The following is a 72,089-nucleotide window of genomic DNA, read 5'->3' as shown; positions in this document are numbered from 1 at the left end:
CTGCATTTGAGCTTGAGGAATTTGGTCTTGTTGCTACTATAAAGACTGATTTAGCTTTCAAAGCATCATCATCATCATCAACATCATCATCATCGAACAAAACTGATTGGAAAGCACTTTATGCAAAAGAACTTGAAGATATTAGGAGAGAAAATGAAGAACTTGAAGAAATTGAAGAACTATTTGCAAGGAAGATGCCTAAAGGTCCAATAGATAGTAAGTATGAAGATAAAGCACCTTTCAAATTTTTTAATTGCAATAAAGCTGGTCATATAGCATCTAGATGTCCTAATAGACATGCAGGACTAAGGGAGGAAGCACAAAGATCATATAAGCCTAACCTTGAATATTAGAGATACAAATTTAAGAAAAACAAAGATAAGTCATGTTACTATGCAGATGAAGGTGTTACAGATGATTTAGATGAAGATCCATATGATAGCGGATGGGATTTTGATGCAATAAAGGAAGATCAACCGACACCTATTGTCAAACCGGTAAAGCAAGCACTAGCAGCAAAAAATGAAGAAAAGGATGAATGGATAATAGTCAGTGGATGCTCGCATCATATTGTTGGTGATAAAATCAAATTCTTATCATTTCAGGAAATTCATGGAGGTCTAGTAAGGTTTGGATGTAATGCCCCGCCAGGAAACCCCAAAGGGATTAAGCTATAACTTAAGAATGGAGTGCAATAATTTTTTTTTTAAAAAGATAAACACAACATTGAGATAAACGAGATATAAAAGATTCAGATTACATAGCGGAAGACATCAACTAACACCTAAAGAGTTTCCCAACGAGATTACTTAAATTTCACAATTCACTTAACTCACACAATTAAACCAATAAGCTGATTATCTTAATAACGAGATAATTCTTAACCAAGGATAATTTCTTTCAAAAGATGGAAATATAATTCACAAGAGAAGGTTCATCCATTAAGATTTATTCATACCCATCATTCATACTTTTCATTGAAATATAAGCCATGCATCTAATATTCTAACACACTATAATTTCATCATAAACATGTGAGATCTTTTCATGCATACTTAATTTCCTTAACAACAACTGAATATATTCCATTACTCTAAGTTACATTCTTTCACGATCCAATTTACTGCATTTTAAAAGACGATTGCATACATGCATCTACGATAAATCTCATCTAAACCACTTATGCATTCGATCAAACTGGCATTCATACATGCTAACACTAATCATGAAATATAAGAAATAAAAGCATCACATAACACCAAGATGATCTCGGAGTTCACCCCTAAAGGGCTACATCTTTGGGTTTGCTCAATTGCAAGACCCCTCTGATAATTAATAAGGTTAATAATACATGAGGTTACACCATTTACAATCCGGCCATCAAGGCAAAACATAATCAATATACAAACGACCGCATCGGTCAATAAATACATAAACGATCCCTGAAAAGAAAAGGATCCAGCTAAACATAATCAAAGCTAATACAAAGGTCCATTGGAGCATCCACAAAACTGAGTCATCACCACCCAAGGTCTAACATGAAACCAAGTACTCACAAGGGTATAGACAATAGGACGACCCACAAACGTGCTCCTAACAGGACAAAATGACAACACACTAGCGAACGTAGGGACAAGTGTCATCACACAACCTGGTATGGTTACCATGGTAGGTCTTCATAGGTTCCGACCCCATACACTGGGTTATCCTAGCAACCTAATTCGTACCTCCGGCCCATCCAAGCCTCATGTGGATCTATCTTTGGGAGATTGTTGGTTTATTGTTTTTGGCATTCTGTTTTTGGCACTTAGATGTTTTTCCATCTAGTGTTGCCATCAATGCCAAAGGGGGAGATTGTTGGTATTATGGATGACTTCCTCATGTGTTGCATTGGTTTTGTCATTGATATCAACACTTATATTCTTGGAGGTCTACATTATGTTCACCAATATGTGTTCACCAACAGGTTATATTGTTCACCAACAATGATGATGACTTGTTATCATCTGGAGATCATTTTGGTAATGTCGAAGACATGGATTGGAATTTTGGTTTTGGTGTTTTGCTTATTGGTCTAATTGGGTTGACATATTTTCCTTCACCGACAGATAGGTCAAGGTTATGGACCAGTGCATGTTATCTATTCTAGATCAGCACGACACGTTATGGAGATGGTTTATTGATTGGTAAATGTATTGAGCCGACATGTTGTATCGCATCAAGACTTATTTGTAATTATTTTAATTGTAATATCTCTAGTGAGCCGACCTACACATTTGGTCTTAGATTTTGTAGATATGATTGTAAGATCTTATTGAAGATCATAGATGGTATGAGTGTGTTCAAATATTGAAGAGCAAAAATAAGTAGATCCTTGTGCGAATCACACAAACATTATTCGAAGGTTGAAGGAAGGTTATGAAGGTGTTTAGCACTCATGTTTGGAGCTTAAACCGGTACTGAATCCAACATTGCAGATGCTATTTTGAGCAGTACATTATCATTGGATTTAACCATCCAATTGTAGTCAGTGTGACTCCTATTTTGTGATTGAGAAGTGAGCTCTAGGCGGTTGGCCTTTCTACATGTGCAAACCCTATTTGTATACACTTACTATCTGCAGTAGTATCATCTAATTGTGGGCAAGGTTTCCCATCGTGGTTTTTCCCCTTACCAGGTTTCCACATCAAAATATTTGTGTCATGTGTTGTGGATGTTGTTTCTCTTTATGTTTCATGCATTAAGTTATACTAGTACTGCTATAACTGTTAATCTGTTTTACCTACACTTAAGTTTGGTTTACAGATATTAAGTTTAAGTTGGAATAATTTGAATTTAGATTATAATTTATTGACAACTAGTGCACAACTGATTCACCCCCCCCTCTCAGTTGTCCTTCCCGGGTCATAACAGTAACTGTTTAAATAACAACCATGTAAATCAGGCTTATAATTCTTCACTTCTTTAAATTTAATTCATTTTTTTTAATAATTTTGTCAATCTAACAATCCCGTAGGCAACACATTCTAACAACTATGCAAGAGGATTTTATAATAACATCATATTAACAAACCACATAGTAACAATCATTTAACTCCCCTTTTGATAGCTAACATAACATATGATATCGAACCTAATGTTTATTCAATTTATAATTAACCACAAGAATCATTACCTACTCAAGACTTTTCATATTCATAACAATTATCGATCCTTTAAAGATCTCATATCTAATATGAGTCAGTCAATATTCAAATCTTTGATTCTTTAGTTATGAAATGCACAAATTTACTTAATTTTTCTTAAATCTAATGATCATAATTGCAAGTGATTTGCACCAAGGGTTGTCATGAAACATTAAAATAAGTATAGTTTTATGGATATTTGGATAGTATAAGCATTATCGATACTATGCACCCAAGATTGTGTTAATTTGTCTTTATAGAAAGTATACTACTATATTTATCATAGTATATGTATCTATAGTTTTTCTTTATGATTATAATTTCATATATAAAAAATAGAAATTATATAATATACTTTGAATCACCTCAATACTATGAGAATAAATCATCCTACTCCATTATTCTTTCTAATATTGATCTTAAAACTCTCTATATGTGTATTTATAAAATAATTGCTTTAGTCTATCGATATTTATTAAAATAAATGAAAGTAAGTAAGACAATATCATCTGATAAACAATGAACTCTATAATAAAGGTTGCAAAAGGATGCCCTTGGTGGTCATACATATACTTCACCATTATAAGATATTTATAACTGATAGTCATAAGCAATGTTCCAAGGCCAATAAAGTCGACTAGGGGATGGAGGAAAAGGTATAAATCCAAACAGTAATCACAAATGAAATGGTTTTCTAAATAACTATATTGCATCTAATTTCCCTCTAAGAAATTATGAGAAACAATCTAAATATCATTAACACTCATAAAGGGATCCACACACTGGTATGCATGCAAAATATGATAACAAGGAGAGCAAGTGTGAACCGTTTGACAATATTCCTCAAGCTAATGTGATCTAATTATATTGTGTAAGGTACAAGCAGAAGTATAAGGTCTAGTTCAACAAGAGGTTCCAATTGTGTAAGGTGAAGTTTAATTCTTGAGAACTTGAAGTGTTGTACAATGTACCATTTCCAATCATTCCATGCTTTGTAGAAGAAGTCTCATTTTCAAAGGTGTGGACTGCATAGCATGCTATTTCATGATGGAGTATATTTGCATCATCCACGGTTCTATGAAAGAGATTGTCATGTTGGGTTTCTTCCATTCGATATGAAATACATCTTAACTATTTCAGATTGACTGCTTTATGACATGAATGTTGTTGATGTTATGGAAAACAATTGGTCAGTCAAACAAGTAATAAACAACATATGACCAACAAGGATGAAATTAATGGTCTTCCATCTATATTATGACTTCTCAACCATGGATTTAAGAATTCCTCATGCTCTTTCTCATTGAGATAATACATTTGACACAAATATTATGAGATTCCTATGTTTTTAAACTATGGCATAAACTAATACCATAATTTTGTTAAATGGGAAGAGGGTCACCATATAGCTTTTAAGTTTTCTAACTTTTGTTTTGTGAAGAGGGCACCATGACTTGTTTTGGTCTATATAAGATAAATGGGAGTGACCAACTAAAATATTTGATTTTTTTAGAATATTTATTAAGATTTTTTACTCTATTGTAAATCATGTGGAAACAATTACTTGTTTTTGTTTCAATTATCTCTTTTTCACATTCTTAGAAGTGTAGGAAAGTCAATTCCACACATTTTTATGTGATGGAAAATCAATTTTGTATTCTTTCATATGATGTAACTTGTTTATGTCTTTGGTTCTATTCATACATATTTGAAATAGATTTTGTTGGGACTCTTATGTGCACCCTTATATAGACTTGTAATCACACTAATTATAAAATATCATCTTCTATTTGTCATGGGGGTTTATGTAAGCATGGATTGTAAAATGTATTGAAGATAACGAACCAAACCTTCATCCTCAAAAGAAGGAACACATAATCATTGTCTTGGGCAAGATCTCATATCCTATCTAAGTGGAGTCACTCTTGAGTTAAGTGAACATGAATAGAAATATGTTTGTTTGAAATACAATGGCTTCATTTATCAACTAATATGTCTTACAATTTATGAGGGAATCTTACATCACCTGGAATCTCTATTTTATCTTTTGGTACATCTTTTCCAACATCACCCCCTTTCAAAATTGTGTCTTATCCACAAGACATACAAAAAGACTTAATTTGTAGACAAAATGTTCTTTTAGATCTCTTTGAGTCGAATAGTGCTATTGTTTCATTGGGATTTTTCTTGTTGGACTTGAGGTAGAAGGAATTTGGCTTTTGGTATAGTGGATTTCATTTGTATTTTTAGTTCCATGCTTTGTGTATCACAAAGGATGCTATGCAAGCCTCAAAATCACTACCTCTCTTAATTGATTTGGTCCTTTATTACTTCTCTTTGATCTTAGAGCTGTTGCATTTGAGTATGTAGGGTTTTTATTTGTGCCCTTAGTTTTCATCCATATCTTGCATGTGTATCATAAGTTGTGGCCACCAATGTCTTGCCAATTTTACTTTCTTTGTGGTAACTTCTCTTGAATTATGACCACCAATATTCCTTTTGTTGGCATTTTGATGATGGACACACACTTTCTTGATGTATGAGTTATGCTCAACCGATAATTGTTCCAACCAGTATTGTATGTATAGTCTTTAGACTTGGTATTTTGCAGAAGATGTTTACTGGTCACAGATTGACTGAAGAGCTCAAGCAGTATGGAGACCTCAAGCGGTTCGAGGATCACAAGTGGTACAAAGGACCCAAGTGGTAGTTAAATTTTGATCAGAACACTATGATCTACCAGTCTTCATTTTTGTCAAATCGGTAATCGGTATATTGTATCAACTGGTATTACTCTGTGATGAGTTACCAACCGGTATTTCTGTAATGTGTGATGAGTTATCATCCACCGATACTGTGGCAATGATTTTGTGCCATGTTACCAAATGTGTCTAGATGCACTGAACCTAGGAACTTGTAGTCTAATCCTATTGGACCGACATGAAATCAGTTTCCTTTATAAGGATATCATGTCTAGGGTTTGCATGCGATGTATGATGTATGAGAGATATGTGATAGAAGAGGTTATGTGTGATCATTGTAGAGAAGATTAGGTCTGTGTGAAGAGATAGAGTGTGGAGATATTGAAGACTGAAGTAATGCTGAAATGCATTAACAATGAGCTATCAAGGATCTAACCAAGCATACTGTGCTAGTATCTAGATCACTCACTTGTTGATTACTAATATCTTCGACAAGTCTAAAACCCTTAACTAGGTAGGCCTAGAAAAGCCTTTGTAAATCCTCTAACAAGGTGGTTCACAATAGTGGATCTAAAATCCTTTAACAAGGTAGTCTTTAAAATGACTTATCTCCTAACAGAGATTTAGATTCCTAACAGGATCTGTTCTAGTGAAGAACATTGTATGACTTTAACTAGCCTGACCTTAACCGGTCTGGTTTCTATTCTACAGATAGTTACTCGTGAGTTTCTGCTCACCGTGGTTTTTCCCATTTGGGTTTCCACGTTAAATATCTTGTGTTATGGTGATTGTGCTTTTGTGGGTGAATGCTTTATTTTCTATTTGGTTTGCATTTATCTTAACCGGTTTATTAGTGAATCTGTTGCACCGGTTATTTGCTAAACTGTTTAAGACTTTGAGTACAGTATTTTTTGGTATACTAATTCACCCCCCCTCTTAGTATTCATCAATTGGTATTAAAGCCAACCTTTCTATAAGTCTAACCACTTGGAAGGAGATATGGGGGAATATAGTGTGAGGGAACTTACTCATCGTCTCACTTAGACTGAGAGAGCCTATGATGAATTCAAAGTCAAGTATAAAGGCTCTTTGGCAAAAAGAAGAGAGCATGATGAGAAACTAATGGAACTTACTGAAAATAGCTCTTCTGATGAAGCAGATATGGATGCCCTAGTTGAAGAAGTTGAAATAATGAATGAATCTAAAGCTAGCCTGAGAAAGGAGTTAGAAGGACTGACTATCAAAATGTGTCAAGAGCTTGAGAATAGAAGGAAAGCTGAAGATATGGTAAACGACAAAGATCATGAGATCTCCAAGATGAAGCAAGAAATCAGTACCCTTACCGCTCATCTCCAAGAGAGTAAAGTGGAAAATGAAGAAATGCAAGGTGAACTAAACATGGCTATTTCTAAGAGTGCAACCTTGATGGAATCCAATGCTGCTATCTCCAAGGAACTTACTGAGTCAAAGGAGATACTTGCCAAATTCAATAAGAGTACTGTTAAGTTAGAGAAAAAGATGGAATCGACAAAACTGGTAAAGAATACCACTGGACTTGGTTTCTCTGGGTATGAGGAAGGTGAGACGTCTGGAACAAAATATGAAGCATCAAAGAAGAAACCAACATCCAAGGATAAAGGTAAGAAAAAATTTAAACCTATTTGCTTTAATTGTCTCAAATAAGGACATACTGCTAATGTGTGTAGAAGCAAGGCCTACATCAATTTTCCTTATTTTCTAAACAATAAGCCTAGATCCAATAGATTCAATGGAAACTATTATGCATGCAACAAGTTTGGGCATAGAGCATTTAAATGCAGGTTTGTTTTGAACAACACTGGGAGACGTCCTACAAGGACTCAAGGAGTTATCCCAAAACCTTCTATGAACCGGAATCCCAACCAGTACAATACCTATGACCATCGGTTAGGTGGTTATCAAGCGGCAACTGGTTGGAGAGCAACCTGTTTGATTTATCATGGTAGCGGTCACACTACTGTAACATGCAGAAGAAAGAATGAAAGTATGAATAATGGACCATGGAGAACACATGGAATGGTATGCTATCATTGCAACAAACTGGGACACACTGCCAAAACTTGCAGACAGAGAAAGAACCTATCGAATGATATACCGATCAATCCAGAAGGGAAGATTGATGTTGAAATCATTTAAGCGGGAATGAATAAAACTTAGAAAAAGAAACTTGAAGAAGTGTCACAGGATGAACCGGTTTCTGTACCTAGTGTGGAAGTCTCTGAACCGGCAAACTGAGCTTCAAAAAAGATTAGGGGGAACATATCGGTGAAATGTTTTGAACCCTCAGTTTATATCGACAAAGACCTTAACTGGTATATGTTACCTATCAATAGATAGAAGATTAGAAGCGGTAAAAGGAAAAATTAGGGTTTGTGCCCTAATGGTGATGCATTTATTATGGTGGATGAAAAGTATGTTTAAAATAATTTTGGTCGTCATTTTCACTTATCTGTTTTTGAGTGAAGAATTTTCAAGAGTAGAGTGACAAAGAGTGATTTGTCTAGCGATTCAAAGTGAATTCAAAAATCTTGTAGAGGAATCCAGAGATCATTTTCAATCTATCAAGTGAAGAACACTAAGTTGTAATCTAGCAACCGAAGTGGTGTATTGTGAGTGACATTGGCAAACCCTAAATTTTGGATTGTGAAGGTATTTCTCGAATTTCTTTCTTATCATGGCTTCTGCATCGCATTCTAGTTCTAGTTCACCTGTAGATTCAGCTGAATTTATTCAAAGGAAAATGAAATACAATGCCCTATCCCAAATACCCATCGGAGTAATCATTGAGAAAGATATTTCAGGGTATATTGACTATAAATTGGAAGACCTAGGATCCCTAGTGATTCATGCCCAGCTAATCCTGTTCTATGGGGATGATAAGAAGATCAAATCAGAGTACAGTGTCCTTGAGAAGATGAAACTGCATAATGTGGTATATTTTCTGGAAGAGTTCACAGATCATATCTGTTAGTGTAGGTTTTTATTTCCTAGTGGGTTATTTATTTTTTCCCTATATTCCTAGGTTTTTTCTACACTTCTTTTAATCTTGCTTAGGTTAATAAATCATGCTTAATTAGGTGAGCGGTTATGAGGTGTCACATTCCTACACGTGTGCATCCATTTTCTATCTTGGGAAGATACTTGCTATCTTTAGTCCAAGAGATGGTTGCTCTTGATTGGTCGGTATTGCCACCTCTTCCCTCTCCCTGGTCTATAAAAGCATGCTATCTGGCTTGTATTTGGCATCTCTTGATTTTGCATCCTCTTAATGCTATTTTGCTTCTAGCATTTGCATTACTCTCTTGGAGACTAACTCTGTGTTGCTACTTTTATTTCGTATTATTTGCATTCATAATTTAGATATCTATTCATTTACACTAGTTTTCTAGGTTTACAATCTTTTTAGATTTTATCATGGTATCAGAGCTATTCTATGTGCAAGAGTAGATTTTAGTTTCCATATTTGAGAGATTCAAGGGGGGCTAATAAATCTTATTATAGTTTTTCAAAAAACCCAGTATGCTCTTCTCTTGCATCTTTGGATGATCTTGAGAATCAGAAAAGTTTGATGAAATTTTTTTATCGCTGGAGTTTGCACATGTGTTATATGAAATCTAGGTGATTGCAGCATTTCTGGTTATACTGGAAGCATCTGTGGCTATTCCAACACGTTCAGGAGGCTTGAGAATGTCAAAATCTGGCTTTCGTTTTACCGAAAACAAATATCGTCATACACAGTTGTAAAACTAGGGTTTCAAGATCAAATCTGACAACCATCTTGCATATTTGGTGTTTTCAATCAATATTGAAGGTTCCAACATTCTTTCTCTTGACTTTGGTAGCTGATTCAACCTTTGCATGTCATTTTTTGGTTGCTGGGGTCATTTTTTGTATCTAAAGTCATTCTATTTACACTAGATCTACATCTTCTATACATCAAAAAGAAAAACGCCTTCTGGGTTTTGTTCGCAGCACAAAAAACCAATCTGGGTATCTTTTAGTTTTTGCATGTAGACTATATATTTTGTAGAAATGCACTTAGAAAGTTACAGCAAGAACCCTTTTAGTTGGCTATTGCAGTTTTGAAGGCCATTTTCAAATGCTTCGTTCTTGCTCATACGGACTCCATTTTCCATGAATTTTTTTTTTTAATTCTGGATATTTGTCTGTGCTCTATGCACTAGTGCAACCGTTGTTTGATTTTGATGCAGATATTTTTTTGAAATTGCAGTTTCTCAATCGTGACATTGCATAGTTCTCATTTTGTGAACTTCGAAGGATCATAACTTTCACATATGACCTCGTATCGAGGTGATTATTTGTTTGATAGTGCATTATTTTTCATGTAGATTGCAGTGGTGCTGTTTATTTTTTTTGGATATTGTGATAAAAGTTCATTCTCAGCATATGCTTTTCATGAGGATTTTGTAATGCATTGAAATCAAGACCACTTAGTATTTATTTCTAGTGGTAGTTGTAAACGCACTAATATAAAGTGTCAAATCATAATTTATTGGGGGGGTGTTTGATTGAGTAAAAAGGGGGGGGGGTTGTCTTTATTGTGTTCTCTTCCTTTCGGCATTTTTTTCTGCACTTCTTCATCATGGATAAGGTTCAGGTTTGGACAACTTTTGGTTGGTTTATTCTTCTACTTTCAAGGTTATTTCCTTGGAGTAGGTGATGTGCAATGGTCTTCTAACCTATCAGTCTCAAGACAAATCAAGGAAAGTCTACAAAAAGTGGGAACTAGATATCCTGAGGTTCTTAACAAGTATTTTGATGAATTCAAGCAGAAAATGAGCCAGAGAATGAGGATATCAGATGATATTGTGAAGAAGTATAAAGATGACATCTGCTTCACAATAAAGGTAGATGAATGCATAATGGAAGTAGCGGAACCGAGAAAGGAAGCTGTTGAACCTATGGGTTATGAAGTGGTGAATGACATGTTGATCGGGTATGCCCCTACCCTACTTGCCTCACCACTGGATGCTAAGAAAAAGAGAACCAATACCTACTTGGAGAGGGTAACACCAGTTGAAGAACCAAAATAGAAAAAGGATAAAGTAGTGCCGTCAATATCTACACCGGTTACCTCTGCCAGCCCAAAAGTGACCAAGTGGTCACCTGCTAAGAAGAAACCTGAGGTTATTCCTGCTAAAGTTTTTGAGAGGAAGCAGAAAACCAAAACCAGCTCACTAGAGTCAGAGGACACTGAACCAAAAATTCAACCAAAGAAGACAAGGAAATCAAGCAAGAAAGCGAAATCTATTGGTAATGTTCCTGCAGCTTCAGCACCGGTGAATATAGATATTTCCTTTTATAAGCCAATGACACATTGTCAGAGGACTATTAAGAATATTAAGAGGAAAGTGCTTGATGATTTAAAGGAGTATTTTGATAATTTTATTGATAATGAGAAAGAAGAAGTAGAACAGGAAATCATTAAATATTTGTGTGTTAATGATTAGTCGCCATCTAAGATAAGATTGGTTACAACAGATTCTTTATATAATTCTTTAGATAATAAATGACACATTGCCATTAAGAAAGAACACGAGATCAAGGAGAAAATTTTTTCACAATACTTTCCTGATGCTTCTAATTTAGAATTATTTGAGATAATGGATAAGAACAAAGGTCTCTTCTTCATGAGAAGGAAAAGACTGAGGCTGCTAGAAGGTAGAGCTTCTGAAGTGGAGAAGGACACACATTTACATGCTAAAGTTGTTGTTAGGTTACACCAAGTGTTTGAGGCCAATATGAATGTTAAACAAGAACTTGACCTATCATCAGGTAAACCGGATGAAGTATTTAACAATGAAGGTGAAAGAGAGATAGAGCAAATGGATCCTATTGATGTGGATGCATTAGATGTTGAGGATGTCACTCTTGACAAAGAACTGTTGGCATATGTACAAAGTATGATGACATGATAGTAGTGTATGTTGTCATTGATGTCAATATGCTGAAGTATGAATCGGTATATTGAAGTAAGCGACCTAGAAAGTGAACCGGTATGATGGTACAAGTGAAGCAGTATGATGAAGTGTGAACTGATATGATCGAATGAACCGGTATATGCAAAAAGTGAGCCGATATGTGAATCGGTATATGGAAAGTTTGTATCGGGGTTTTTGGTTGATGCATTCGAAGTCTATGTGATTTGACCAACGACATCCTGTGATGAGTTAGCATTGAAATGAAGATGAGATCATGTTGCCATGTCACCCTTGTGCACATGAAGAATATTCTTGAAGATCTTGCATGAAGAAGATTGATTCTATCCACCTCGGGAATGTGTAAAATCTCAATAGATGGTGGAGAGCGCATGATGGGTTATCATCTTCCAAAAGTGGTGAAGAATGGACGATGGAGAACATCTTAAGATTTGTTCAAGATTGTTTTACTCTATGCAATGTGATTAAACGGTCAAGATTGGACTGACTGTATTGATAACCTAGATGCTTAGGGTTTAGGGTTTATGGTACTGACCTAATTGTTGTCTATAAGGTCGATGATGTTTTGCATTGTGAAGTTATTGGCAAATGTTATGTGTGTATGCAAGTGAAGAGATACTTGATTCTTGCCAGACTAGAGCAGTGAGTAGAGATCTGTAGAGTGTGATTGCAGATGTATAAGAGCTGAAGTGGATCTGCCTTAGCATTGAGTGTTGTTATCAGATCAGTGTATTACCTGTTGACTTCTAATCATTTCAACAGTTGGAAAATCCCTTTACCGGGTAGCCTTAACAAGATTTTTCTATATCCTTTAACAGGGTGACTCAAAATCATTGAGTTCTTCAAATCCTCCTGTGAGGTAACCTTTAACAGGGTTCTAACCTTTAATCGGGTATTTAGCCATCCCTTAACCGGGTGATCCCTAGTAGGATCGGTTCCTAGCAGAACCTATTGTAATGTCTTTAACCTGACTAGGATCCTAATAGAGTAGACTTTAGAAGAGTTCAAGAAAAGCATGTGGGTATTCATCCCCACCGTGGTTTTTCCAAGTTGGGTTTCCACGTGAAAAATGAGTGTGTCATGTGTGATGCTTTTTCATGTGATGTTTTAGTATGTTCTGTTAAGCGGTAATGCATGCTGATCCAGTGGTCATTATATTTCTGATGTATTACCTGTTAAAGCATATGGGTGAAGTGAAAATGAGATATTAGGTTTTAAGGATATGGGTGAAGTGGAAATGAGATATTAGGTTTTGTGAAGATCTAAGTGTTACCGGTTTATGACTTTTATAGTCACTGTGTTTTACTGGTATTGTCTTGATTTAGATTGGTGATGTTGTTCACCGATTAGTGTAGTCTTTGTTGTTTAAGGTTGTTAATGAAGTTTTTGTCTATATTGATTCACCCCCCCCTCTCAGTATCTATTGAGTATTTACTATTTATCATTATTCATCAATTGGTATCAGAGAAGTCCTCCAGGTCCTCTATGTTATAAGCTTAACCGCTTGAGGAAAAGATCCTATTCTAATGATGAAGAGGGAAGGTCCTAAGTTCAACAGAGACAACTTTAAGATATGGAAAGATAGAATGAAGATTTACATTAAAAACATGGGTTCTCAACACTGGAACTATGTTGAGAATACTTATGTTGTTCCTACCGGTACTCTCACCGATGATCAAAGAAGAGAAAGTCAAGAGAATGGGCAAGTCATGGAAGCTCTTATCAGCAGTCTATCTGATATTGAGTTTATAGATGTTCAATAGAAAGACAATCCCAAGGAAGTATGGGATACTCTAGTCTATCTATGGCGGTGATGAGCATGTGAAGCAAGCTAAGGAAGAAAGCCTTAGAGGAAAGTTTGAAGACATGCGAATGGTTGAAGGAGAGACCATTCAACAATATGGGATAAGGATTAAAACTATTATTTGAGACATCAAGAGTGTAGGAGGTACAATGGATGATTCCACCATTGTTAGAAATTTTTTTAGAACCTTATTATTGGTCTATGCAATAAGGGTTGCCGCTATTCAGGAGTTGAGATCTATTGACAAGACAAAGATGTCCCTTGATTCTATCATTGCTAAGTTGACCGCATATGAGCTAAACAATTATGATGGTAGTGTTCAGAAGACTGATTTAGCCTTTAGAGCATCTGGTGCACTATCTAGAAAGGGAAAAGAAGCTAGTACCAGTTGTAAACCTAGACAAAGTGGAGATATGGATGATGATGAGATCCTGATGGAATTTGAAGCTCTTCTATCCAAGAGAGTTCCAAAGGCAACTGGAAAATACAGAGGTAAGCTCCCTTTGAAATGCTTTTTCTTACAATAGGATAGGGCACATTGCTGTAAACTGTCCTAACAGTGATAACAAGGACAAACCGGAGAGGTTCAAAAAGTTCAAAGGAGGAAATAGGAGAAACTGTCTTGTTGCAGTTGATGAAGGTGTCACTGATGATGAATCAGAAGATGAAGAAAGCGAAGACATAGTATTTGTAGTTGTTAAGGAAGATGTGTCAAACAAGAAGGCTCTTGTCTCTTGCTTTGATAATTCTAATGAGTGGATTATTGACAGTGGTTGTTCTCACCACATGATTGGTGACCAGAGAAATTTTATGTCTCTGGAAGAGTATGATGGAGGTGTAGTCCAATTTGGTAATGATGCACCTTGTATGGTAAAAGGAAAAGGGTCCATTTCTCTAAATGGAAAAAGAAGTGCTGATAATGTGTATTGGGTAGAAGGTCCTAGGCATAACCTTTTGAGTGTTGCTCAGCTGAATGATAAAGGGCTCACTCTAGAATTCAAAGATGGAGTATGCAAAATAAAAGGAAAGAGTGGTGAACTGATGGCCACCATTATGCAGACCAAAGGTAACTTATTTTAGTTAAATACAAATATCAGTCAATGTCTAATGGCTAAGTTTGATGACAGTTGGATATGGCATAGGAGACTCTGTCATGTAAATTTTGATAATATTGTGAAGGCCAGTAAGATCAAGGTAGTTAGAGGATTGCATGTGCTGAACAAACTGGAGAATCCTTTGTGTAAAGAATGTCAACTGGGTAAAATGTCTTCCTCAACCTTCAAAGGTAAATTTTTCACAGCAGATAATTTACTTGATCTTGTACATACTGATTTGTGTGGTCCTATGAAAACTAGGAGTGTTCAGGGAGATAGGTACTTTATGATTCTTACTGATGATTGCTCAAAAATGATGTGTGTCACATTCTTGAAAGACAAGTCTGAAGCTTTTGGAAAGTTCAAAGCCTTCAGAGCACTAGTTGAAAAGGAAAGTGGTAAGAGGATCAAATGCCTTAGAACCGACCAAGGAGGTGAGTTCACCTTTGGAGAATTCAATAAGTACTATGAAGAAAATGGCATCAAGAGGCAACTATCTGCCCCCTGGACTCCACAATAGAATGGCCTATCAGAAAGGAACAACCAGACTATAGTTGAAGCAGCTAGAACAATGCTGATTCAAGGGAAGGTTGCTCACACTTTTTGGAGAGAAGCGGTGAGCACTGTAGTCTACACTATGAACCGGGTACTCATTAAGAAAGGTAAGGATAAAAATCCTTATGAGTATTGGACTGGTAAAACTCCAGTGGTAAGCTACTTTAGAGTGTTTGGTAGAAAGTGTTATATCAAGAGTGAACACCAGAGAAAGTTTGATGCAAAATGTGATGAGGGAATATTCCTAGGGTATTCCACCAAGAGTAAAGCTCTTAAGTGTTTTAACAATAGGACTCAGAGAATTATTGAAAGTATCAATGTTAGAGTTGATGAAACCTCTAAGAAACCCGAGGAAACCGATAGTGAGCAAGTAGTAGATAAACCAGTTGTAACCTTTTGGGAACCAGTTGCAAAACAACCAAGTACTAGTAACAGTACTCCTACACCGGTAGATGTTGTTGTAGATGAAGATGAGGATGAAGAGGAAAAGAAAGAGGAATCAACCAAGATCATTCCTAGGTATGTAAAGATGCATCATGATCCAAAGCAGATCATAGGAGATAAGGATGCAGGAATTCTTACAAGAAGAAAGGTCAGAGAAAATTATTGCAGGATTTATGAATTTGAGCCTAAAACATTTAAAGAGGCACACAAAGATGAAGACTGGATTAAGGATATGGAAGAAGAACTTGACCAGATAGAAAAGAATGAAACATGGTCTTTGGTACCCAGACTTGAGCACAAAAATGTTATTGGCACCAAATGGGTTTTTAGAAACAAGCTGAATGAAGATGGCATAGTGGTAAGAAACAAAGCCAGATTGGTATGTAAGGGATATGCTCAAGAAGAAGGAGAAGACTATGGAGAAACCTTTTCTCTAGTAGCTAGATTGGAAGGAGTTTGAATGCTTCTTGCATATGCAACCTTCAAAGGATTCAAAGTGTATCAGATGGATGTGAAATCTGCATTCTTGAATGGAATACTTGAAGAGGAAGTGTATATAGAGAAACCAGATGGGTTTTCCCTATTAGAAGACAGTGATATGCTGTGTAGGCTACATAAAGCCTTGTATGGATTGAAGCAAGCACCTAGAGCATGGTATGAATTCTTACACTCACATCTTGTGAAGATTGGATTTGCAGATGAGATGAAGAAGGAATTTGAGATGTCACTAATCGGAGAGATTAAGTTCTTCATTGGACTACAGATTCAACAAATGAAAGATGGTATGTTTATCACTCAGTCCAAGTATGTCAAAGAGGTTTTGAAGACCTTTGGCATGGAAGGCAACAAACTGGTTGTAAATTGTCAAAAGAAGATGACTCAGCATTGGTGAATGAGAAGGATTACTGGTCAATGATTGGTAAGTTGCACTATGTAGTATACAACAGATCGGACATTGCACATGTAGTGGGCATTGTTGCACATTTTCAAAAAAGTCCAAGAGAACCCCACTTGGTAGTAGTCAAGCAGATTCTTAGATATCAGAAGGGAACTATAGATTATGGATTGTGGTATCCATACAGTAATGATTTCAATCTCAAAGTCTTTACTGATGCCGATTGGGATGGTAATGTGGATGACCAGAAGAGAACAACTAGTGGTGCATTCTTTCTTGGTGGTAGAATAGTCTCATGGATGAGCAAAAAGCAGAGTTGTATCTCTTAGTCTATAGCAGAACCAGAATATGTAGTAGCATTTATGAACTGCACTCAGACAATTTGGATGAAGCATGTATTAAGTGGTTTCAAAGTCCCTGTATTCAAACTGGTGAGTATATTTTGTGACAACACAAGTGCAATTAATATTTCCAAGAATCCAGTATTACATGCTAGAGCCAAGCACTTCGAGCTCAAGTATCATTTGTTGAGGGAGAAAGTTCACAACAAAGAGGTTGTATTGGAACATGTTAACAGTAAGGAGCAATTAGCAGACATATTCACTAAGCCTCTACCGAAGGCTACATTTACCTATTTAAGAGGTGAATTAGGGGTACCACCCCTTCAAGAGGTGAACTAAAGGTATGTGCTCCACATCAGTCAGGTATTGCATTGTCAAATCTTTTCAGGATTGGTGTGTTGAAGGATGATACTCCTTAGGGGGAGCATCATAGTAGAGCATGGATGTTTGTGCCTCCACTTTGGAATTGTTGTCAAAGGGGGAGAAGATGTGAAGCAAAAAATATATCTGCAGTAGGAAGAGATTGGGGAGAAGATGTGAAGGTGTAGAGATAACTTTGTATATTGGCATCAATGCCAAAGGGGGAGATTGTTGGCATATGTGCAGAGTATGATGACATGATAGTATTGTATGTTGTCATTGATGTCAATATGCTAAAGTATGAACTGGTATATTGAAGTAAGCGACCTGGTAAGTGAACCAGTATGATGATACAAGCAAACCGGTATGATGGTACAAGCAAAGCGGTATGATGAAGTGTGAACAGGTATGATGGAATGAACCGGTATATGCAGAAAGTGAACTGGTATGTAAACCAATATATGGATAGTTTGTATAGGGGTTTCTGGTTGATGCATTCCAAGTCTGTGTGATTCGATCAACGACATCCTATGATGAGTTAGAATTGAAATGAAGATGAGATCACGTTGCCACGTTAGCCTTGTGCACGCGAAGAATCTTCTTGAGGATCTTGCATGAAGAATATTTATTCTATCCACCTCGAGAATGTGCAAAATCTCAGTAAACGGTGGAGAGCACATGATGGGTTATCAGCTTCTAGAAGTGGTAAAGAAAGAACGATGAAGAACATCTTGAGATTTGTTCAAGATTGTTTTACTCTATGAAATGTGATTAAATGGTCGGGATTGGACTAACTGTATTGATAACCTAGATGCTTAGGGTTTAGGGTTTATTCTACCAACCTAATTGTTGTCTATAAGGTCGATGATTATTTGCATTGTGAAGTTGTTGGCAAATGTTATGTGTGTATCCAGGTGAAGAGATACTTGATTCTTTCTAGACCGAAGTAGTGAGTAGAGATCTGTAGAGTGTGATTGTAGATGTATAAGAACTGAAGTGGATCTGCCTTAGCATTAAGTGTTGTTATCAGATTAGTATATTACCTATTGACTTCTAATCATTTCAACAGTTTGAAAATCCCTTTACTGGGTAGCCTTAATAGGCTTTTTGTAAATCCTTTAACAAGGTGACTCAAAATCATTGATTTCTTCAAATCCTCCTGCAAGGTAACCTTTAATAGGGTTCTAACCTTTAACCAAGTATTTAGCCATCCCTTAACTAGGTGATCCCTAGTAGGATCGGTTCCTAGCAGATCCTATTGTAAAGTCTTTAACCGGACCAGGCTCCTAACGGAACGGACTTCAGAAGAGTTCAAGAATAGATTGTGGGTATTCATCCCCACCATGGTTTTTCCCAGTTGGGTTTCCATGTGAAAAATGAGTGTGTCATGTGTGATGCTTTTTCATGTGATGTTTTAGTATGTTCTGTTAAGCAGTAATGCATGCTGATCAAGTGGTTATTATATTTCTAATGTATTACCTGTTTAAGCATATGGGTGAAGTAAAAATGAGATATTAGGTTTTAAGCATATGGGTGAAGTGGATATGAGATATTAGGTTTTGTGAAGATCTAAGTGTTACTGGTTTATGACTTTTACAGTCACTGTGTTTTACCAGTATTGTCTTGATTTAGATCGGTGATGTTGTTCACTAGTTAGTGTAGTCTTTGTTGTTTAAGGTTGTTAATGAAGTTTTTGTCTATACTGATTCACCCCCCTCTTAGTATCTATTGAGTATTTACTACTCAACATTATTCATCAAGAACATGCAGAGAAAGAAAAATAGGACAAAGAAAAAGGAGAGAGAGAGAAATAGGACAAGGAAAAGGCTGATAAAGAGAAAGTGGAGAAATAGCAAGCGGAAAAAGAAAGGGAAGAAGAAATCAAGAGCAAAGAGGAAGAGAAAAAGAAAGAGGAAGAGGAAAGGAAAGAAAAAGAGAAGAGAAAAGAAGAGGAGAAGAGGAAAGAAGAGGAGAAGAGAAAAGAAGAGGAGAAGAGGAAAGAAGAGGAGGAGAAGAAAGAAGAAGACGAGAGGAAGGAAGAAGAGAAGAAGAAGGAGGAAGAGAAGAAAAAGAAGGAAGAGGTGAAGAAGAAGGAAGAGCTGAAGAAGAAACAAGAAGAGAATCAAAGGAAGAAAGAAGAGGATAAGAAAAGAGCACAAAAGGAGAAGGAAGCAGAGAAAAACAAACAAGTGAAGACTCCTAAGGCAACCGATGGTCAAGCCAAATAGGTTGACACCACCAGTCCTATTGAACTTCAATCTGTAGATGAGTCTGAGCTTCTTCATAGCATAAAACTTGCATAGGAGAGACTGGAAGCATTGCAGAGGAAGAAGGAATAGGATGTCATTCAAACTGCGATTGACACCCTTACCATTCTGATTCCCGGTACTAACCTCCCAAGTACCGATTCCTCTTTGTCCAAGCTCAAACTTCTTTGTACCATAGTGGAGGATCAGGTACAATGCTTAGAAGATTTTGTTGAAGCCACTGCAAAGAAGAACCATGAAAAGGCACTCAATGTTGCCTTAGTCAAGAAAATGAATGAGCTGCGGTAACAACTTATGAAATAGCAGAAGGATATCAATGTTGCTATGGATGAGGGCAAATTACTGTTGAGTAAAATCTGCCAACCCCATCTATTTTGTAATGATGTGCTTAAACAAAAAGATAAACTCAAATCGGAGTTACAGGCATATATAAGCAACTTCAAGATGCCATATGATTCATTCACTACATATGGGAAAACAATTCATTAGTATCAACTTCAGACTGCCAGAATGGAATTAGAAATCTGCAACCGGACCAGAGATTTGTAGGAGCTTCAATTGGTCGTATTGCCAAGACTGCAGATTCTTCAAAAATGTTTTCTCAATCTGGAAGCTATCACGGTAACTCAAGAAATGAGTACCATTGATGCAATGGAAGAACTGGTATTCCAGATGCATACTGAAAGTGAGGTTGCTACCTCATTACTTGAGTCATGGACATTGGCCATGAAAACTTTTATGCAGGACTTTAAATATGTTTTTGATAAGTTTCATTCCTTATTGTCATGAACATTTACTATTTTTATATATAAGGAAAACATGGGTTATTCTGCATTACTTTGTCATTATTGGCAAAGGGGGAGTAGTATACAGTAAAATTTTGGTGAATGTTACCATTTCATGTACTTTCATTTTGGGAGTAGTGTACATTGTAATTATTGCAAAAGGGATATTGTATATGCTTAGGGGGAGTAATTTTGATTATGGCAATTTTTGTTGTAAAAACACTTGGATGTCAAAATTTTCCTAAGTGTTGCCATCAATGCCAAAGGGGGATATTGTTGGCATTTTGATGATGTTTTGATTGTCATTGATGGACACACACTTTCTTGATGTATGAGTTATCCTCAACCAGTAATTGTTCCAACTGGTATTGTATGTATAGTCTTTAGACTATCGGTATTTTGCAGAAGATGTTTACCGGTCACATATTGACTGAAGAGCTCAAGTGGTATGGAGACCTCAAGTAGTTTGAGGATCACAAGCGGTACGAAGGACCCAAGTGGTAGTTAAATTTTGATAGGAACACTATGATCTACCAGTCTTCATTTTTGTCAAATCGGTAATCAGTATATTGTATCAACCGGTATTTCTATAATGTGTGATGAGTTATCATCCACCGACACTTTGGCGGTGATTTTGTGTCATGTTACCAAATGTGTCTAGATGCATTGAACCTAGAAACTTGTAGTCTAATCCTATTGGACAGACATGAAATCAGTTTCCTTTATAAGGACATCATGTCTAGGGTTTGCATGTGATGTATGATGTATGAGAGATATGTGATAGAAGAGGTTATGTGTGATCATTGTAGAGAAGATTAGGTCTGTGTAAAGAGATAGTGTGTGGAGATATTGAAGACTGAAGTAATGTTGAAATGCATTAACAATGAGCTATCAAGGATCTAACCAAGCATTCTATGCTAGTATCTAGATCACTCACTTGTTGATCACTAATATCTTCGACAAGATTGAAACCCTTAATCGGGTAGGCCCAACAAAGCCTTTATAAATCCTCTAACAAGGTGGTTCACAATAGTGGATCTAAAATCCTTTAACAAGACTTATCTCCTAACAGAGATTTAGATTCCTAACAGGATCTGTTCTGGTGAAGAACATTGTATGCCCTTAACCGGTCTGGTTTCTATTCTGTAGATAGTTACTCATGAGTCTCTGCTCACCATGGTTTTTCCCATTTGGGTTTCCACATCAAATATCTTGTGTTATGGTGATTGTTCTTTTGTGGGTGAATGCTTTATTTTCTATGTGGTTTGCATTTATCTTAATCGTTTATTAGTAAATCTATTGCACCGATTATCTGCTAAACTGTTTAAGACTAAGTACAGTATTTTTTGGTATACTAATTCACCTCCCCTCTTAGTATTCATCACCTTCATGGGATTACCTAAGTATATCTTCTCTATCATACTCATAGGCTACCCTTATGATAATATCCTCTTTCCCTATTCTATGTAACTCTCCTTCAATAAATGTGTAGGCTAGAGACTTTTGTAGAAGTGTTTGCTTGTCCTACGGTGACATACTTGGTGGAAATTCTCTTGTGGATAGTAAAGTTACTACATCCTCTAATGATACCATATTTACTCTAAATAGATTTGTACTAGTGAGATCTTCGTAGTCATCTAGTTCTTCAGTTTTGATTCTAGAAAGATAGATAGGGTCTTGCTTGTTTTTCCTTGCTTTTATTATAAGGTTCAAATAGAATTGTTGAAAGAGTAGTAGCCATTTGCATATTATTCTTTGTGTTACTATTTTTTTTTAGCAATAATTCAATGGTTCGTGTTGAGTATAAAATGTAAATGTAGAGAGTAAATAGTGTCTAAATTTTGGTAGTGTATACACCAATAATAAGGCCTCTTTTTTTGTTGTATAATTGTTCTCCATATGTGAGAGTTTCTTGTGTGCAATGACTATGGAGTGGTATTTGTTTCCTATAGGTTGTGCTATAATTGCCCATATCACTATTTTGGATCCATCTACATGGACATGGAAGGGATATGTCTAGTTTGGGAATAAAAAGATTCAGGGGGCTGGCGATATCATTTTGGGGCTCCATTGTTATATTTGTGAGCATTTGCATTTGACACCATTCCTAGTAGAGGGGCAATTTTATCTAAATTCATGTTTGACGCCATTGTTGGGTGATTTCGTGGCACCATTGAGGGGGCGATATTGCTAGTTTAGATTTGAAGTATCATCTCCAATGCCCTAGACACAACATTAACTTGTTCTTAGTCTATATTTGCTAGTCCAACTTCATTCCCAACCACTTGTAATGTCCCCTTTTGGGATTTTATGTATTCGGTCCCGAGACAATCATTCCAACTTAATATGAGAATTATAATATATTAATAAGCATAATTTTATCAAAACCTGAATACAGTCTATTATAATATTTAACTAAAAAAATTAATCTAGGAAAAGCTCAGGATTTAGAACTTATCTTGAATTAGACAATGGGGAATATGTCACGCACTTATTTAGGTTCACTATGACTAAAGTGTTATCTCTAATTCAATCCCTTAATATATTAAATGTAAGTTATGAAACTGTCATCACTCACTACAGTATTATTGTTTCAGATATTATACTTTAGTACATGTAATGTCTAATACAGTAATATCGCTTAAAGAGATATGGTTGCTATTTTAAATGGAGAATTATAATCTTGCAACATTTTGATGTTATACTGATAAGGCTACAGTGCAAAGAACAATCTCATAATGTCTGCCTTTGAAATCATACTTGCTGTAGTTCTCATTCAAATCTGCATCTTATTAGTTTTCATACCAACTGCATAAGATAATCGTCTTCTTCATATGATCTTCTTGTGATGATTCTGTTCCTCCTCTCAGTTCTTCAAACTGTGATAGGAAATAGTATATATAACCATCCAATATATTATATATCCCTAAAGAAAGATAATTAATCCTAAATTAACTTAACTAGGGCCTTGTTCAACTCCCTATAGGAGGTCAATCATAAAAAAATGGGAGTAAGAGGAATGATGAGGTGTCCAAGAGACCCTGTACCCTAGGCCCAAGGGTGGAGTGAAAGACAAAGCCCACTTGGCCTCATGGGACCACCGGTCATACCATGAGGTGGGCTACCTAGTGAGGTATCCTATCACCATTTCCCTTCATCAATTCCAACCTTATCTCCTTGTTAATAATAAATTATAATAAAGACTAGAAAGATACAATAGGGTTTCCTAAATGTCCTTCCTCTCTAAGCCCAAGAGTGGTGGAGTCCGTCTTACACCCCCTTGGCCTCATGGGACCACCGATCAACTACCATGCAGTGGGATACTTAGAAGAGGACTTCATCACCATTCTCCTTCCTTGTACTTCCTTATATTACTATCATAGTAGTTTTCTCAATATATTCATCATGTATTACTTATATATTTCATAGTTGTCTAATTTTAAGACATGGATTCATTAATGGTGTTTACCAGTCCCAAATAATGAATAAGAGTACTATTGTATTCAAGAAATCATTAGCAACAAAAGATAAAATGGTGCCATGAGAAGATTTTGATAATGGAAGAAGAAATATTCTCAAACCTTCATAATTACAAATACAATCATGAGCCTTTCATTAGTGAAGAGCAATCCCACACAAAAACTAAGCCCCTTCACAAGGCATGATTAGGACATATTGATAGGAACGCTTCACATAAAGAGTGCCCAAAGAGAAGAATTGATGATAGCAATAGTGATAGCATAATCCATTCTCCATTTTGAGTACAATGATACAAATATACACAGTGAGAAACATCAAACATAGTAAGCCATAAGAAGATAAAGGTTCATAGTCCTAGGTCTAGACATGTTTGACTAGAGGCAGATTTGAAATTATTTGCCAGTATTAGAGTAGAGGTTACAATAATTTAAGGGCATAACCAACTCAAAATGAAATAGTATTAGAGAAACATCAAATGCAAATCTTCAAGGCTTCAAATATAGTGACAAGGTCAAAGAAATAAGAGTTTGTTATTGACCATCAAAATACTAGTGATGGACCATCAAAAGATTAATGATCGACCATCAAAAGACAATTTTGTGGCTCTAGTACCAAGGAATTTTCTAGTAAAACAATCTTGACAGTGGTTCCTACTATGAAAGTATAGTTTCTTTTAACAATACCAAGCTTGGTGATTGGTGTACAAGCAAAGGCAGGTCAGTGGATTTTACCAGCAATGATTGATATCATATAGGAAAACATCAAGCATTAGATTCAATAGGTAGCAATCATAAATGATCATCAACAACACAATGATGTTTGTCATTGAAGAGAATCATTATAATATCATTTATAGAGCTAGAGATCAATAATAACATTGGATGGAAATGAAATGAACCATCAAACACAAGAAATTACTAATGAACATCATTTATAGACAAACATAAGACAATGATTGAGGTTAATTCAACATAAGAGAAAACATAGTTTGCTACAAGGTATTTATAATAGTAATGAGGTGCCAAAGCCATTTGGAACAATCAATTGAGAGCACTCCCTCATTGGTACCATTGAAGATTATATTCAAAAGGACTATTAAGGTCATGTGAGTATAGAGAAAAAATCAAATACAATGCCATAGAATGCAATGGCAAAGAAAATGATAAGGAAAATTAAAAAATGCTAAAGAAAATGTCAACTAATAAAAGAACTTGCAAGGATGAGGCATATTCACAACTTTTTCACTCGTGCCATGGCCGATATCATAACTAGAAGCAACTCATAGTATTAGTGTACATACAAGACAATATGGGAGTTCATTATACCTAGCAACTTGTGTTGTTGTTGTTTGTATTGGCTCTGTTGGGCCCTGCAATTAAGATTCAATATACATTTTTCAATAAGATTAGCTGTGCAACATAATGAAATATTGAAATTGTGTTATCTTATTGAGCTTCACTTTGTTTCGAGAATATTTTAATATTCTCTACTTAACAGGGCCAACCACGTGAAGGTGGAAGCTCATTTGGCCCCTCCTGCCCCCTAACATCTAGTGTAGGAGCACCTCATCAACAAGCTAATCATGCAACTGATGATGAAGATTAGGATCTTAAGATCATTTTGCAAGTATTTTGTTTGTGCATTTTAATGTATTTAATAAAGACCCCACCATGTAAACCATTGTCACTAATTAGGCAATTTGATAAGCCAATTAGGACAATGTGGTCAATAGGGGTAGTAGGATGTTTGTTTTTGTGTTTGATAGGTTTTTAGGATGTTTTAGGAGTGTTTGGTTGATCCAAGTGTGTGGATCCCAACCTTAGAGAGTTTGACAACTTTTTTATGCAAAAATGCAACTTTTCAAAATGTGCTTGATGTAAGTCTTTCAACGGCTCCAACCTCTTCCAAGTTTGGTTCGCAACAATTGGAGAGTTGTATAAACCTTGTGGAAATTATTCCCAAGGTTGTTGTTGTTGTGGTTTGAAGTGATGAAGCAATAAAACATAGAAATACTAAAGTTTTCCCACAAATTCTGAGTGTGCAGAGATTGTACATCCTTGAATGGCTTGAATTTGACAACACCATTCATGGAGTAGATGGAGAAATGAACTAGCTTTGATTTGGTAGTGGTCTAAGACTTTGATTGTTTCTGTGTAGTGAGAAACCCTTATTTTTTTTACTATAACCTGGGAAACCAGGGTTGACTAGGGTTTCACCAAATAATGGCCATATCTTGCATCTCCTACCTCTATAAGTTCTTTCCTTTGGTGGAATGTAATATTGGTTAGTTTACATTAAGGTTTTCATGGGTTTTTGCAAAGAAGACTTGGTTGTCAGGCGCTTGAAGTGAATCTAGGCAGGCATCTCCATGTGACTACCGTAAGCAAAATTAGGACAGTCATCCTAAAATATGATAGCAGTGGATTCCAGGCATGTAACCTTGGAATTAGAAGTTATTAACCATCCCCCGCATGCTCATAAAGTTGGTTGTGTAGTTGGGATACTGGTAAAGGGGGTTGCTTTGTAAATTAGGCCTAATCGCCCTAATTAGGTCTCTAGGCTTATAAGGGGATCAAACCTTTAGGTTGCAGATCTTTCCAACCCATTTTAGGGATGAACGTAACTTCCAAAAGGGTATTTGGAATGGTGAGTAGTTTGTTAGAGTGTGTGGAATATTTTGGAGTTAAAGGCAAAATACCGGTATAGGAGGGCTACTAGCCTAAGGGGTAGGTTTCCAAAGGAGGTATAAGGAATTGATGCCTAAGTCCAAAACCAATGCTTGGAATAGTTCTTAGATTTCATGTATAGAACAAATTAAAAATCCCTAAGAGAAGGAGTCACTGGTAAGGCATGTTAGAGAAGTTGAATCCTTTTACTCATCTTGACTAGGTGTTAGGCTTGAGTAGTGGAGAGTAGTTATAAACCTTAATATGTGGAGTCCTTCCTTGTAGGGTCATTTTTTACATTTGAAGGGTCATACCCTAACCTTTTGGACTTTTCCTTAGGTGTAAGGAGGCCTCGGTATCAACATCACTCTAAATTCCCTGTTAACATCTAACATTCATTCATTCATTCTACCATTAATAAAATATAACATTCATTCATTAATATCGAAATAACGTTCATTAACACATAACATTCATTAACACATAACATTCATCAATATTCATTAACACATATCATTCATAACGATTCATTAGCACATAATTACATTCATTAACACATAAAAATAAGTCATTATCAAATAAGGTAGATTACAATCATTTCTTTTTTTGTTTTTTCTTTGAATCTATGTAAAGAATAAGTGGATCATTGTTTTCTTCATCATTTCCACCCTCTGGTCATGATATCGATGTATGCCTATTCCTATACTGAGGATGAGGACACTAAAGTGAAGGGGGGTCCTCTGCAATAACAAATAAATGGGTTAAATTCAATTTTTTATTTTTTATTGTTACAAGTATTTCATTAATTTAAAGAACATAACCATGGTGCTCATTACCTGATGGGGCCACATCATCTTCCACATCATTTTGTTTAGCCTCAACCTTAACATGTTGAACACTCTCTAGATCCTCTGGAGTTGAAATACTAAAGGTTACATTAATGCTGAATACCAATTGCAATTAAATTTGTTTAAAGGAATAACAGTGGTCCTCTTTACCTAATTCGGGAACATCACGTTCCTAATGTTGTGTACCCGGATCATGCTCCACTTGGTCACCACCGACTACATGCTCTAAAATACTAACAAAAAAGGTTACATTAATTACTACACTAATTACAATTTAAGATGTTTAATTATATTAATAATTACATAAATAAATTTGAATAGCAAATGAATACCTCCACTACTGGGATGCACATCCGGACCTTCATGTGCAGGTCATGTATCATGATTAGTAGGCTGCATTCCAATGTAGTGTGCATTGTTATCATTGCTTGCTTATTTAAAATAAATATAGTCACTTTATGTTGGAACTCAACATCAATTAGATTATTGGTAAAATATTCAATTTAAAATAATTTTCATTTAGCTTATTTACCTATGTGATGGATCCACCAGAATCTTGTGTTTGCCCACTCAATTTTTGTAGTCGTTCAGCCATAGCTGTATAGCCTTGCTAGTAGGCAATTCTCTTGTTATGGAACCTGACCTTGTCGGGATTGGGAATCGAGGGAATATATAGGTTACCTGCCTATTTAATATCACATATTGGGCGCTCTAATGAATTCAAAGCCCTGCATTTTTGCTTGGTATCATGAATTTTGCTTGCATTGTTTGATAAAAAAAAATAGTTTGCAATTTATAAATATTTTGATGTGATATTTCATTTACTAATACTTACAATTCATGTGGCAAATTTCATATAACCACCAGAGCTGAGTTTGTGTTGCCCATGCTTTTCTTATCTTGCCTTGGTTTCCTTTGACGTGTCACCTAGTCAATGAAAAGTTTGAAATATGTTAGATTATATAAATATAAAGAGTAATTAGTACATAATTATATTCTTAATAGTATCCTATACCTTCTTTTGGCATTTTCTCATGTATTTCCTCTTTTCCTTTCAATTCTCTCCTTGGCATCCAAAATCAGGTCCTTCCACTCCCTCTCTGGAATCATGGGGGGACGCTTGTGCTTTACGTTCTTCTCTAAATGTGTCTTGTATTGGTCCCTCACATACTTTAGATATGTGCCATATTTTTCAAGGAGCTTGGTTTTATCGAATGTGTCATTTCCAAACAACTCAACCATATGGTTTTTCAGTTCATCTTTTAACCTTTTTTCTTGGTCATTCCACCTTTTAAAGCAAAAAAAACATGTTAGATTCAGAAATGAACTAAAGCTACCTTTATTATAGTTCAAGAAATGGATCAAAGGAAAAATATTCTAGCAATGATATGAAATCAAAATAGTGTATTAGGGTTAGTTCACATATGATGTTCCACCTTTTACGTATGGTGGGCCCAAAAATATGCAATGCAATGTCATTAATATTTTTATAAAAAATATCATTTCCTGCAAAAAATTCAAGGGATCATTAGTCCAAAATGAGTGACCAGTAAGTAAATTACAATTAGACTATATATAATAATAATTTTAAAGTACCTGGAACCTTCTGTATCTTTAAGGGAATCAATTCTTTGTCGCTCACCACCAATGTGGCCTGCAACGTTCCCATACTAGCAATACAAGAAGATCTAGGAAATGATGGTATGTTATCAACAGTAGTCGCCTCTGGCACATCCTCATGTGCATCTCCTACTACAGAAACAGAATCCACTATGAAATGCCCCCAAGAAAGAACGCTTCAAAGGAAATAAACACATAACAAAAGATAGAGAAAAAAAGGGATCTACCAACAATGGGTGGGCCAACATGACATGTTGTAGAGGATGTCTATATGCTACGTGTTGTTGACATTGCAGTCAGAAATACAGGTGGGGCTAACCTCTGATGAGGCAGCATTTGCATATGAACATTGACAACACCTGAAGAATAATACATTAAATATATGAAAATTGCAAGAATTGTAAACAAGGATGAACATTTATTATGAACATTGACAGTATCAAGTATGACGTGTTTTGGGTACTCAAATTTATAAGCCAAGCAAGTTTCAATCCACTTGTTCGATCATGACAATCACAATGAATGGTAGTTTGGGTTCCTTATTTTGCAGTTTTGGAATTTGGGTTCCTTATTGTATGAGTAAGTGAAGATTATGAGTACTTGGGTAGTTGGAGTAGACATTAATGAGATGAGGACAGTGAAAGAACACTCTTGGAGGACAGGGGTAAGTATATATTAAGGTATGATGGTTGAAATAATTGGTATTTTCACAATGTTAAGGCTAACATGGAGTTGCTTGAACATGTAACTTGTCTTGTTGGAAATTGACATTATAGGGAAGGTTTTAGATTCTTAATGGAGTTTGCATGTGTGAACATGTAAAAGAAGATTGAATTTGTGTCTCAGACTATCAAAATAGTGGAAGGAAGAGTTTGTTGAATTTGTGAGTGACTGTCACAAAAAGGACAACATACTGAAACCTTTTCATTTTGTAGGATCAACCTGTTTATTAGGAATGGTGTTGGAGATTAATATTAGGGGAATGTTTGGGTGAGTTTATGTCTTTTCCAAGAATAGTTTAAGGGTTATAAAATAGTGAATGGATCAATGAATTAAGACTATCCCATTGGTGTTTTTTTTTTATCTTTGTGAAAGGTGTGAAGACAACAAAGGGTCAAGATGTTTCTTAGGGTGGTTGGGAGGGTTGAGAATTGTGTTTTTTTTTCATGGGAAAGAAGTCCATTTATGTGTCCTTGGGAACTACTAGTTTGGTGTGTGACAAATGAGAATTGGGAGATGCATCTTTAAACCATTAGTGGTCCTAATTAGAATTAGTACCGTATCAAAGTCAAATTGTGAGAGTTGGAGCGATTCAAAGAGTGAAAGTCCTCAAGATGGATTTTGGAAAGATGAGTATGCCAGTAGGATCACAATAGGACAGTTACATTAGGGGCAGACAGTTATCTCATTGTTACTAATGTCTTGGCACATAGTGGAGTCAAATATTAGAGAAAGTGCAAGTGGCAATTTCCTTTGAGATGGATAGATAGCCAAGGTCCTATGATTAAGGGGTTGATCCAAGTCAAGGATCTAGAAAAAGGATGTGTTGGAGGTTTTTTAAGAACAAGTGAATGGATGTGTAAGGGGGTTTGTTTCCCTAAGGTATGAATGATCAGTCATGAAGAGCATAAACTAGATCCCTCTGTATCAACTACATAATAAATATATGAGCAATGACACTAGCATTAAAAAAGCAAGTTCATAAGTCCAAAGAAGGAGTAGTTTTAATGTATAGAAAATCGTCATCACCTGAACTACTTGCAATACCCTGATCATGGCCACTAGGTTGATGAGGACACATAATTTTTTGTAAAAACAACACGTACATATTTTAGTTAATGACATAAAAGAGTATAAAGTATAAACCATTATTGAAATTTTGTTATAATTAAAGCTTTCATTACTACTTACTTGCAAGTTTTCTATTGTACGCATTAATTTTTGCACCCTCTCTTGTATCTCATCAGTCTGAGGCTCCACGGATGCCAAAGCAACAATATCTCTACTAATTTTTTTAATATACTTTTTTTAATCAATTCTATACGGTTTGTGGAATTTGCGATGTCATCATCGTTTAATCTTGTTGAGTCCACATCCCTAGAGAGGTGCTTAGGTACTACAGCTCCCTTTCCCTTTCCCTGAACATTTGTCTATGACAAGAATATCATTAACACTATCAAAATTACTCCAAAACACTCAAGAAAAGAATATAATAATGTAACAGTGTGCTTGTATCTAATTTGTATAATTACAATGGGGTTTACTTGCTCGATAGAAGTGTCACAACCTACATCCCTATCTGTGCTATGTGATGGATTCATGTCACTTTGTGACAAAGAAAAAAAATAAAAACATTAATGAAATAAAACCAATTGACTTAGCAAAAACAATTAATAATAAAATGGTATATTGGAGTCATTAATTGGAGGTTGGTTAATTTAAATGGTATATAGTACATACCATCCCAATGATAGTAACTTTGTTTGTATCTAGAAAACATTGTTTTGTGATAATGGAAAGCTCATGTGGAGGTGGAGTTAGCGAAACTGGAAGAATTAAAATTTCAAATTCTCTGCAAGGCGGGAACTTTGCTTCCAATGGTGGGAGCGGCCAGAATGATGGAGCTAGTCCTATGGGGGAGAAGGACAAGCCTCCGGATATTCTGTAGGCTAATGATATTCTACAGGCCGATGGTACTCTGCTAGAGAAAAATGTGAATTCTGGAAACACGGTGGGGGCGTCCAGTGGGGGGTCCAACCCATGTGAAGAGGTCTTGGAGAATGGAAAAGAATCTAGAAAGTGGTCATCCCTCTTTGGAACTAGACCATTTGGAAAATCCTCTTTACCTCCTGTCAAGAATATATAGGACCCTACTGTTGGTAAGTTTTCTATTTCTATCCCTGATTTGGTTCTAGACCATAATATAAGAAGTATATCAAACTCCCTGGTAGGTAAATTTATGGGACCACGCCGAAACATCAAAGTTGTAAGGGCTTATGTCAAATGGAAATGGGCTTTGAAAGGTAATGTTGAAATTTTGGCACTACCTAAAGGCCTCCTATCCTTTTCTTTTTCATGTGAAGAAGCTAAAATAAGGATCCTCTGTGGTAGTCCTTGGATGGTTGGAAAGACAGCTCTGGTCCTTCAGAAATGACACCCAAATCTAAACATGAGTGACTCACTTCTTGAGCAAGTCCCAGTTTGTGTTAAGTTACTAGGTCTACCTCTTGAGTATTGGCCAGAAAGCATTTTTTCAGGAATAGCAAGCTCTTTTGGTGAGCTTCTCTCAATAGACCCAGTCATAGCTTCAAGAAGAAGGCTCACTCATGCCATATTTTGTGTAGGGATAGCTCATGATGCAGATATGCTGGAATAGATAGACATAGTGTCAAAGTTGGGAACGTGGAAACAATAGATTGAATATGAATCCATCCCCTTTGCTTTCTTTCACTGCAAGAAAGCAAGGCACTAGGCTAAAATTTGTCCTCTCAAGCCTAAAGGGGAGCACAAGCAAGACAAACCTTCAGTTGAAAGTAAAAAGGCTCTAGAGAAAAAGGTATGGCAAGTCAAAAACTCAGAAAATAAGGAAACTGACTTTGTTGATACCAATTGCTTTGGACCCTTGGGGGAAAATGAGGAAGTGTTCTCCTCAACCTCTATCTCTAATCTCCCCACCCTGTAATCACTGAGGAAGGATCAAATGAAAGTAGACAACCACCTGGTAGGGAAGATCGCAATGGAGGAATTAAAAGAATAGTCTGAATCTTCAAAAGAAAACACCGAGATGGTAATTGCTAACACTTTGGTCAGTAAGGAAGTGCCCAATGCAGAGGATCAAAAGGATGAGTATACTAAGGATACTGAAGAACCAGAGGAAGGGGAGATTACTGGATCTCAAGAGGAAAAGACTAACTCTTCCCCGCTTATGATAAGGTTTGAAATGCAAGAAGCCCAAAAATGCGCCATATTGGGAATGAACCTCTCAGATTCTGACCAAACCTCTAAAATAGTCAATAGTTCTTCACATGACTCTAAATCTCATAACTAGGGTAATGAAGAAGAAATTTCTAGAATTCTCAGCAACCCTGAAGTGGTTCTTGAGAAAGAAGCTGACTGGAAAATTCCAAAATACAGGAATCAAAAAGTATCCACTGCCTTGGCTTCCCAATTAAGGAAGTCTAGTAGAATTTCTCAAGTTGATGTCAGGTATGTCTCCTCATCCCCAGGATGACCTTCTAACCATAAAGTCAGAGACAAGGAGGCCAACAAGAACATAGCAGATAGGACTCAGAAGACTCTGAAGGAGTTAGGAATTGGTAACTATGAAGATTATCTCTTGGAACATTAGGGGACTAAATAATCCCCACAAGCATGATATTATTAGGAATATGATAAGGGATAGAAAACTTGATATTTTTCTTATTCAAGAAACTAAGATGAGTAGAGAAAAGGTTGAATCTTTGAAATTCTTTAAATCTGGGAGTTGTAGTGGTGGTAGCTCGGAAGGTGCCTCTGGAGGCATTGCATCTATTTAGAATCTCAATAATGTTAAAGGTCATGTTATTATTCAAGAAAAAAATTTCTCTTGCATTAAATTTGAGCATTTAAAAGATGGTACATCATGGGTCCTCACTAATATATATGCTCCTAATACCTTGAAATCCAAAAGCATTTTTTGGAAAAAACTAATGGAAATAAGGGATAGCTTCAAGAACCTTAGCTGGCTAGTCATGGGAGACTTCAACAACCCTTTGAGAGAGGAGGAAAAATTTGGTGGAATCCCCTCTTAGCTGGAAAGTAGACTGTCCCTCATGGATTTTATAAACACTCAGGCTCTTAATGATGTGGTGATACAGGGATGTAATTACACTTGGACTAACAAGAGGACTAGAAATGACCTTATTCAAGTTCGCCTTGACAGGGCTCTAATTTCCGATGATTGGTACAGACATTATTTCTGTTCTCTGTCTGCTCACATCTAGGCTGGGTCTGACCATTATCCTATAACTTTTTTTGCTGACCCCATAACTAGAAGAAGACATTTTCCTTTTAGGTTTTAAAAAATGTGGACTCTTCATCTAGATCTCACCCATAAAATTCAGGATTGGTGGAACATTCAAGTTGAGGGCACTACCATGCATAGAGTTGTGAAGAAAATCAAAAGCATCAAAGATAATATAAGTTCTTGGAACAAATCTAGCTTCAGGAATATTTTTGAGGCCAAAGGTAAAATCCAGGAAGACCTCAATAAAATACAGGTCCAAATTTAGAAAGATGGTTTCTCTACTGTGTCTATTACTGAAGAAAATGAGATTCTTAAAAAATACCATGAAATCATTGCTAAAGAAGAAACTTTTTGGAAGCAGAGATCTAGATGTATATGGTTGAAGGAAGGAGATAAGAACACAAGATTCTTTCATATGTCGACTATCAAACATAAAGTGGCAAATAGGATCAAAAAACTGGTAGTGGACAACAGGGAGCTGGATAAGCAGGATGAGATAAGAGATGAGGCCAAAAGATTCTTCTATGATCTTCTTTGTAGGGATCAAAGGCTAGATGTTGATGCTCAAAGTTCTTTCCTTCAGAATATTCCTTGCCTCATTGATGAGAAGAAGAATGCCTCCCTTACTTCTATACCTTCAAACTTGGAGATCAGAAATGTTGTCTTTTCTTTTGATGGTAACAAAGCCCCCAGACCCGATGGCTTCCCCATGTTCTTCTTCCAAGAATTATGGGATATTGTTGGGAAAGATGTTTCCAATGGGGTTAAAGAATTTTTTGGGGCTAGAAGACTTCTGAAAGAGATTAATGGCACCTTCATTGCTTTAATCCCCAAAATTCAAGGTGCTGACTCCATGGATAAGTTCATGCTAATTAGCTTATGCAATTCTTTTTATAAGATAATCTCAAAGGTCCTTACTTCCAAAGTCCTAACTGTCCTTCCTTCTCTGATTAATCATCAGCAAAATAGTTTTGTGCCAGGAAGACAAATTCTTGATTTTATTATAATAGTCCATGAGAATAATCATTCTCTTGTTATGGCTAAGAATCAGGGTTTCATCCTTAAGCTTGATCTCTCTAAAGCCTATGACTAGGTTGATTGATCTTTCCTCATGAAGGTCCTATTGGCTTATGGATTCTCTATCAAATGTGTGGACCTCTTCAAGTAGCTCATCACCTTTGTCTCCTTTGATGTCCTTGTCAACTGGTCTCCCTCTTCCTTATTTCATGCTTCTGGAGGACTGAGACAAGGGGATCCCATTTCTCCAATCCTCTTCATTATCATGGTTGAATGTTTTGGTAGGTCTATGGAAAGTATGGTGATGAGAGGAACTTTTAAGGGTCTCCAACCTTCCTCAGCTGATCATATTTTCTCCCACCAACAGTTTGTGGATGACACCATTATCATGGGGGACTCAAGTATTTCAGAAGCTAGAATCCCGAAGGATACCCTTTGTATGTCTGCTTTTGCTTCCGGCCAGCTTATCAACTAGGTTAAAAGTGAAGTGTTTTTCATCAACACTCCTGAGAGAAGACATCATAGAATCAGTAGAATTCTGGAATGTTGGATTGCTGATCTTCCTGCCACTTATCTTGGTCTCCCCTTAGGCAATTCTCCACTTGATACCTTTTGGAGTTCTCTGGTGGACAAATTTCAAAGAAAGCTTGCTGGGTGGAAAGGTGCTCTTCTAAGTCAAGCTGGAAAGCTTCAAATTTTGAAAGCTTCTCTTCAAAGCATACCTATTTATTCCCTTAGCCTCTTCAGAATTCCAATTAAGTATTCTGATGCAATTGAGAAAATTCAAAAAAAAATTCTTTGGTCAGGGGTTGAGGAAAAGAAAAGAATGGCTTTAGTGTCTTGGGATAAGGTGTGTAGATCAAAAAGTAATGGAGGTCTAGGCCTGAGAAGAATCCAAACCATCAATGAAGCTCTCTTATCTAAACAGGTTTGGAGATTGTTCCACTCTGATAGTGAATGGTGTAAAATTTGGAAAAGTATTATCTTTTGTCTTCTTCTCTTCCCTCTTCCATCAATTCTGATTTCAGTATTAATGGGTCCCATATCTGGAATCATGCCTCTAAGTGTAAAGACAACATTGCTAGAGGGGTTAAATGGAGAGTTGGCAATGATAGGAAAGTTAGATTCTGGGAGGATCCCTAGCTTTTTGATAAGTCTCTGATTGATATCCCTGAATGAGACCCTTTTTCTTCCCCCTATATTAGAGTCTTTGGCTCCTTGGTTGAGTGGTATTGGATAGGAGATAAATGGCAGAATATTGAAAGTATTCACCCTGACCTAATCAATCTTAAGAATCATCTTTCTTTTGCTTGGTTGAACAATGAGTAAGATTCCCTTATTTGGAAATATGAACCTAAAGGCAACATCACTATCTCTTCAATGTATGGTGTTCTTTCCCCTGCCCCCTCTGAGAATCCTTTTTGGTCTAAAGCATGGATAAAGGGTCTCATCCACAAAATCAATTGTTTCTATTGGACAATCCTTCAAAATAAAATCTTGACCTTAGATAATCTTAAGGGTAGAGGATTTTCTTTCCCTAATAGATGTGCTTTATGCCTTGAGGAGGAAGAGTGTGTGGACCATTTGGCAATCCACTGTTCCTTCACTATTTCAATTTGGGAAAGATTTCTTAAGAATTTTTGCATTGATTGGGTGTTTCCTAACACTATCAGTGAATTGTTTCATTCTTGGAGTTATCATTGGTCTAACCCCTTTTTGAGATCTTTGTGGCAGCTATCACTCCCTGACATTCTGTGGGGGATCTAGAAAGAAAGGAACAACCATATCTTCAGGGACACTTCTCTCACCTAGGTTGTTGTTTTCCAGAAAATCCAAAGGGCTATTGTGGAGAACATTGGGATCATTGGGGATCCTTGCTACTCTGCCAACCCCTTCGAAGCTCACATTTTTAGTTCCTGGAATTTGAAGAGTGTTGGTAGTACTGATCCCAAACTAAACAAGAGAATTGAAGCCAGATGGCACACTCCCCCTCATGGTTGGCTCAAAATAAACTTTGATGGAGCTGCTAAAGGCAATCCTGGCCCTGTGCGATGTGGGGTAATTGTCAGAGATGAAAACGGTAGTTGTAAGGAAATGATTGTTGTTCCTATAGGTTGCCAAACTAACCACAAGGTGGAATCTATGGCTGCACTTCAAGGTATTCTCCTAGCCAAAAGATGGAATTGTCCCTATTTATGGATTGAAAGGGATTCTAATAACATCATCAAATGCCTAAAGGGAACCTCTAAGCCTTCATGGACTATCAATAACATAATAAAGTCTACTAGAGATCTCATCAACACTTTTGAGAAATGCTTCATATCTCACCTTTATCATGAAGCTAATGGTTTAGTTGACTGGGCAGCCAACATGGCGGTCAATCACAAAAATATGGTTACCTAGAAGGGGGAAGAGGGCCTCCTCGATGATGTCAGATCGATCATATTTAAAGATTGATACAATAGTACCCCAAAGATCATAAATGGACAAAATAATGATGAAACAGATTAATAGGAGTGCTACGAGTAATTATAATAATGTCAGTACCATTTATTACAAGACACAAGCCACCTTTTCTAATGCTTTTTGGGTATATGTGGTAGTTTCGAGAAATTTCTTGCCTAAAGCTCTCTGTAATTCTTGGCCTTCTGTTTTGAAAAGTGAAAAAATGGGAGGAAATAGATGCCATTATGAACCCAACAACTATAAGGAGTGGAAGCAAAAGGAGGTTGTTTGGAACTTTTTATAGAAGGGTGGGTTTTCAAAGTTTATAGAGAGGCTCCATGAGAGGGAGGCCACAATTACTAAATTCTTCTACAAAAATTGGAGAAAGGGTACTTTGAAGATGGGAGATCAAACAATCTCCATTGATGAAGACCTCATAACTCAGGTCATGGGTCTCCGCAAGGAAGGAAGCAATTACTACAGAGAGAAAAAATTGAGCAAGGAGGCTATTGAGCGATATCCCAAAATGACAAAGGAGAAAAAGTGCCTATTTAAGCTAAGTAAAACTCACTATCCGCCTAGGGAATTTGTTAAGCCATGGAGAGAGGTTTTATTTGCTATTATGCGCTATGTTACCTTGGATGGTAGATTCACAAAAGTGTATGGCTATCATTTTGTTTTGCTTAACCATTTCAGGTATGATGAAAAAGTTAATATCCCTTATTTCCTGTTTTACTCTATGAATGCTACCATTAAGGCCCATAAAGAGAACCTTAAGGGTGATATAGCCATGCATCAAGGTCTAATGGTGTTAATTTATGACCACCTAAAAGCCAACCAAATTGCCCGCCCTCAGCCTTCAATCTCTGAGTGTGAGAAGGAAGGGTCGGATTCTATTTTTTCTATGGGTGAGGAGTCTGAAAGCGGCTCGATGAGTGAGTCAGAGGAGAGTCTAGATGACTCTGAAGCTGAAATTGGTAAGAAAAGAAAACAAGTGAGTACTAGTCCTTCCTCCTCGAAGGGAAAGAAAAATATAAAGAAATTTTTTTCTAGATTCGTTCCTCCTCGGAGGAAGAGGTCTTTGAGGATTCTGAGAAGGATGAACCCCAGTCTCCTCGAAAAAATAAAACCAAAATTTCTATTCAGACAAGGAACAAAAAAAAGAGATAGGAAGATACTGTTATTGAGCTAGAGGAACAAGTTCAGAGAAAGGATCTTGAAGTCAACCAGAATTTGAAGGAGGTGACCACAGGGGAAGGTTTTGATCAGAGGATTGATGGCGAAGATGACAAAATCATTGGTGGCAACCCCCCCAAAAAGGAATAGGATAATTCTGGTGAGAAAACTCCCCCCTCAAATCCTTCCCCTACGGGTTTGAAAGGTTTTGTAGACACCATTGGTTGGTTAATTAACAGTTACAAGAAAGTTGTGGAGGATAATAAGAAGCTTAACCATAGGGTCCAAATTCTAGAAACAATCGATATTGGTGGAGGCAAATCTATGGCGGAATATGTTGAGGATTTTACTAAAAATGTTGCCAGAGATGAAGAAATTAGAGATTCCTTCAACCCTAGGTTCGAGCAAATTGAGAAGGACCTGACAGAGAGAAAAACTAATGATAATGTTATGGACCAGAGAATGGCGGAAACTGATAACAAATTCAACAAAATTGAAAAGTGCCTCAAAAGTATTGTTGAACAAAGTTTTAATATTTTGAAGGCTTCAGCTGACAATACCAAAATCCTCATCGTAAACTGGAGGACAAGAAGGATTCCCTGGAGCTTGAACCAAACATTGAAGGTACGGGAGAAGTGCAAGGACCCAGAACAAGAACCAAAGGTAAAAAGAAGGAAAAGAAGCCAAACAGGGATATGGAAGAACTCAAAGTTGCTGTAGCAAACTATGACTAGCTGGTCAATAAGGCGGTAGACCTTCTTAAGTCCTTATAGTTGTTTTGTGTTTTCTCTGGTTGTTTCGCTTTGTTGTTCCTTTCTTTTGCTGTCCATTCAGTTTACTGGCCTTTTTTCCAGTCATTTTGTAAGTTGTTTCTAGCAGGTCTGGATGATTTTTGATGAACTATTTTATGCGCCTATGTTAAAGGTTTCGGGTCCTTAAAACCTATTTTTCATATTAATCAGAACTTTGTTTGTATCTATATGATTCAAATTTTAATCGATTAGTAGCTCTTCCCCTGCACTTATTGATTTTGTCGCACATACGAATACATGATTTCCTTCGCACACCTCAAATATGCAATTGGGTTGCTTATTAGTTGACCCAGGTCGCACACTATTTATAAAACCTACAATATTACCTGTTTCTTTTGGCCTTCCATCATTGTATATAACCACTCATTTACTTTGATCATTATCTTTCTGTTGTATATAATTTGCTGACAGTCATACTTTTTGTATATCGAACAATATGCATCCAATTTTTGTAATTGTAACAAGGTCTGACAAACTCCATCAATTCAACAACTTTTTTGTAACATACCTTTATGCCGTCCATGGAAAATACGCCCAAACCATGTAGCGACGATGGTGCTATGCGATATATCCTATCATTAACACAAAAATCAGTGTTTATTCGAGGAAGTTCCTTGGATACCCATTGTTTCTGTAGATGTTTGTACCTCAAGGGACCTTGATCTCGCCTTTGCTCTCATCATCATAAGAACATGACCTACCTTGAGCAAGGAAAAATTCCATGCGTTTATTGAATTTTATTCTAATCTTTTGACCTCTAGTTGATCTCCCTATTCTAGACCTACTACATGTCTCACTTATGTTTTCTATTCCTGCATTTCTCTCACTCGAAGAAGATACATCTGACAAATACCTATTTGGTGGTACCTACACTCCATCAAATGAGAGAGTTAGTTGGTAACGAGAGAGATATTTTGCAAATGAGGGTAATGTTGATGAAGAAGTTAGCCCTAAAGTTGATGTTGAGATTAAAATTTGAATAAGTCCAACTAGGGCCTCAAGTGTTAATAAATGTATTAGATTTGATGCTAATGTCGATGTTTGAAAAACTAAGGAAGTTTGTTTTCCAAGTAATTTTTAAAAATAAACTGTTGGCATTCTGGTGCATTTTGTATGACCAGTGAATGATATAGTTGTCATTGTTGGCAAAATCATCTCCCAAGTCTTCACAGTCTATCGATAGTAAGTAGATTGGTATACTGAGGTTAACTGGCTAAGAAATGTGTAAACAGAGTAAGCATGGAGTAGACCAACACACAGGAGGTCAACTGACAAGCAGTGAGTAGATCGACACATGGAAGGTCAATCGACAAGCAGTGAGTAGATTGGGATAGAAGAGGTCAACCGGCTAAGCAGAGAATAGATCGATATATAGGAGGTAATCGGCTAGGTATATTTTGATTGGTACATCGACAGAGTCTAAAATTGACAAGCTTGGTAATGTTTAGTTAACATCAAGTTAAACCAATAGTCTTCTCCTGTCAACCGACAGACTTATCGACATGAATGACTGTTTTCATAGAGATTCCTGGAATGATTTCTAGAGAGTGATTTATGACACGGTAATAGAATTTTGAATAAAATGTTTTGGAGGGAAAGTTGGTGATAGATCCAAAGGGTAATAAATTCACATAATTCATTTTGATGATGTTGTTGCTCATGTGAAAAGTGATATGTGAAAGTGAACACAGGGGGAGTAGAATAGAGTGCAAAGCCAAGTGACAAAGGACCGACAAAGTGTAGAGTCGAGGATCAGTAAATCAACAAAGTGCAGAGCCGAAGGTATATTCAGGAAACCGGTGTTGTGTAGTGCAGACACAACCGATGCATATATAGTATGATTTTCATTGTGATCTAATCAAGCTATCAATAGCCACTTCAATAGATCATCTTTATGTTGCTTTCTAACCATTGCAACTAAAATCCCTTAATAGGGTAGACTTTAACAGGTCCCATTGTAAAAATCCCTTAACCGGGTGTCATCTTAATTCATGATTTTAAGACCTTTAACGAGGCTACCTTTAATAGGGTAAAGGCTCTCATAGGCTTGAATCAAAATCCCTTAACTGGGTGACACCTAATAGTGTCCTTCTAATCTCCTAACAGGGATGGCTCCTCATCGGGCGTACTCCAGAAGAGTACAAATTTTGTGAGTTCCTACTCACATCGTGGTTTTCTCCCATTTGGTTTTCCACGAGATAATTCTTGGTGTCACTATGTATCTTTTCATACATGCTTATTCTTCTGCAGCAATTATTTATATTGATGATTGTTAAGTTAGTGAAAAATTAAGTTAAAATTTTTAATTGGGTAAAACCGGTAAAGTGCTAATTCACCCCTCCCCTCTCAGCACCGGTTGGGACTAACAATTGGTATCAGTACCATATTCCTCTGAAGTGAAGCTTGACAACTTGAGGATAAAGATCATGGAAGAATACCAGTATCAGAAGCAGATTGATGAAGTAAATGAAATTATTGCTTAGTTGAAAGAGAGACTGAGAAAATCTCTTGCAAAAAGAAAGGAATTAGCTCAACAGCTAAATGAGAGTCAGGACATCATAGATAAACTCTCTGAACAAAGTGGATCTAAAGAATCTAAAGAAGTAGTCTCAGAACTCATGGAAAAGAACAAGAAGCTGACCGAAGAAGTCACACATATCAAAAGAAAACATAAAATTCAAGCCTTGAGAATGACCGAGATACTAGAAGCCAACAAAAGTGTTGATGAAAGAAAAAGGGAGGCAAAAGAAGATATATCAAAAGTTGAAAGGACTGGGAGGCTTGCTGAAGATGCCCTGAGAGAAAATGGTGCAATCATGATTGAGAAAGATGAAGAAATGTGAATTATCACCAAGGAGAATGAATATATACATAAGCATCTGCATGGCAACATAGAAGAAAAGGAGAAGATGATGAAAGAGATTGAACAACTCAAGAGTGAGTTAAAAACTGAAAAATGAGAGAAATGAGAAGCTGAGGAAATTCAATGAAATCTCTGAGAAGGTAGATAAACAATTGAAGGCTCAGAGAAGAACAAAGGAAATAATTGGTCTTGGTTACCTCGGTATAGGTCCTATGGAAACTGGAGAATCATCTAAATCCAAAAAGATGAAGGTTGATAAAAGGAACCATTCAGAAGTGAAAGGTAAGAAGTTTTCCAAATCTTCTTGTAATAATTGTGGTAAATTGAGTCATAAGACTAATGACCGTAGAAATAAACCGGTTAGTCAAAAGAAGATTTTCACCTTTGATGGTTACTGCCATAATTGTCATAAGTATGGCCACAGTGCTTATGAGTGTAGATCTCAATCTAGTAGTATGTCAAATAGAAAAATATTTAATGGTTATTGCTTCACATGCAATAAGTTTGGACACAAATATGAAGAATGCAGGTTCAAATCAAATGTATCAAGATCACCGTTCAAACCTGTCAGTCCTAATAAAAGGAGTAATCAGTTTAATACCACCTGTTCCACGTGTGGTAATTTTGGTCATGTTATAGAAAATTGCAGAATGAGAATGGGCCAGAGAAATAATTCAAGACCATGGAGGACAACTGGCATGGTATGTTTCAGTTTCCATAAGATCGATCACTTATCCAGAGAGTGCAGGAACTGATCCTATAACCGGTCTGAAGACAAGAACCAGTTTAGCAAGAAGAAAGAGCAAAACAACTTGAAAGGAAAGAAAACAATTGAAGAAGTGAGAAATGAAATTAAAAAAAAAATGGATCAAGAAGGAAGAAAGAAAAGAAGGAGAAGGTCATTCTGAAACCAAGTCATCATCCATTGTTGATGACAGTTCCTCTTCTAGCTAGGCATACCGATGCCCAGCGGGAGCACATATGGTAAGATTATTTTTGTATCCCCTTTACCAATATAAAGTTATGTCTATCTGCATAGTTGAGATGCATAAAAGTTAGACAAAATTTCTTGTTTGAGAAACGCCTTGTGAGTTAATTGTTTGTGTATTGGTATCAATAACAAACAACTAGTAAAAGGAAAATCAGTGTACCTTAAGTTGTAAGTTTCAAAACTAACCGTTGTATCATTACACTGATAAATATCAATGAATAAATAAGGAAATGTCAACACATTTTAATTTACACTAATTTCTTGTGAACTTTCTTGAGCTCTTGTGCAAACAAAGGAAATTGAGATCTTGTTAGTAATTTTTGTGCGGAAAGTTCAAGTAGAGTGATAGTGGTGGTTGGTATTTCTGAGAAAAAGATTTTCAAACCCTTTTTGAGAAAATTTTCTTTGAAGGTCATCATGGCAATGCTGATATTGACTCATGTGTTGGTTGAAACTATAAAAGAACCCCAACCCAAGTTTAAGCTGCATTCGATGAAAGCCGGTGAGATCGACATGACCGGTGCCTTATCATCTATGCCCTCCGGTGTATTATTGGTTGAAGACATTCATTCCTACATTCACTGCAAGCTCAAAGAACTTGGAGACAAGTTCATTCAGAATGAGTTTAAAGGGTTCTGTGTTAATGTTCAATTGAAGGTAAAATATCTACCTCTGAAGACCAAGGGTTTGTCAAATGTTATTGATTTTCCTGATTAGTTTCATGACAAATGGGTTATGTATGTACTGAGCAGAGTTCATGATCAATTTTTGTGGTTGGAAGCTCAAGCACCAATCAAGATTACAAAGGAGGTGATTCGAAGAGTGACAAGGTTTAGTGCAACCAGTGAAGCATTAACCCTAAGAATGATTTCATCATCTGAAGTCATCCGGTTAACCAAATCCTGATGTGATAGTAGAGAAATGACAATCACCCATATTGAGGATGCTGAAGTAAGATTTGCTTCTGCTATGCTGGGTTATAGGGTTTATCAATCAAGCTGGATGAATAGTGTGTCAAGCAGTGCCATACATGTTGGCTATCAAATTATCAAGGAGGATGCAACCTATGATATCTGTGAGATGATTAAAAGCCAATTTACGGTGAACATGGAAAGAATTAAGAAGGACAAGAAGCAATCTTTCAAATATGGCTCACTACTAGTATGTATATTTTTTTATGTGCAAAACATTTTCCCTGATAAGGGTAATGTAGTATGGGGTGAAGAGAAACCTATCATGGTTCAGATAGGTGAAATGATTAGGGATCTAGGAAATAGGTTTGGTGAAACAATGTGGGGATACTTCAAGGAATTCCAAATTAGGATGCACAAGAGGTAAATAATTCCAACTAGTATAGTGCAGAAATATAAAGACAACATTTTCTTTCTTGTAGACAAAGATTGTTGTATCATTCAAGCGGTTCAACCCAGAACCTTTTGGGTTCCACCTATGGGCTATGAGGTTGTAGCAAATATTGTTAAAATTCATGTCAATATGATACTGTCCAAATCGGTAGACTCAAAGGCAAAGAGATTTGGAACTTATGAGGAGGCAAGTTCTAGAATAAAACAAGAACTTTAGGTCCCAATCATGAAAAGAAAAGTAAGAAGAATGATTGATACTATTGACAAGAAATATGGAGGTGAAGCATTTGGTGCCACTACCTCCATCGGTGCTAGTGAGTAAATAGGGGTCAAACCTAATAAAGATGAAGAATTAACAGGAGAAAAGAAGAAAGTGTCAAAGACAAAACCAAAGGGGACTGCAACAACCAAGCCTGCAACATATACAAAAGAAAAGGATTCAGGTTCTCCTGTATCATCCCCAAGTAAAGATAGATTGGTAGGAGTGCCTTATACCAAAAAGAAGAAGAGTGAGGGAAAAGTTGATACAAAGCTCAAAAAGGATGAGAAAGAGGGTGATATCACTGACACCCAATTAGATGTAGAAATTAAAGAGGTTAGAAGGAGTGGAAGAAATAAAGCTCCAACACTTGATGAATTGGTCTATGGGATCAAAGAATTTGGAGGTTTGTCTAGTGTTGGGGAGAACATATTTCCTCAGTAATGAAGAAGACAGAAGGAAAATTGAAGAAGCCTTGATCTGGAACCTGCATAAGTTTTTTAGGACTCCCATCAAATTATATGGAATAATCCCATCATATTTGCAAGATCAAATTGAAGAGAGATGGAAAACAACTCTGGTTGTTGAGAAAGAACATAGAATAAAAGCACTCATGGAAGTGCAACATGATAGACCTTGATCAAGATTCACTAGTGGCTGAAGCATGCATTCAACATTTCAAGATAAGAAATAGAACTGGGAGAGTGGCAGTAGGTGAAATTGAAGCAGTGCATGAAGAAGGTGTTTCCTTGTGGAAGAAAATCATGAATCAACAAAAGGAAGCTGAAGAAGAAATAGAAAAGGAAACAAAATAGGACCAAGGTGCAGTTGTTCTTGACAAAGAAAAAGGTAAGGAAAAAGACTCTACTGAAGGTTTTGATGTCTTCTTAGTTAATGAGATTATAGGAAATGTTGTGTCAGACATTCCTAATTTGACAAAGGATGTCGAACAACCGGTTCATACTACACCAGTGAAAGAAGCTGATAAAACTAAGCGTCTCGGTCAAGATGAAGTGATAGTTGAAGACATTCCTTATGTGGATACACCTCACAGGACTTCATTAGCACAAAATCCTATTCTATCAGAAGAAGGAAAGGAGGAAGAGAAGAAAGTAGAGGATAAGAAAGAAATGATGGATACTCCTCCAACAAAGAGGAAGTTAGACTAAGAAAATGAAAGTGAAAAGAAGAAGGTAAAAATCATCACAACAGCTAGTTCAGAAGTTGAGAATGTAAAAAAGGAAGATGAAACAAAGGAGGAAGAAGAGGGAGAATTGGTTATTGATATAAAAAAATGACTCCCAAGCAACTGATGAAGGTTTCAGAAAAACTGAAAAATTCAAGCTGAAAAGGTTAAGTTAAGAGCAAAGAAAAAGAAGGAAAGAATTCTCAATTTTGCCAAGACAATTCTCTCTGACCTAATTCCTGACATTTCTATTGATAATACTACCCCCATCATTGATCAGTTAAGTACTCTTGTTACAACAATTGGTTTAGAGGCAACCGATCTAGAGAAGGTTGCAATAAGGCAATATGAATCAAAGAGAGGAGATAATTTAATGGAACAAATATCACTTGGAAAAGTTGCTCTCTCCACCCTAATAGAAGAAGTCATAAATATACTTTAGGAAGTTGGCCAATTACTGGTCAAATCTTCAAGTTTTACCAATTTCATTAGAGTTCTAGAAGACAAAAGAAATCAGACTCAAAAAGAAATTCAAGATTTGATAAGTTATTTTGATCCTCTCACTAGTTCAGCATCAACTTTCACTTGCAAGGTCAAACAACTCAATCAGGAAATCAAAAGGTTGAAGGAAGAAGAGGAAAAATGAGGCCTTAGTTTGTTAGAGCTATAGTGCTATCTGGCACCAGTTATTGACTTCATGCAAATGACATTAAAGAAGCAGACCACCTCATAAGTGAACCTGACTATAAAATAGTTGATGATATGGAGGTTATTATTGCAGTTATGAATGGACACTTCACCACCATGAAATAGGTAAAATCTTCATGGGAATCCTCATTGAAAGCAGCTCAAGAAAATTTTGAGGACCTTTTTGCTTTACTTTGACACATTATTTTGTATAGTCTTTGCCATTAATAGAAAAAGGGGGAATTTTGGAGACTTGTACATTGTGAGTTACAAGGGTCAGAAACAGGGGCTAGAACTGACACAATTTTGAAGTATTTGCCACCAATGCCAAAGGGGTAGTTTTTTGGCATTCTGGTGCATTTTGTATGACCGTTGAATGATATAGTTGTCATTGTTGGCAACATCACTCCCAAGTCTTCACAGTCTATCAGCAGTAAGTAGACCGGTATACTGAGGTTAACCGACTAAGAAATGTGTAAACAGGGTAAGCAGGGAGTAGACCGACACACAAGAGGTCAACCGACAAGCAGTGAGTAGACCAACACACAAAAGGTCAACTAGCAAGAAGTGAGTAGACTGGCACAAAAGAGGTCAACTGACTAAGTAGAAAATAAATCAATATATAGGAGGTAATCGGCTAGGTAGATTTTGATCAGTATGCCGACAGAGTCTGAAACCAACAAGCTTGGTAACGTTCAGTTAACATCTAGTTAAACCGGTAATCTTCTCTAGTCAATCGACAGACTTATTGGCATGAATGACTATTTTGACAAAGATTCCTAGAATTATTTCTGGAGAGTGATTTATGGCACGGTAACAAATATTGAATAGAGTGTTTTGGAGGGAAAGTTGGTGACAGATCCAAAGGGTAATAAATTCACATAATTCATTTTGATGATGTTGTTGCTCATGTGAAAAGTGATATGTGAAAGTGAACATAGGGGGAGTAGAATAGAGTGCAAAGCTGAGTGACAGAGGACTGACAGAGTGCAGAGCCAAGGATTAGTAAATCAACATAGTGCAGAGCCGAAGGCATATTCAAGAAATCGGTGTTGTGCAGAGCAGACACACCCGATGCAGATATAGTATGATTTTCAGTGTGGTGTGGTCAAGTTATCAGTAGCCACTTCAGTAGATCATCTTTATGTTGCTTTCTAACCATTGCAACTAAAATCCCTTAATAGGGTGGACTTTAATAGGTCCCATTTTAAAAATCCCTTAACCGAGTGTCATCTTAATTGATGATCTTAAGATATTTATCGAGGCTACCTTTAACAGGGTAAAGGCTCTCAAAGACCTGAATCAAAATCTCTTAATTGAGTGGCACCTAATAGTGTCCTTGTAATCTCCTAACAGGAATGACTCCTCACTGGGTGTACTCTAGAAGAGTACAAATTTTGTGAGTTCCTACTCACATTGTGGTTTTCTCTCATTTGGGTTTCCACAAGATAATTCTTGGTGTCACTGTGTATCTTTTCATGCATGCTTATTCTTCTGCAGTAATTATTTATATTGATGATTGTTCTGATTAATTAAAAAATAGGTTTTCAGGACCTGAAACCTTTACAACATAGATAGAGAAAAAGCACTAAGAAGAGCAATGCTTTAAAGTCCACATACAAAAAGACTGGCCAAAAGACCAGCAGACAGAAAGAACAGCTTAATAACAAAAAACAACAAAGTAACAGAGAAGGCACTACATAGTAATTTTCTTCAGGAAATCCTCCACCTTAATCACTAGCTCATCATAGGTGGCCCCGACAACTTTCAGGTCTTCCAGATCCTTGTTCAGTTTCTTTTCCTTCCTCTTGCCTCTAGTGCAGGTTCTGGGACCTTGAGCTTCCCCTGTTCCTTCAGCTTCCAAGTCTATGTCCTAGATTTCCTTTTCTTCATCCAGTTTGCTGATGAGGGTGTGGGTGATGTTAGCTAAGATCTTCAGGATACTTAGGCTCTGTTCAACAATGTTCTTCAGACACTCCTCAATTTTACCAATTTTGGTAACGGTGTCCAAGAGGGTTTTATCGCTAGTGTCAACAAGGCTCTTCCTTTCAAGCAAATCCTTCTCAATCTTCTCAAACCTAGGGTTAAAAGCATCTCTGATGTCTTCAACTTTGGCAATGGTGTTTTTTAGGTCCTCAATATAGTCGGCCATAGTGTTCCCTTCCCTAGTATTAATGGTTTCCAGGATCAAGACTCTATTGCAGAGTTTTTTGTTTTCATCCTCAGCTTTCTTGTAGCCATTAATGAGCCACTCCATAGTTTCCATGAAACCATGCAAACCCTCAGGAGGAGGACCAGATGGGGGGGAAACCTTTCTAGGGGTAACCTATTCCTCTTTAGGGATGTGGAGGGCAGAAATTATATCAGCATCCCTAAGAGTCTCTTCCATGGTCTCCTTTTCCAGACTCTGATCAGCTTCCAGGGCCTTAGCTTGCTTGTCGGTTGTCGGGTCCTTACCAGTCTCCTCTTTCTTCTTGTTCTTTTTCCTAGTCTAGGTATGGTCTTTTGTTTTCTTCTTTAGCAACCCTTTAGGGTTCTCCTTTTCAGAGTCATCTGAGTACTCCTCTTCCGAAGAGATGCTGATCAGGGGTCTGCTTTTTGGCTTTTTGCCCTTAGAGGAAGAGGGTCTTGTTTTACTGTATTTCCTCTTCTTCCCACTTTCATACTCTGAGACATCAGTGCTATCCTCTGTGTTAGTTGAAGAGTCACTGTCGGATTCCTCCTCCTCAAAAAAGGCAGAATCAAACATCTCTTCCTCAGAGTCCATGGAGGGCTACATCCGAGCTATTTGGTTGGCTTTTAAATGGTCATAAATTAGGACCATTAGGCCTTGGTGCATAGCAAAATCACCCAGAGGATTCTCTTTATAGGCCTTGAGGGATGCATTCATCGAGAAAAGTAGGAAATAAGGGAAATTAACCTTATCATTGTGCCTAAAGTGGTTTAACAGAACAAAGTGATAACCATAAACTTTCGTAAACCTACCATCTAGAGTGATATAATGCATTAAAACAAAGAGGATTTCCCTCCAGGGTTTGGCAAAAGCCCTGGATGGGTAGTAGGTTTTGTTCAACTTTACCAGTCATTTTTTCTCTTTCTCCATTTTTGGGTACCTTTCAATAGCTTCCCTGCTAGCCTTCCTATCTCTGTAGAAGTTGTATCCTTCCCTTGTGAGGCCCGTAGCTTGAGTAATTAAGTCTTCATCGATTTTAACCATTTGATCACCCATTTTTAACATGCCCTTCTTCCAGTTCTTGCAGAAAAGACTGGTAACCATACCATCTTGACCATGGAGTCTCTCCATGAAGTTCGAGAGACCACCCTGCTGCAGTATACCCCAAACCTCTTCCTTCTGTTTCCATTCTTTACAACTACTTGGTTCATATCTCCTCCTGTTTCCACCTATGTTGTCGCTGCCCACGGTCAAATTTTGAAGCTTGCAGAGCAGATAAAACAGAGAGCTTTTCGAAACTATAATAGTTACCCAGAAAGCGTGAGAGTTAATGGCATTGATGTTAGAATGAGTGATATTCTCATTATTATAGTAACTCAAAGTACTCACATTAGTACTTTTCATAATTATCCTATCCATCAAGAATCTTTAGAGTACTTCTATATCTCTCAATACTAATGATTTTTCTGATGTCTTTGGGGAGTCCGCATTCACCCATCCATGTGGTAATTTCCTCACTTTTAACCACCGCATTGGCAGCCCAGTCAGCAGAGCCGTGGGAATATATGGAAATTTTTAAAGGTGCTAATAAGATCAATAGCAGAGGTGATTATGTTGTGAATCGACCATGAAGGTTTTGAAGTCCCCTTAAGACACTTTATAATATTATTTTAATCCCCTTCAATCCATAGATAGGGGCAATTCCACTTTTTAGCTAGGAGGATGCCTTGAAGAGCTGCCATTGCTTCATCTTTATGGTTGGTTTGGGTTCCAATAGGGATAGCAACCATTTCCTTGCAAATTCCTTTGTCATCTCTTAATAGAGCTCCACAACCTGAAGGACTAGGGTTACCTTTGGTAGCACCATCAAAATTAACTTTGAACCAACCTTGAGGAGGGGTTTGCCATTTAGCTTCAAGCCTTTTATTGTGGTTGTTAGGACCTTCAGTAATCTTCATATTCCATACCCTCAAGATGTTTGATTCCAGTGAGTTGTTTGAGTAACAAGGACCCTCAATGATCCTTATATTTTCCTAAATCGACCATTGAATTCTCTGGAACACAATATCCTGATTAAGGGAGACATCCCTGAATATTTGGTTATTTCTTTCTTTCCATAGTCCCCACAAGATGTGAAGAAGAGAGAGCTGCCACAAACATCTCAAAAAAGAGTTAGTCCATTTAATATTCTAGGAGGAGAATAGGTCACTGATGTTATTCAGAAACACCTAGTCCATACTAAAACTCTTGAGAAAAATTTCCCAAATAGAGGCTGAGGAGGAACAGTGGAGAGCAAGGTGGTCCATAGACTCTTCCTCTTGAAGGCACAACACACATCTATTAGGGAGGGCAAAGCCTCTACCTTTGAGGTTGTCAAGGGTCAAAATCTTTTTTTGGAGGCTGGTCTAGAAGAAAAGATTGATTTTGGGGGTGAGACCCTTAATCCAGGCTTTATACCAGTAAGGGTTGATTGAGAGGGGGGGAAAGGAAACAATACATAGAGGAAATAGATAAAGTACCTTTAGGATCATGTTTCCAAATTAGGGAGTCTTCTTTTTTATTCAGCCATACCGCAGACAGATGGATCTTGAGCTTAGAAAGGCTAGGGTGGATGCTTTCAATGTTCTGCCATTCATTACCAACCCAGTACTCAGCAACTAAGGAGCCAAAATTTCTAATACAAGAGGGAGCATAGGGGGCCCATTCATTGATATCATTCAAGGGTTTATCAAAAAGCCAAGGATCCTCCCAGAATTTAACTTTCCTACCATTTCCTAGTTTCCAGACCACTCCTTTGGCTATATCTTCTTTACATTTAGAGGCATGATTCCATATATGGGATCCATTAATACTAAGGTTTGAATGGATAAAAGAGGAGAGAGAGGAGTATAGAAGAGAGTACTTACTTCGCCAAATTTTACACCGTTCAGAGTCTGAATGAAACATTCTCTAGACTTGTCTGGACAGGAGAGCTTCATTTAGGGTATGAATCCTTCGGAGGCCCAACCCACCTTTTCTTTTTGACCTACAGACTTGGTCCCAAGCCACCAAAGACATTCTTTGCTTATCCTCAACCCTAGACCATAGGAATCTTCTTTGAATTTTCTCAATTGCATCAGCATACTTAAATGGAATTCTGAAAAGACTTAGAACATAAATCAAAATACTTTGAAGAGTATCCTTAAGGAGTTGGAGCTTTCCATCTTGACTTAAGAGGGATCCTTTCCAACCTGCAAGGTTTTTATGAAATTTGTCCACAAGAGAACTCTAGAAGGGATCAGGAGGTGCAATGCCCATGGGGAGACCAAGGTAGGTAGCAAGGAGATCAACAATCCTACACTCCAGGATTCTGCTAATCCTCTGTTGTCTTCTCTCAGGAGTATTAATGAAAAAAACTTCACTTTTAGCACTATTGATAAGCTGACCAGAAGAAGAGGCAAATTTACATAAGATGATCTTCAAGACTTTAGCTTCTAAAATACTTGATTCCCCCATAATAATAGTATCATCAACAAACTACTGGTGGGAACATATAAGGTCAGCAGAAGATGGTTGGAGACCCTTGAAGGAGCCTTGCAACACCATTTTTTCCATAGTCCTTCCAAAGCATTCTGCCATAATGATGAAGAGGATGGGGGAGATAGGATCCCCTTGCCTTAAACCTCTAGAAGCTTAGAAAAAAGTTGAGGGAGAACCATTGACAAGAATCAAGAAAGTAGCAGAGGTGGTAAGCTAAGAGAGGAGGTTGACAACTCTGGAGGAAAAACCAAAAGAAGTGAGGACTTTCTGAAGTAAAGACCAGTCAACCCTATCATAGGCTTTGGAGAGATCAAGCTTTAGGATGAAACCCTGTTTCTTTTCTCTAACAAGAGAATGAATGTTCTCATGGACTGTAATAATGGAGTCAAGAATTTTTCTTCCAGGAACAAAACCATTTTGCTGGTGTTTAATTAAGGCAGGAAGGACAGACAAGATTCTAGAGGTAAGAGCCTTGGAAATTATCTTGTAAAAAGAATTGCAGAGGCTAATAGGTCTAAATTTGTCCAAAGAATCAACACCTTGAGATTTGGGTATGAGAACAATAAAAGTGCCATTGATTTCTTTCAAGAGTTTTCTAGCCCCAAAAAATTCCTTAACTCCATTGGATACATCTTTTCCAACAATCTCCCAAAATTCTTGGAAAAATAACATTGGGAAGCCGTCTGGGCCAGGCGCTTTGTTACCATCAAAGGAGAAAACAACATTTTTGATTTCCAAGTTAGAGGGAATGGAAGAGAGAAAGGCATTCTTTTGATCATCAATGAGACAAGGAATGTTCTGAAGAAAGGAGGATTGCGCTTCAGTATCCAGGTTGTGATCCCTCTTGAGGAGGTCCAAGAAATACCTTTTAGCTTCATTCCTTATTTCATCCTCCTTGACCAACTCCTCGTTATCCATCACTAGCTTGTTAACCCTATTAACTGCTTTATGCTTAATCGTCAACATATGGAAGAATCTTGTGTTCCTATCTCCTTCCTTAAGCCAAATGCATCTCGATCTCTGCTTCCAGAATGTTTCCTCTTTGGCAATGATATCATGGTATTTTTTGAGAGTCTCATTTTCATCAGTAATAGACACAGTACTAAAACCATCCTTCTAGATTTGATCCTGTATTTTTTTAAGGTCTTCCTGAACTTTTCTCTTAGCCTCAAAAATATTCCCAAAGCTGGTTTTGTTCTAGAGTCTTATGTTGTCCTTCACACTTTTGAGCTTTTTGACAACTTTAAACATAGTCCTGAATGCTCCACCATTTCTTAATATTTCTTTTGATTTCGGGGTGGAGGGTCCATATTTTTTCAAATCTGAAGGGAAAGCTTCTCCTTCTATTGATTGAGTCAGCAATGAAGGTGATAGGGAAATGATCAGATCCAACCCAAATGTGGGCTATCAAAGAACAGAAGTAATGACTATACCAGTCATCAGAGATGAGGGTTCTATCAAGATGCACTTGGATAAGATCATTGCCAGTTCTTCTGTTAGTCCAAGTGTAAGTGCATCCCTGTATTTCCAAGTCATTGAGATCCTGAGAATTAATAAAACCCATGAGGGCCATCCTACTTTCCAATTGAGGAAGACTTCCTCCAAATTTTTCCTCCTCTCTCAAAGGAGTATTGAAGTCTCCCATAACCACCCAACTAATATTTTTGAAACTGTCCCTAGCCTATGTAATTTTTTTCCCAAAAGGAGTTTCTAGCCTTCAAAGTATTTGGAGCATAACTATTAGTGAGAACCCATGAAGTACCATCTTTTAAATGCTCAAATTTGATACAAGAGAAATTATTATCCTAAATAATAACATGACCTTTAACAGTATTGAGGTTCCAGATGGTAGCAATACCCCCTGAAGCACCTTCGGAGCTGCCACCACTAACATTACCATTTTTAAAGAACTTCAAAGATTCAAATTTTTCTCTACTCATTTTGGTTTCTTGAATTAGAAAAATATTAGAATTACTATCTCTTATCATATTTCTAATGATATCATGTTTATGGGGATTATTGAGTCCCCTAATATTCTAGGAGATAATCTTCATAACTACTTACCAATTCCCAACTCCTTAAGAGTCTTTTGGGTTCCATCTGCAATGTTCTTGCTGGCCTCCTTATCTCTGACTTTGTGGTTAGAGGGTTTCCCTTGGGAAGAGGAGATGTACCCCACATCAACTTGAGCTATTCTACTAGATTTCCTTAGAAGGGAAGTCACGAGAGTAGATCCTTTCTTATTCCTGTATTTTGGTTGCTTCCATTCAGCTTCTATCACAGGAGCCTCTTCTGGGTTGCTGAGGATTTTGGAGATTTCTTCTTCATTACCCCAGTTAGGATTTTTGGAATCAGTTGAAATATTGTTCACTATTTTTGAACTTTGTTCTGAGTCCGATAGGTTCATACCCAAAATTGCACATTTTTGGGCTTCTTGAATTTCAAAACTTGGCGAGGCTAGTGAAGAATTAGTCCTTTCTTCTAGGGGGTTAGGGATCTCCCCTTCCTCATGTTGGGAATCTTTTGCTTCCAGTTCCTTGCCTTCATAAGTGTCAACAACCACTTCAGCTAACTTGTTTGAAGATTCAGTCTGATCTTTCATTTCCTCTTTTTGGGTAGTACCCAGGGGGCTAGCTTTGGTTGATTCGTTTCTCACTACTTCCTGGTTGAGGGGCTAGAGATAGAATTTGATGTCACTTCCTTCTTTTCCCCCAAAGGATTAAAGCGATTGGATTTATCTTCCTTATTCTTTGGGTTTTTAACTTGCCACACCATTTTCTCTGGCAACTTTTGGTTTTCAAATTGGGGTTTAGGCTACTTAGGTTCTACCTTCGGCTTGTTTGGGTAGGATTTTGCCCAGTGACCTACTTTTTTATAGTGGAAACAGGCAAAAGGGATAGATTCATATTCAATGTGTTGTTTCCAAGTTCCCAACTTTGAAACTAGGTCTATATGTTCTGGCATATCTGCATCAGGGGCTACTCCTACACAGAACCTAGCATGAGTCAGTCTCCTTTTTGAAGCAGTGACTGGGTCTATAGAGAGTAGCTTGCTAAAGGAGCTTGCAATTCCAGAGAAGATACTTTCTGCCCAATATTCAAGAGGCAAGTCTGGAAGCTTTATCGATACTAGAACTTGCACCAAGAGAGAATCGTTCATATTTAGGTTCGGATGCCATTTTTGAAGGACCAATGCTATCTTTCCTACCATCCAAGGGCTTCCGCATAGGATCTTAACCTTATCTTCTTCACATGAAAAAGAAAAAGACAGAAGGCCTTTAGGTAAAGCCGAGACTTCAACATTTCCCTTGAGGACCCATTTTCGTTTGATAAAAGCCCTAAAAACTTCAATATTAGGACGCGAACCCATAAATTTCCCTACCAAGGAGTTCAACTTACTGTTTATATTATGGTCCAGAACCTGGTCAGGGATAGAGATAGTGAACTTACCACCAGAAGGGTCAAAGATATTCTTGACAGGAGGTAGGGAAGATTTACCAGTTGGTCTAGTTCCAAATAGGGAAGACCATTTCTTTTTTTCCTTTCCGCTATCAATGGAGTCATCACGTGAAATGGGCCCCTCATTGGACCCTTCCCCCAACAGCCCAGATGAACCCGTTGTCTCCTCTAGAAGAATACCATCAGACTGCAAGTCAACAACAGCCTCTGGGATGTCCAGAGGCTTATCCTTATCACCTATGGGACCAGCTACATTGATTTGGTCGCTCCCACCATTGGAACTAGAGTTCCTGCCCTGCAGAGAATTTGAAATTTGAGTTCGCCCATTGCCGCCACCTTCTCTCGCTTAAGTTAAAATTTTTAATTGGGTAAAACCGGTAAAGTGCTGATTCACCCCTCCCCTCTCAGTACCAGTTGGGACTAACAAAATTGTTTCTATAGGGTGTATTGACTTATACTTGTCGATCCATGAGACTATGTAGGATCTTCATCTAAGGGGTTTAGGTTCCTGCACATGTAATTCAATTATCTTATGTTAGCTAAAAATTACATGATACATGTACTAAAAATTACATAGTACACAACATGAACAACATGAACTTTGTAGACAAGAAGAGTATTAAAAAAAATATATATGTTGTCATCATAATCATTGTAATTTTTTAATTCCTTACCTTTACTTTATGTAGACTATGTAGGATCCTCAACTAAAGGGTTGATGATGTCTGTAGTCAATTACCTGTTTCCACCAAGGGTGATAGCATCACACAAAATATATACATGAAATCAACACCATCAATTGAGCATCATAAGCATTACATTTGTAAGTTGATAAACAATAAATACATATGTATCATAAGCATCATAAGCATCATAAGCATCACATATGTATCATCATATATGTAATTGAGCATCATAATAATCACATATGTGTCATCATAAACATGTAATCCATCACATATGTATCATAAATCACTATCCATCACATAGGTAATACACAATCCATATTCTATAAATAAACACAAAGTTCAAAAAATGTCACATGTATCATCATAAACATGTAATCCATCATATATGTATTTTAAATCAACATCCATCACATAGATAATAAATAGTCCAAATTCCATAAATAAACATAAAGTTTTAAAAATGTCACATAAATAGTCACTCTCCCTATCTCCATCTCCTCAGGGTGGCATGGTTCTACTATTAGGACCTGCTAGAGGTGGAACATGAATTAAAACATTAAAAGGTGCATCATGAATTAATTATGTAATGGAATTAGAATTCAAAAGATAATGAATTAATTATGTAATCATATAAGTCAAATAAATTTCTATCTAGAAATCAATATTAAATAGATAATATACTAATCACACACCTCATACATTTCATTCATGTCATTGATCTTCTTCTTCATCCAACTCATCATCATGACCATCATGACCATCATCACCATCATGATCATGATTATGATCATGATCATCATCATCATGATCATATGATCATGATGATGATGATGACCACCACCATCATCATCTTCATCATTATCATCACCATCACCATCACCATCACCATCACCATCACCATCACCATCACCATCATCAACTTCTTCATCATCATCATCGAGTAACAGTCGATTGTTATCATCATCTACATCACATTCTACTTCTTTGATATCTTCTTCTTCCATCACATTATACTTTATCGACCTTCCTCCTTGATCATGTCTAACAACAAATGACCAACCCAATTTATGTGGAACCTCTGAGTAAAATACCTACTCATAGTGGCTTGGAAGAACATAGGGCTCATCCCCAACTAGTTCAAATGACTTTGTATTAACCATTGTAAATCCATTATCATGTTCAATAATAGTTTTATTGGGATCATTTTTATTCAGTCGTAGCCTATACCATTTGACAACAAACAAAACTAATTTGAAGGAATTAAAGTCACACTTAAGTATATCATCCAAAATTCTATAGTATCGATTTTGAGACTCTTGAGGATGTATGTCGCTTCTCGATGAAATATTTGTCACCTCAAAGACTATAGTTATCCCATAATCACAAGTTTTCTTCGTGTCATCCAACTTTTTGATGCAAAATTTATGACCATTGTAGCACATAGTGTTGTGGTGTTTGACCTGCAATATGTCAAACATGTAAAAGTTATTGCATTGTGAGTTGATAAACATATGGGTGATTAATAAATTTATACGTACCTGTTTATCTCTTAAACCATATGCAAAATCAATTTCCCTTTGCGTAACATTGGAATCTCCATTACGATGAGCTTCTTTAACCAATGAAGCCACAACTTCCCATGTTAATGTGTGACCAGAATGTTGACAACGCTCAATCCATACTATCATCCAATCAAGATTGTTTGCAATATACAAATGTAGGGCATCCCACTCTCGACCAACTATACAAAAAAAAATAGATGGCTTACAACTGATTTATTTTGAAGATTAAGAATTAATTAAATATAATAACATCTTATAATTACCTCTCACTTTCCTCAATCTACCTTTCCCCATCAATTACTCCCCTTCGAATTTGTTAATGGGGTTGGGATCCCAAATGTAATCCACGTGGATCTTTGCTGCAAACTTAGGAAGATATTAAAAAATGTACATGATAGTCTGATATACCATATATCCCTCCACCATAGAACCCTTAGGATGTGCTCTTTGTCGAACCAAAGCCTTAAAAAATTTCAAGTGCCTCTCAACCATCCACATTGACCTAGTGTGTATAGGTCCACACAATTCAATCTCCTCAACTTGGTGTATGAGGTAGTGTTCTTGTGCATTGAAAAAAGATGAAGGTAGAAACTTTTTCATTTCACATATTAGATGAGGAATTTTTCTCTTCCAATATTTTATATCTTCTTTATGGATTTCTTTAGATGACAACCACCTACAATATATTCATAACACAAAAATATATATTACATAACAAGTAAAACAAATCACAAATATAATATCTATACAACGAATTGAACAAATATCACTACTTACCTCATGTATTTTCCAAGATCATATATGACTTGCTTGACATTATTATCGAAGTGGTCTGGGAGAGATAAAGGTAGAACGTACTTCAACAATTATAAACTTATCTTTTCATTTTTTTCTAACATAATAAAATGAAAAGTACATGCGCAATATACAAATATATAGTAAATACACAAGAACATGCATTACCTTAATGAAGGTATGTCAATCATGCATTTTCATCCCTAGCCCAAATTCATTTTTCTTTGATATGAGATTGTTTATGTTTGCAGCAAATCCTATGGGAAATCAAATTTTTTTGTATGACTTCTTTTATAGCATTGCTTTGCTGGTCCGCTAATAACCAAGGAAGGTCACTTATATCAATCTAGTCTCCATGGCTATTTGATTGAATGACATTTTTCATTACATGATTGGATTCCTGAATGTCACTACAAATTTTGACATTTTTTTCTTTGTCATGCCTTCCATCCAATATTTTCCATAATGTTTCTGTTATATTCTTTCCAATAGGCATAGTATCAAACAAATGCACAATTTGTAACTGCTCATAGTAGGGTAACCTACTAAATTGTCAGGGAAACTTTTTAGTCCCTTAGGAAGGTGGTCATAAATGCCTTGATGACCTTCATGATCATAAATCAAATCATCAAGTAAACAAAACACGATAGAAAATATGTTTTATAACACAAACCATTAGATGGAATGGCATTACCTTGATGATTAATTCTATTATATTCCAACTTTCATAGCTAAGGTGTCATTCTTCGTGGCTTTGATGTATTCTCTTCTTTCCCATTGAAAAGATGTTTTTTCAGTATTTCGATACTTATGATTTTTGTGGAGAAAGTGCCTATACTCATCAAACACCTTCTTTCCTAAACTTTTTGAATGACGAGATTTCATCTTTTGACCACAAACTGGACATGAAAATTTTCCCTTTGTTTGAAGACCTACAAGATAATGTATAATTGGATTAAATATGTTAATTTTTTTTATTTTAATTATCATGCACAACTTGAACAGTATAACATACCACAAAAATGTGTTAGCCCTAGGGCATCGTGTATTGCCCATACAAGCATCGCATGGAATTGAAATTGTCTTTGTCCTATTGGTCAAGAGACATCATACATAGTGACACCATTCCATAACTCCAGCAACTCATCGATACGAGGCTCAATATATACATTCATATCTTTAACTTGGTACTTACCTAATCGAATGAACAAAAATATCACATAATCATTATGACCATTTTACTACAATATTTATAATTAAATGTAGACAACTATTAAATAATTAAATACTTGGAACAATCATTGCCAACATTATGTGCTCCCTCTTTATTGACATCCATGGAGGAATGTTATTGTTGATAACAAAAATAGGCCACATCGAGTAAACAGATCTCAACTCTCCAAATGGATTGACACCATCCACTGCCAATGAAAGCCTAAGATTATGAGGTTCTTCTTTAAAGTGTGGCCACTTTTCCTCTATGTCCATATATGCTGAACCATCCGCAAGCATTCGAATAATGTCATCTCGACTTCTATTGCGTGCATGTTAATCCATAAATTGTGTCAAGCTAGTGCACTTGAATAATCATTGCATACGTGGAATAATGGGAATATAACGAAGAACCTTGCGAGGCACCATTTTTGTTATTTGATCTGTTCGATATCTACTGATATGACATTCAAGGCATTTAGTTTGAAATAATGCAAATTGAACCAAAACCATTTAACTCTTCTTTTTCATCTCAAAACATATCTAATGGCTTTGTGGTGATTTAGAGTAGGTGATAGGCTAATGGATTTGTGGTATGCAATCCTTGTATCATATCTTAAGCTGACTAATGTCTAATTGGGGTAATCCATGAGTGTCTAATGTGAATTCATTATCAATTTTGTGAAGTCATCGAGAGTATGGTGATAGTCATCCTTATAGGATCCTCTAAATACTGTCCAAATCAGTGACAAGTAAGAAAAAATTCTCAATCACACCTTGGGTGCAAGTGAATGATATTATATATACTTTTGGGATGAACACCATTGAGAGTTGTATACCCAAGTTAGTCTAAAAGGAAAGTAACTATCCATTCCCATGCTTATGCATACTTACATGACTAATGTTTCCCTTGTGTATCTTAAACATTGGAAAGACCTTATTTGACTTGCCTAATCAATGTGGTTGTTGTCCTAATATGAAATACTGAGTTCTACCCTTGCCTTTGCATCAAACTTCTCACATCATGTTTCTTCACCAAAACACACTATTCCCAATCTTCCTCAATACCCTCAATTGAGGGACATGTATAATGGTTTCAACATACAAAGTCAATGACCATACACTCCATTCTTCTAGACACCCTTAGATACATTACTTGGCTTCTAGGCTTGGGAAAATGAATATGAATTGAGCCAACACCATGATGATAGGGTCAAGTATCATGGCAAATGATTATAATTTGTGAAGATAGGGTTCACACCGAAGTGTTGGCTCTCAACAATGCCACACTTCCAAAATTTTCAGTCTCAAGACTTCTTCTATTGGCTCAATCACTCATTGATGGCCACAAGGCCAAATCAATGTATCTAGGATTCAAACTCCTTACTCTAGGCTTGGAGGACCCTACACAAGGTCTATGAACAGTCACTTGGTATTACAATAGAAAGAGCCTTCCTCTAGAACTTGGTTGCAAGACACACATCATTGGTAATCATTGTTATGATGGATGGTCTATTGGGATAGTAAATAAAATACTTATTCTTTTTCCACCCTTTGAAACTACAACAAGGTATTTGACTTGGCAGGGTCCCCACACATCACTTCAACACCAAACATTAGGCAATTCAACCTTTTGCCTTCTCAATGCATTTTTTTTGTCTTTCACTGGTTTTCTCAGTCTGATACATAGGGATATCAGACCTTTCATGACATCATCACACACACAAACTTCCCCATATGTCCCTATAAGTATAAGATATTAAATACATTTCACCTAGCACTATCTAGTACAAATTCTTGTGTCCTATCCATATAGAATGTTTGCACACCGCACTATCATCCTTGACTCATTTCTATCCATTGTGTTCACAAGACATGATCTACCCAACCTAGAGAAAGCTTTACAAAAGGGAACCTGGGGCTCTGATACCAATTGAAGAACAAAAATGGACATTGAGAGGGAGGGTGAATCAATGTATTTTATAATTTTAACTATGTATGCAATTGTTGAAACTAAAAATTAATCAAGAACACACATACACACAAACTAAACCACAACACCAAATTTATGAGGAAAACCCAATGTGGGAAAAACCTCAGTGAGAATAGCTACTGGAGTCTACTGCTCCAATCTAGCTTCATATTAAATAAAAGATTACAAATTTTAGGGAACCAACCCAAGGAGAACCAACCCCTGCTTTGAGCACCCACTCAGAGATTTACAATGACTATAAAATTTTTACAGTGCAGTGATAAAGCCTTGTTACAAATGAGTTTTGTAACACTTACAAATTTCTCATTAGTAGAGAATAAATTTCTCTACCTGTTCAATCTCTTCCTCTATTTTCTTCTTCTTCCTCAATCTGTCTGTCTTCTTCTTCCTGCTACAACTTCACTTTATAGAATACTTTGTTCTTTCGCTCTTCTGACTTTTTCACTTATGTAGATTTCTCTGATTTTCTTGGCAACAACACAACTCTCTAGAGCACCTCACATACATAGTCTACTAGTTGAGATATTTACTTCCACCTCTATCTCTATCTCAATGGCCACACCTACCGATGTAAAATCTCATCACACTTGCTGCTCAATTCAATCGTCTCTGTGCACCACTCACTTTTCTCCAATACAAGATTTTAATATTTTATTCAAGTTGGTTATCTTGGAGATCTCTTCTGCAGGTGATTTTATTCTTTGTTCTCTATTTGTTCTTAGATCAACTGCCTAAATTAATTGCATCCTATCTATCTTCAGATCATTCTCTATACTTAGATTACTATGTTTACTAATATTTCTTTGCCCAAAATGATCTAGAATCCTTCCTCAAGCCACATGACCTGCCTTCAACTTGGTCGCCATTAATGCATTTTCCATCCTCTATCGACCTACCCAGGCAAGATCGACAACTACAATACTAAACTCCATCGTCACCAAATTATGCATATTTGATTCATTATTTGTCCACTAGGGAGCCTCATATCTTCTTATTATTTGTCTAGATCACATGGTCAAGGTCAGTCGACCTCCATGTAAAATACTTTTTCCAATCAGCATGAGAAGGTGTCATCAAAAGTATTCATAAATGACATCCAAGTCACCTGGTCAACTATAGTCAATTTCCATGTGGACTATCATCCTTATCAGGCTGCCACCGTGTCGACTGAAATACCTCAAATGGTCATGATGACCTTAAACTCTATCACTGTGAGATGGTGGGATGCATGACATTTTACCTTTTAACTTACCCCACATCATCGTTCATATGCCCATTTTACACACGCAGGCTGGCGAGATGCCTCATCTTTCTTTTTTAACTTACCCCATGAGTTCTTGTTTACATCCATCTGTAGGCAAGAGATAGTGGGATCCTTCTCTCACTTAATTGTCTTATCTCACACGACCATCACCCATCCATCTTGAAGGGTGTGAGATAGCAGGAACCTTCTATAGTCATCATCATTTCCCCACATGACCATCATTTTGTATTACTTAGCTCTACGGGATAACGGGAAGCCCAAATCCTACCTATGTCTTCTTAATCCCGCATGGTCACCTTTCACTCATCCATCATGCTGCGAGATGGTAGGAATAAACTCTTGCTTCTCTTTGTGTTACCTCGCAAGACCTCCAGTCTCAACACAAACAAGTCTTGGGATAGTAGGGGGTCACTATGCCCTGATTGGAATTATCCCGCATGGACACAATGCATACACTTTGCGTGGTTGGGATAGCGGGGGACACATTTCCCTTTGAATTTACTTGTCCTGCATAGTTACCAAGGCTCACAAAACATATTGAAAGATAGCGGGGGGTCTTTGACCTTAATGAAACTCTTATCTCACATGATCTCTTCCCTGCATTCGTACACACCATAGAACCCATGGATACATGTGAACTAAATAACTGCTGCCACACAGAAATCACATCTCTCAACCCCAACTTGGGACTCGTTCACTGTTGCCGACATGTGGAGATGATGAATCTAGTCAAAAGGCCTGAAACATAACATGATGTGTTATGTGCAAATGCACAACATAACCTGCATGTTATGCATGACTGCTACCTGCTTCTCTGCAACCTCTTGGCATCCTTTAACATCATGACTGCTACCTACTATTCTACAACCATTTGATATCCCTTGACATGAATGACAATAATGCCAACACTACTACTTATGGAAAATGTTATGCCATGGATAACCATTCTATCCCAGTCATTGGTGTGATGTGGGATGTGGAACTTAGGCTAGCATCGTATCCTGAGGCTTCATATAAGACTGATATTACAGTAGTAGACACTCCATATTTTTGAATGCTCCTTTCTAGGCAATGGACAACAACATTTGGAGAAAATTTCTAGTTGGATCTTTCTTATGCAACAATACTAGTAAATGGGAAGGATGTTAAATTATATAGGGAGCTGAGAGTTGAACATGTAATTGAAAATGTTGACCCTAATCAGATGAACTTCTTTATGATATTGATCTAGGAAGATTTAGGATTGAGCCTTTACAACCACAACTTAAGAATAGTCACCCAATTTATAAGGAATTACGGTTAGATGAGGAGGGTGTATGGCTCATGTATTTTGATGTTGCCTACAAAAAATAAGGAAATGGAGTAGGCATAGTCTTTATTTCTCCAAGTGGTAAAACATTCAAGTACTCATTCCTATTATCATTTGAATGTACAAATAATATAGTTGAATATGAAGCACTAATATTGGGGTTCAATTTAGCTATAAAGAATGGTATAAAAATGCTAAAGTGTTTTTGGAGATTCAAAACTTATAGTATCACAAGTTAGATCTAAGTACTCTTGCAAAAACAAGAGACTGAAGTAGTATAAACACTCTGAGGAAACTTGCAACCATCTTTATGACAATTTCCATATAATCTATTCAGGATTTCAATCAAATCAACACATAGAAGCCATATGCAAAGAATAGACAACATACCCATGAAAATGTGACACAAGATATATCCCGGGAAAACCCTCATGAGGGAAAAACCCAGCCTTCAAAACAATCATCCACCGTGTATTATCAACAATATGTCCATTATAATACAACTATGGAAATCCTTCGAAAACCCAACCATAACCAAGCACTCCATGTGACCAAGCATGAATCCACACATCCCATGCCATGCTTCCTCCTTCACAAATGCTAACATGGCTAACCCAAACAACTACCCTTGTGGTTTCTTTGATAAACATAAGCTCCCACAAAACCACCAAGTGGTATTACATCAAAACCATGTGCCCAATAAAATATAATATTATTCCTACATACCCTTGACCCACATTTAATATTAGGTACTTCATCACAATTACATTCCCCAATATTAAATAAATGTAATATAATAATACCAATGTGTCAATACAACTCATCAATTGGTTACAAGAATATTTCAAGGGAATCTCTACAGGTTGCACATCCATCTAGGTGCTCCTAGGTGCAACAATACAATATGATATTACAATATAATTTCATGTCCACCTCACACAATAATAAAATAATACAACAATGAAAAATTATCATGTAAGGTGTACAACACCATTTTCCCAACAAACACACAATATGGGATTCAGTGGAAATGTTGGATGCATTCTCAATTGAGTGGGTGGACAAATCAAAGAACATAATGGAAAACTTCCTAGCTAATATTGTTTTGAGGCAAAATGACCTGACTCTTAATGGCATTACTGAGGTGGAAATTAAGGCAAGACCTTTGGTACCAAATAATGTGTATAATTGGAAAGTGTTTAATGATGATGATGACATATTAAGATTCTTACAGTGCATGGACCAATATGCGTCCTGAGAGATAGATTGCAATGCTCTGGTTCATGTGGTAGATGGAAAGGAAACTATTTTTGGAAATGAAATATTATTATTGAAAATTAACAAAATAACCCAAGGGGTTGGTAGCCTTAGAAAGGGTATTTGATGGAAATGACAAGATACATACAAAAGTAGCCCCAATCAACAATAGGGATCTGGAAGAAGTAATTTTGGGGACAAATAACGCCCCCAAGAAGGTGTATATTGGTAAGAACATCAACCCAAAAGTCAGATGGATGATCATAGACCTTCTTAAAAAGTACAAGCATGCTTTTTCCTGGTCATATGATGATTTGAAATCCTATAGAGAAGATATTTTCCAACATGAGATACCATTGAAAACTAATGCTAAGCCATTTAGACAAAAGCAGAGGTAGCCCAAAATATGCAGGAGGAGTTACAAAAACTTAGGGATGGTGGTATCATAAAACCTATCAGGCATTCATCTTGGATGTCAAATCTAGTCCCTGTAAAAAAAAAAAAAAGGATATAAGGTTGTTTGTAGATTTTAGGAATCTAAACATATCATCCTTAAAAGACAATTACCCTTTGCCAAACATGGAAGCCCTATTGTAAAAGGTGACAGGATGTGAATTGCTATCTATGATGGAGGGGTTCTTAGGTTATAATCAAGTCAAATTTAAGAGTCAGAACAATACAAAAAATCATTCACTCTCCTTGGGGATAACATGTTTATGTTAGGATTCCCTTTGGCCTCACAAATGATGGTGCGACATTTTAAAGAGCAATGGATGTAGATTTTTCTAAGTTGATCGATATTATTATGGTAGTTTACCAAGATGACCTGACTGCATACTCAAAAAAGGTTGAAGATCATTTCTCACACCTGGAGAGAATATTTAACAAAGCACTAGAATACAGTATTTCATTAAACCCTAAGAAGTGCAATTTTGCAGTTATAGAAGGTAAATTGTTAGGACACATAGTGTCCAAGTAGGGAGTTAGAATTGATCCTCAGAGATTTGAAGCTGTAGATAAGATCTTCATTCCTAAAATAGTGAAGGATATTAAATCCTTCTTTGTAAAAATTAATTTTGTTAGAAGGTTTGTCTCTAACTTTGCAAAAATTGTTAAGCCAATATCTAAAATTATAAAAAGGGAAGCAAAATTTTATTGGACATCTAAGGCACTAGAAGCATTTGCAACCATAAAACGGGCTATTAAGGAGGCTCCTATGTTAAAGTCACTAGACTTTAGCAAACCTTTTCAAATATTTTCATTTGCATCCTTCCATACTATTGCAACTATCATGTTGTACAAAAATGATGAAGGATATGAACAACCAATTGCATTCTTTAGCAAATCTTTGCAGGCAACTGAATTAAAGTATGGCATTACTGAGAAGCAAGCCTATTCTTTAGTTAAGTGGTGAATAATTTCAAGTCATATTTAGTAGGAGCTCAAATTGTGGTGTATGTCCCAAATGTAGTAGTTAAAGACGTGTTCTCTCAGATAGAGGTGACTGGCAGGAGATGTAGGTGGATAAATAGGATTCGAGAGTTCAATATTGACATCCAAATCACTAAATTGGTAAGGGGACAAGGCCTAGCCAAGCTAATGGCTGAGTCAAATTATGAAGTGGAACAAGTGAATAATGTTGAAGTTTGGGATGGTTCTATATATAGTATAGAGAATAATCCATGGTATACTAATATTGTATACTTTCTTAGGACACAAAAGCTCCCAAAAGGTATGAGTGAAAATCAGAGGAGAACTCTAAAATTGCAAGCCTCAAAGTATGTTATTATAAAAGGAGATTTTTTTTGGAAGAATAAGGATGGGATCTTACTGATGTTCTTAGATGAAGGACAAGCCAAAGCTATTCTAAAAGAGATGCATGAGGGGGGATGTGGAGGGCATTTCTCAGCTAAAACCACAGTCCACAAAAATATTAAGGGTTGGGTATTATTGGCCTTTAGTATTTAAGGACTCCTACTAGCATGTAAGGAAGTGTGAGTCTTGTCAAAAAAATTTAGGTCAACTAAAATATCAAGGAGCCTTACCCATGAGACCCATGTAGGTTGAAGCACCCTTTCATCAGTGGAGAATCAATTTTATTGGGGAAATATCTAACAAGTCTAGTGGAGGACATAAGTGGATTCTAGTGGCTACCGATTATTTCACTAAATGGGTGGAAGTCATCCCCACGAAGCAAGCTACTAGTAAGGTGGTTATAAATTTACTAATGGATAATATCATTACATGTTTCAAAGTTCCTGTCAAACTTGTCATGTACAATGGGATGTGTTTCAAATCAAAAGAATTCAAGGAGTTTTGTGAATCTTATGGTATTGCTATCTCATACTCATCACCTTACTATCCTCAAGGAAATGGGCAAGCTGAGTCGAGCAACAAAAGCATATTTAAAATAATCAGGAGGATGTTGGAAAACAATAAGAAGGCATGGGATTCCAAATTGAAGTTAGCTATTCGGGCAGACAATATAACAGTAAGGAAAGCAGTCGATAAATCACCCTTTGAATTGGTATATGGAGCACAAGCTAGAATGCCTATACATAATCTACTAATAGTCCACAAATTCATCTTGTAGGAGGATATTGATATACCTAAACTGATGGAAGAAAGAATAGAGCAGTTGGCAGGATTGGATGAAATCAGGATAAAGGCTCAAAAGCAAAATATTAAGATGTAGCAGGAGGCTAAATACTTACATGATAAAAGAGAAAAAGAGAAAAAGTTTAAGATTGATGACATGGTCCTCATGTGGAATGCTAGAGGTCAAGATAAAGGAAAGCATGGTAAGTTTGAATCACTATGGATAGGACCATTTGTCATCACATAAAAGTGTGGGCAGGATTCTTATTGTTTACAAAACATGTCTGGAGAGAATCAAGAATTGCTAGTGCATGGACAATTCTTGAAACACTTATTTTATTAGAAGAAGATATTTTCCATGCACAATAGACTAGGTTTTCCTTTTCCTTTCCATTTTCCTTTTTACTTTTGGTTTGCACCCCAGAGATCCCCTAGATTCTTGCAATGACTATTGTAGTCATTCATCCCCAAATAGAGCCACTGTTGGAACCTATAAATAAATAAGTTCTCTACAAAATCATAATATTCCAAATTGTTTTCCCATTGCTATCTATTCACTTGAAACAAATAAATCTAACATGTTATTTCCTGGTCAAACATAATTCAATGTGTTTTCTAGCTAATAATCCCATGGCATGATGTAAATAAACTAGTAACAAACCCACATCCTTAATTTATTATTACCCTACCTTTATAAAAATGCCCATGAATTATTTTGGGAACCATCCTAAGGCCATATTCCCAATTTTCTCTATATCGCAAGACATATTCACTATAGTGTTATGTGTCTCGCAAAACAATGACAAAACAAGTATTTCTCTATTTTGCGAAGTTAAATTGTTATTATACCAAGCATTTAGCAAAAAGGAGAAAAGTGAATTAAATCTTGCTATTTCATGAGGCTAAGGTCATGATAAACTACTTATACAATGAAAGGGAACTTGACACACAATAATATCGCTATCTTGCTGATACTAAATCTCACCAAGTTAATTATCTTGCGAAACAGTGAAAATAGAATTAAGGTATATGTAGTTTCTGCTATTTCATGGGCCCCATCTCTCATTATACTTGGGAGCCCAAGAAATAGCAAAAGATGTATTATAATGTTGCCATTTTGCATGACCCATGATCTACCATATCCAGCAAGTCGAGAAATAGCGATAAGGAATACACGCCTATAATATGTCATCACTATTTCACCAAGGGAAAACATTGAGGATTTTAAAGAGCACAATTTAGTGATAACTAAATAAAAATCGTTGTCACTAGAAGAACATAGAAAAGGAAAAGTCATATTGCGATAATAGTATAAGGTGGTTTCACTATTTCGCAAAAAGTTAAAATAAAAGGAAATGATGTATAGAGACATAGTGATAAGCGTTGTCACTATTTTGCATAAACAAAACAAAGGTGGTGACACTTATTTGCGAAATGGAAAAAATTGAAAGCCGAGGAAAGTTGGCAGTGACATCTTCATAATTTTAATAAAAGGCGGTGAAGTGCTAAATCTCACAAAGGAATTAAATGCAGAAAAGACCCAGAAGGTCACCATTAAAGGATGAATTCTAGCTCATAATTTTCATTCCAAGCTAGATAATTGTGAGGGCTGAGCTCTATGGTGAGAGGGGATGAGCCAGAATCAATCACTGCAAAACTACAAGTACCAAGTTACTACTCATATTCCCATTGTTGCGAAAGCATTTAAGTTTTTTGTAAAAAAACAAATACCCAAAAGAAAAAAAGAAGTCGAGGAAGGGGAAGGGTCTACGAAGGATGAGGGCACAAAGAGAAAACCTAGGATAGTAAACCCGATTAAGAGGCCCATGCAGAAATTATTGTAAGATGCATTACCTAGCTCAGCGAACATGGGGGCCAATTTTTTTTTTTAATATAAAATGGAGGGTTGTAGGGATGTCATAATTCCTATTGCAAGGAAAGACCTATTCTAGTATTTCTACATGAACAAAAATGAAAAGGTTCCTGTGTCAAATCCTTGAACTTATGACATTAGAAAGTTAGTCGTGCCGAATGTGTTTGTAGATGTTGAATTGATTCAGTTTTTGGCAGATCATTACCACCCTCTCACTAAAATTGTTAGGATGCCAAGCGGAAACCCTCTGTTGATCATTTCAAAATCAGCTATTGCCAACTGTTTTATGTTGAACAAATAGGCCCTCACCAAGGTTGACCTCGAGCAATTTTTCATGGACTATAATAGGTTATACAGAACATTCAGAAAAGATGAGCTCCCGTCTTATAGGAAAAGGGGCATAAACAGCCAACCTTTGGTGATCACAACTGTTGAACCCTTCCCTGTGGATGAATTCCTTTGATATTTTCAAAGAACATACTTTTCTTTGTGTCAAATATTAGGTGAAGATTCTAGAGCTAGGATGCTTATGTCTATGATGTACATGGCCACAAGGATACAAAACCCTAAGGTGAACCTCAAATTTGACTTTGCATCTGTGATTGAGAAGAAGCTACATTAGTAGTTAGTAGCATGGAAAGAGAAGCAATGTAATGACTTTCACCATTACTCCTTGTTATGTCATTTGATATTATTCCAACACAAACAAGCCTCTGCTCAAAGACTAAAGTTAGGAGTAGTGGATGACAAATGGAATAGGCTACCAGTGCAACTATGGTGTTATCTATGGGATTAAAGGTGTAAGGATGATGACTACAAGGTTTTTTAGTGATTCTTTTGTTGTTACTATTTTTGGTGCTTTTAATCATCTAGTGGAGATATTATAACGAGATATAAGAAAAGTACTAAGGCCATTGGCGTATGACCCTAAAAAGGGTCATACTCATAACTTTGTTGATTGGTTCTACATGGGAGAGAACACCATTATTAGGGTATATGGTTTCCCTCAAACCCCCTATCTATTGCCCATGTTTGTACCAAATAGACTGGCCTTCTTGGAGTTTATGTGGCAAATTATGTGGTTGGACAAGGAATTGATTTCACCAAGAAGAAAGGGAACATTTCTACCTCATAGTATTTCATTTGCAGAATATTCTATTGGATCTAATATGTTAGAAAAAATAGAATTATATGAAAACCAATTACTTATTGAAATATGGCAAGGAAAGGATGTGTGATCCTCATATTCATATTACTTCTATTATCAAATCAGTTTCACATGAAGTATTGATAGAAGAAGACTTAATCAGAAATCTCACCTCATATGGAGAGATTGTGCAGAGAAGAAAAAAGTGGGATATTATAAGGAGAGTGGAAGAAGAAAAGAAGAAGAAAGATCAAACTTTTCTTGGGATTTACAATAAAGAAACTGATGAATTAAAGAGAATTGAGTTATGCCTAAATAATCTTGAGAAGATATATGGAAAATTGGTAGGTGGTGGATCTCCACCAAAGCAGGCCACTGTTCCATTGAAGA

Source organism: Cryptomeria japonica, chromosome 3 (assembly GCF_030272615.1).
Source record: "Cryptomeria japonica chromosome 3, Sugi_1.0, whole genome shotgun sequence".
Classification (NCBI taxonomy): Eukaryota; Viridiplantae; Streptophyta; class Pinopsida; order Cupressales; family Cupressaceae; genus Cryptomeria; species Cryptomeria japonica.
The sequence above is the reverse complement of the archived record's forward strand: the minus strand, read 5'-3'. Positions refer to the sequence as shown.